At 39.1% G+C, this 72,089-nt stretch overlaps 2 protein-coding genes across 3 annotated transcripts; one reads left to right on the top strand and one right to left on the bottom strand.

The window, feature by feature from the left end:
• Nucleotides 1-3,095: 3,095 nt before the first annotated feature.
• LOC134290928 (uncharacterized) lies at nt 3,096-9,788 on the top strand. Its single transcript, XM_062858159.1, has 3 exons — nt 3,096-3,420; nt 5,033-9,320; nt 9,677-9,788. Exons 1-3 carry the CDS (start codon nt 3,096-3,098, stop codon nt 9,786-9,788), a joined length of 4,725 nt encoding a protein of 1,574 aa, XP_062714143.1.
• Nucleotides 9,789-13,415: 3,627 nt separating this feature from the next.
• LOC115267805 (homeobox protein vnd-like) lies at nt 13,416-65,837 on the bottom strand. 2 transcript variants are annotated; one of them, XM_029875133.2, is made up of 3 exons: nt 65,140-65,837; nt 14,482-14,903; nt 13,416-14,284 (listed from the first exon to the last, which is right to left on the bottom strand). In XM_029875133.2, the coding sequence occupies exons 1-3, from the start codon at nt 65,298-65,300 to the stop codon at nt 13,488-13,490; spliced, it is 1,380 nt and encodes a 459-aa protein (XP_029730993.2). In that variant the 5' UTR covers nt 65,301-65,837; the 3' UTR covers nt 13,416-13,487. The 2 variants fall into 2 exon arrangements, with proteins under 2 accessions (XP_029730993.2, XP_029730994.2); XM_029875134.2 differs by lacking the exon at nt 65,140-65,837 and adding an exon at nt 26,796-27,042.
• Between the last annotated feature and the right edge of the window lie 6,252 nt (nt 65,838-72,089).

The raw sequence follows: 72,089 nt of genomic DNA, 5'->3' as shown, positions 1-72,089 counted from the left end.
GCTTGACCTGCTAATCTAGGGGTATAAATGCTTTTTCCCCGGTTTTCTTTCGTCATTTTCGTTGGATCAGTCAAAGAGGTTGGTGGCGCCTCCAGTACGGCAGCAGCACAGACCAACCCAGCGACGGCTCGGCTGGAAATTTCATCCAAGGCAGCAAGCGGCGGGCCAGTTTACGACTGCTTCCAGCATTCAGCATGGAGAAAACCAACACGCATTGCGTGGCATGGTGAATTCATCTAAATCGTCCAGAACGGTCCTTTTCAGGACCACCGAAAATCTTTCCAAAAGAGAATTGGATTCGATCGAGAATAGTGTTGCACCCAAAAAGTAAAAGACATCGTCGTTTCTCAGCAAGAGTGAGGTCGGCTATTAATTTTATTCACGGCAGCAAGCAGTGGATCAGTTTTCGGTGACCCAGCATTTAGCGCGGAGAAAACCAACATGCTTTGTGTGAAATTGCTAATTCATTTAATTTTCTTTCTTAAATCATCCTGATTCCTCAAAGGTTTCATTCCATAGATCGGCAAAAACGTGGTGCAATCGAAAAGTGAAAATATGCTTGGTGAAATGGCAAAATGGCTCTGACACAGTGATGAAGCTGGCTGCTAATGGTATACAGAGTTCATCAACGCATTATCCTATCCGGACCGTGTGTAAAGCATGGTTTAAATCTAACATTTTTCGATGATCCAAACCATTTAATATTTTGATAATTTAATCCTTTCAATGGAAATTTACTCATTTCTCGGTTGCTTAATGGTTTGAAGCGTCTGGGTGCAAGCGGGCGGGGCATGCAAATGAAATAAACTGTAAAGCCACCCAAATGGGAGGAGCTTCGCCTGCTAATCTAGGGGTATAAAAGCTTTGTCCTCGGTTTTCTTTCGTCATTTTCGTTGGATCAGTCAAGGAGGTTAGTGGCACCTCCACTACGACAGCAGCACACATCAACCCAGCGACGGCTCGGCTCGGCTGGAAATTTCATCCAAGGCAGCAAGCGGCGGGCCACTATACGACGGCTTCCAGCATTCAGCATGGAGAAAACCAACACGTATTGCGTGGCATGGTGAATTCATCAAAATCGTCCAGAATTTAAACGGTCCTTTTCAGGACCACATAAAATCTTCCCTTAAGAGTTGGACCGCCATCGATCGAGAAAAGCTTAGTGCAATCCAAAGTGAAAGACAGCTCGGCTTCTCAGAAGAAGTGAAGCCCACCATTAATTTTATCCACGGCAGCAAGCAGTGGGTCAGTTTTCGGCGGTCCAGTATTTAGCGCAGAGAAAACCAACACACATCGCGTGACATGGTGAATTCATGAACAAACGGTCCTTATCAGGGCCACCGAAAATGATTCATCAAGAGTTAGAAATCGGATTATTTTCATCCATCAGTCGAGAAAAGTGTTGTGGAACCAAACAGTAAAAGAGTGAATACTCGTTGCTTGGCAACAGCGGAGACGGTCACTCAATCTTATCCACGGAAGCAAGCTACGAGGCAATTTTCGATGGTATCCAGCATTCACCGCGGAGAAACCCAACACGCATGCGTGAAATGGTGAATTCATGTAATTTTCTTTCTTAAATCGTCCAGATTCCTTGAAGGTTTAATCCCATCGATCTGGAAAAGCGTTGTGCAACAGAAAAGTGAAATATTGAATGCTTGATGGCTCAGCAACAATGAAAAAGCCGGCCACTAATGATTCCACCTGGAATTCTACATCGAATTTTCCAAATTAGAAACATTGCTCAATGAAAATTGGCTCATTTCTCGGTTGCTTAATGGTTTGAAGCGTCTGGGTGCAAGCGGGCGGAGCATGCAAACGAAATAAACTGGAAAGCCAGCCAAATGGGAGGAGCTTGACCTGCTAATCTGGGGGTATAAATGCTTTGTCCCCGGTTTTCTTTCGTCATTTTCGTTGGATCAGTCAAAGAGGTTGGTGGCGCCTCCAGTACGACAGCAGCACAGACCAACCCAGCGACGGCTCGGCTCGGCGGGACATTTCATCCAAGGCAGCAAGCGGCGGGCCAGTTTACGACTGCTTCCAGCATTCAGCATGGAGAAAACCAACACGCATTGCGTGGCATGGTGAATTCATCTAAATCGTCCAGAACGGTCCTTTTCAGGACCACCGAAAATCTTTCCAAAAGAGAATTGGATTCGATCGAGAATAGTGTTGCACCCAAAAAGTAAAAGACATCGTCGTTTTTCAGCAAGAGTGAGGTCGGCTATTAATTTTATTCACGGCAGCAAACAGTGGATCAGTCTTCGGTGGCCCAGCATTTGACGCGGAGAAAACCAACATGCATTGTGCAAAATTGTGAATTCATGTAATTTTCTTTCTTAAATCATCCTGATTCCTCAAAGGTTTCATTCCATAGATCGGCAAAAACGTGGTGCAATCGAAAGCTGAAAATATGCCTGGTGAAATGGCTCTGACACAGTGATCAAGCTGGCCGCTAATGGTATAAGGAAGTCATCGATACATTATCATATCTAGACCGTTTTGTGTGAAACATGGTTGTAATTCTAACATTCTTGCGTCATTTTCGTTGGATCAGACAAGGAGGTTCGTGGCGCCTCCAGCCCGGCAGCAGCACACACTAACACAGCGACAAATCTCTGCTCGGCCAGGAATCTCACCAGGCAAGAAGTAAATCTACGGCAGCAATCAGTTTCCGACGGCGGGGAGAACCAACACGGCATGGTGAATTCATGTCGTTTCCTTCCTAAAATCGTCCATTAAACGGTCCTTTTCAGGACCACCGAAACTAATTGCTCAAGAGTTGCGAATCGGATAATTTTCCTTCATCGATTTAGAAATCATGGTAGCTTGCGACTTTGACTAGAATAACTTATGAATACGCTCAGCGAAATGGTTTACATTACAACTTTACTCCATGCATAGCTCCGCCCATTCCAAATTTGCCAACGTATCTTGGTTATGTATTTTGAGGATATAAAAGTCGGAATCTCGCATGGACTTTTGTCCATTTTGACTCTTCAGTCGCCGAAGGTGGTTCTTCCGAGGAAGTGTTTCGTTGTGCCGGTTGTTGTGTGACAGGTGATAGTGAGTACATTCCGTTCGTTGCTGAAAGGATGCCGCGCCGTTTGGAAGCAAAATATCTTGCGAACTTCCGCAAGCGGAAGCGTGAAGAGCAGGAAATCGAAGGAGTCTCGCCGAGGCCTGCTGTGACGAATGCGGAACGCATGAGGCAGTACAGGCAGCGGAGGAAAAATGCGCGGGAAACTATCGGCGTTGGTGTCGGGCCCGGTGTCAATGCCGGTACGACTGCGGCTGCCAATCTTGAGCCGGTGCTCAATTTTGTGCTGGAACCTCTTCCGGGCAGGAGCACTGATCCGGTGAGATTTGTAGCAGTCCCAGTCAACGGTACATTGCCAAATGGTGCGGTTTCATATAGCGGTGAGTAAAATTATCATTTTCAAAGTGCATTCGCGGTCATGCAACTTGTATCACGCAAGCATTAAGTCGTTAGCATAGTATGAACCCGGTGCAGCTGTCAGGAAAAGTTTTCTGCTGTGCATTACTGCTGCAAGCTAGTTTGTTATCTAGTGTCGTACTTTCAAAAATAGCAGATAGCTGACTGAAAGCATTAAAAGTGCATGTATCTAATCTTTTTAAGTGAGCAAGTGTTGTTAAATAATACCATTCTTCAATTCATAATACTTAGTTGGTTTTATTTTTCCATTGAAACTCGGCTTGTTTCTTCGGTTACGTGCTTTTTTTTTACTTACTGACTTTTTACGATTCGGTACAATGTACAGGGTTTGATATGAAATATATCGATTTGAATAGCTTATCGTGGGAAAGCTTTCACGTATTGATGTTTATGCTAATGATTAAAGCACTCCAATTCCACTACTTTTTACTTTTGTGCTTAATGTGGTAGAGTTTAGCGACAAATTCGTAAATTGAAAATCTGTAGCACTCATGGGGGACTCGACGGTTGACGTTAACACGTTGAGCTCGAAATGTGAACGTTGTATAATCTTTGTAATCCAAACATTATTCAATGGCAAGTGTATAGTAAGTTAAAGATTTTCCTCATTTTTCCTAGGAATCGCTCCATCTATTCATGTAGATGGGGAAGCCCATGTTGAACAATTTCGATCCCAAGGTAAGTGCTTATTGACTGTTGTATGCATATTATTGTTGTGAAGATTTTCAAGTTTACCTGTCACCACATTAATTCCACAACGAAACCTATGTTTATTGATTGACGATACTTAATATACACTACTTTAGGAATACCCCTATAAAACTAAGATCATATTTGTCAACAGAAAGCATTTTTTGACGTATACAATATTTTGTGTATTTTTCTTCTCAAGAATATTTCAAATAATTTATGCCAGACACCAAGCCAGACACATTTTACCAAAAGCATTAATGATTTGGCAAACATTTAATCATTATTTTCAATCTCATTTTACAGAACTTGTTCCATTTCGTTCTGAGCAGAACGAGTCTGTTCTAATTCCTGATCACTTTGGTCAGGGTGAGTAAACTATTGGTATTATCATTACTAAATGGTGCGCATAATGAATCAATTAATGTTTACAGGAATTGACATATCTATACCAATTCAAGAAGAACCAAAATTCGATAAAGCTGATCGAGAGTTCCACAAACGGTTCACTGAAAATGAATTTGGTATACCGTGCAGCGTATGTGATAGGCTGTGGTTCATCAATGATCTAAAGTCAATCACCGAAGCTGCAGGGAGAGTGTTGATAGAGGGAAATCATTTTGAATCGGTCAATGAATTCAAAGTATGCCAGACTTGTCGCAGCAGTTTGCAACGTGGTGCTGTACCCAATTTGTCAACATCGAATGGGTTCAAATATCCACCTTATCCTTTGGGCCTTCCACCGCTGGACCCAATTAGTGAAAGGCTTATTTCACCACGACTGCCATTTATGCAGATTCGTCGCCTGCGCCAAGCGCAAGGTATGATTGACATATACATTTTCTCATTTTATTCGATTATATAAAATGTTATCCGAAATTTTAGGCAGTTACACGATCATTGGTCAGGTGATCAATGTTCCAGTAGATGTAGATGAGATGGTTAGGGCACTTCCACGCGAGCTTGAAGATGATTATGCTTTTAACGTGTGCATTAAAAAGCACCTTATTCATAAATCAAATTACTTGTCTGGATTCGTCAAAAAGTCTGTGGTGAAAGCTTGGTTGGAATATCTTGTTACCACTCCTTTGTATAGACGGGAGGGGGTAAGTTTTAACCAGGAACCTGGTTCATCGCGGGATGGAGACGCGATCCAGCTGGATATCATCGAGGAAACCAATGATGTGGAGATGTTTGCTGGTCAACAACAGACACTTATGTGGAATGAGGATAAGTGTTTGGAAATCGCCCCAGCTCAAAACAGGAGACCAGTTTCCATCGTTTACGATGATGATGCCGAGGAGCTTTCCTTTCCGGATATTTATCTTGGACACCCCAGAAAATTCAAGGCTGGGACTCACGTCACGCCTTTCATGAAGGCTACCAGTGAGCTGAGACGGAGTGATAGGCGAGGAGCCAAGCCCAACCATTTGCTGTACATGGCTATGAAGATTCTGCGTCTTCGAGTTACCGAAGGGTTACAGCATGTCTTCAAAAGCGTGGGAACCGCGAACATAACGCGAGGACAGCTCAACGACCGAGCTTTCGTGGAAGGTCTTATGGAACGGAACCTGTCGTTTATGAAGTCGATACCAAATTCAGTGCAATATTGGTATCAAAGGAAACAGGACCTTTTCGCCATGATACGACAGTTGGGGAAGCCAACAATGTTCCTGACTCTGAGCGCCAGTGAAACTCAATGGCCTCTTTTGTTGAAGCAGCTACACAAACTCTCCAGTGAGTATAACGGCATTGATTTAACGGACCCGCTGCAGGAGCTGAGTGCTCTACAGCGAGCAACGCTGGTCAATGACGATGCCGTCACGTGCTGCTTGTACTTCAACAAGCTTGTCGATGTTCTCATGACGATCCTTTCTTCACCAAGGTTCAGCCCGTTGGGAAAGCATTACGTCGTGGACTCCTTCAAGCGCATCGAGTTTCAGCATCGCGGCAGCCCACATGCACATATCATGCTTTGGCTCGCAAACGATCCTAACGAAACTGTTTCTGAAGATATGCCTGCTACAATGGAACTTATTAGGAAAATTAGTTCCATCAGCGCTGTGCATTTGCCGGAAACGATCAAGAAGCAGATTCATGACCACACGCGTACTTGCTACAAACGTAATGAAAAGCGTTGCAGGTTTAACATACCGTACTGGCCAATGAACGAAGAGCGAACACTGATTCCTCTCACCGCTGATGATAGTCGCCGTGATCGATTGAGGAAGCGTGCCTCGGAAATGAGACAAATTTTGGAAACCAAGGCATTTGACACGTTAGAGGAGTTTCTAGACGACTGTAAATGTACATACGAGTACTACCTTGATGTTCTGCGTTCTTCGATTAAGCGACCAACGATCTTCCTGAAGCGAGTGATGAATGAGCTATGGACGAATCCTTTCAACCCATGGATTGCTCAAAAGCTTCGTTCTAACATGGATTTGCAGTTCATCCTCGACGTGTACTCATGTGCGTGTTACTTGGTTGACTATGTCAACAAGTCCAACCGCGGTATAAGTGGATTGCATCGAGAGCTTATCGCTCTGCAAGAGCAGTATCCGGACCAAGATTACACGGCTTTGCTGAAGAAGGTTAGTTTGAAAATGCTGAACTCTGTGGAGATGTGTGCCCAGGAAGCTGCATGGGTACTTCTGCGATTGCCTATGTCTGAAGCCAGCAGGAAAGTTCAATTCTTGCCAACGATGTGGCCTCATGAAAGGATAAGATCTAGGAAACAGTACAGGCAGATGGATGAAGAGGAAATCGATGAGGATTCGACTGATGTGTGGACCAAGAACATTATCCAGAAATACGAAGAGCGCGATGGCTTAGAAGATGTGTGTTTAGCTGACTTCGCAGCACGGTACACTCAAAGAAGAGGTACTAACACCTACACTATCCGGAATGTTCCACGAATATTGAGATGGCGTGGCTACAGCATGAACGAGTTGGCTGAGTACAAGCGTGAATCGGTACTTTTGTTTTGGCCATTCAGAAGCGAAGTCTGCGACATTCTGGATGGCAACAAGTTTCTTCAGCTTTATGATATGAACGAGGCAGATCTCTTGAGAAAACGAAGGGAATATGACTGCGAGCTGAACTTGGAACAGACTGTAGAGGAATACCTTCGTACTTGTGAGAACGAAGAGGTTGGTGAGCAGGAGAATGCCGCTACAGAGAAGAATAATGAATTTGTGCGAACGATCATCATGGAGCCCAACAACGACGATATTGAACATTTGCCCACAGGAGCACTGAATGCTGTCATCAGGCAACGTACTAATGTCATGTCGAAAGAAGATTACTGTGCAATGGTGAGGACAACCAATGCTGAGCAGCGCGACCTCATCCTGCAAATGATCCACAGTTTGCACAGTTACGATGAAAGCAGCAAGCCGATGCAGATTTTCTTTACTGGACCTGCAGGGTGCGGTAAAACATTCACTCTGCGCATTTTAATGGAGACGATAAATCGCTACAGTCAAGCCCACAACGCGCAGAAGAACGCCTTTGTGGCGTGTGCTTCCACCGGAAAAGCAGCCGTTGCTATAGGAGGAACAACCGTTCATTCAGCGTTTCGGATTACTATGTCAAGGCGAGCCAATTCGAAACTCAGCTTTGAGATGCTGCAGTTGTACCGCAATGCTTTTGCAAACATTAAGGCGGTCATAATCGATGAAGTTAGTATGATTGGTGCGGATATTCTCAACACCATTCATGCGCGTCTTCAGGACATTAGTGGCAATTATGATGATCCATTTGGCGGAATTAACATCGTATTCTGTGGAGACTTGCGACAATTGCCACCCGTCAATGCAAGGCCTGTTTACAAGCCTACAGGTAATTCTTTTCACGGTGCTGTTCTTTGGCAAGCATTGGATTTCTTTCCGCTTATTAAGGTTATGCGGCAGACAGATGTAGAGTTCTCCAGTATACTCACTAAGATTGGTAATGGCCAGCAAATGACTGCTGAGGAGACCAAACTGATTGAAAGTCGGTTCCGTACTGTAGAGTGGTGTAAACAAAACGCACCAGGAGCAATAAGGCTTTATCATCGGAATGCGGATGTTGAAGCATACAACAACGAAGTACTGCATAATCAGGATGCTCTGGACTGTATAGCGGATGACGTTTTTGCGGGATACAAGGACGCTGGTCAACTGGCAAGCTCTCGCATCAAGCTCTACAAGATGAGCGTCGTGGAAACCGGTGGGTTACCGTATTTGCTACGCCTTTCCGTTGGTATGCCATACATGATTACAACCAACGTTGATGTAGAAGATGGCGTAGTGAATGGTGCGATAGGTGAGCTGAAATATATTGAAAAGGATGAAGACGGCTCAGTTGTGAAACTATGGTTCAAGTACGACAACGAGACGATAGGTGCTGCGTTGAGGATCAAATCGCGACCAACTGTCTATTCAAGGCCAGGAATTCTGCAACCCGATTGGACTCCTATTGCAAAGCGTTCAGGTAACATAAAGCTAAGCAGCATCATTAAATGCAAACGCATACAGTTTCCGGTGGTTAGTGCCTGTGCGTTAACAGTTCATAAGTCGCAAGGTGGCACTTTCTCCGAGGTCGTGTATGATTATGACAAGAGTCAAGATCAGCAATTGGTGTACGTTGGCTTGTCACGTGTTACGACGCTTCAAGGCCTTTACTTGACGAACTCCGCAAACTCGTTTAAATTTCATCATGCTAAGGGTAGCAACTCACCAAAGATGGTGGATTTAAGGAACGAGTTGTTGCGTTTGAGTAATCACCGACTGCGTACACTAGGAGATGAACTGAGTGAAGTAGTTGAAAACAGCGGCTCTGCATGCACATTGATGAGCCTCAATGTACAGAGTTTGAACGCTCACGCGCAGGACATAGCGACTGATCGAATCCTTTCAAGCGTAGAATTTCTCGCTCTGAATGAAACCTGGATGGATGCTACCTCTCCAATAGAGATTGATGGATATAAGCGCATCACCCAGTGCAAGCGAATGGGTATGAGAGCGGCTGGAGTCGCGATCTATCAGAAGGAAACGGCATCAACCGTGGCTGTTCCGCATCCCATCAAGCAACTCGGTGAGGATCGAGACGAGACGTTTGCCGAAGTGATCAACTATGGAGACATATGTGCAGCAAAGGTTAATGTTATGGGAACCGAAGTACTTCTAATGTCGGTTTACATTTCACCAGGAACAACCATAAGAAATACGAAGTTGTTCATGACGCGGAAATTGTTCAGATATGTTAGACTGGACACACCAATGGTTGTCACTGGAGACTTTAATATTGACGTTTCCAAACAAGAAAATTTTGATTTCCTTAACTTCATGAAGAAGCATTTAAATTTAACATTAGCTAATCCTCATAACGAAGCAACCACACTAGGTGGTTCGTGTATTGATTTAACCTTCATTAAAAACATTAGCGCAGAGTGTAGACGCTATTGCTCTTATTTTTCTTATCACCGTCCAATTTTGTCTGTGCTCGCAGTAGAAGTGCCCGAACTATCAAACATCTAATCTACAGGAAATACATCGCTACGCTCAAGAAACCGGAGCCCGGAATGCAACGTTATTCGATACGATACACAGCAAATGCTCACCACAAACAACACCTGGTCGCTAACAATCATCGGTAGCACAAGAACCTTCCCAGGAAAATCAGAACCACCAAACACCAAACGGTCCTTTTCAGGACCACCAAAAATAGTCCACAAGAGTTATTGGAGAATTCCAGATCCAAATATTTTCATTCCTGTTCTTGACACTTCTTCTATTTCTTCTCTACTTCTTTTTCTACTTCTTTTTGTTCTTCTTGGCAGAAATCCAAACTGAAACGGAGCCTGCCTCTCAGCTCAGCGTTTAATCATCACTTAAACAACTATTAACAACTGAGAATTTTCTTTCAAATCTGCCATGTTCGTACGCACAAACACGGAAGTCAAGATCCTCGACCGTAACGGAAATGATGTCCAGACACCCTTGCTGTTGCTAGATAGCTGCGCATTCACCAGATAGGGTAGAAGCTTCAAAAAAGTTTATTACACGCTAAAAGTTGTCCTACGTCAAGCTTGCGGTTATGTCTCAGACATTACCCACCCCTAGTTTTTTCAATCAGCACTCATAACCTCTCTTGCTCTTCAGCGTCATTGCACAATCAAATAGCATTACTTTGCGAGTATGAAAAAAAAAATCACTTCCACCAAATATGCTTACCATTTAGCTTATATTGGAATATGTTTTCGGCCTTCACAATTTATTTGCTCTTAAAACTTTAAGCAGCAAACCTGGCAGGATCACCAATGTAAATTTCCACACTACAGTTTCGGCCGATTGCCGCAAAATTGCCTCCATCCTGTTTTGGCTGACACGTGCTTGCCGCCCGGTTGCTGCGATGCGAAAGAGGGGGCGATCGTCAGCGGCGCGGTCTCTCCTGCTCGACCGGCTCGAGTCTTCGTGTCGCTGACGACCGGCGACGTGCGCGTCGCGACGTCGCGATGTCTGATGGAGCGCGAATATTGTTGTCGCGTTTGGGTCGCGGTTTTCGATGATGCGCGAATGCTGACGATTCGCATCTCTGCGCATAGGGTGCTAAACTGGTATGCCACAGAGATGAAAACAAAACGTGAACTATATACACCGAACGTGGAATTTGCTACTCATGCTACATTTCATTATTGTCAATTATTATATCTTAAAATTATTGGTTTGTGCTTAAGACTAGTGTATTTATCCTACTTATGAACTAGTAAAGGTAACTATATTAAATTACATGCAAAACTTACACATTAAATGCTAAAATATATCTACCAAACTTAGGCACTAAAACTAACCTAAGAACAAGTTGGACAGTGGTATAGAAGGGTCCAGAATTGTATAGGACACTGAAAAGTAAGATTACTTTGTATGATTATGTAAACCCTGAACTAAAACTTACTACAATTACAGTTTTGAAGCGGTAATAAATCAGCTGCAAAAATCAGTGGTCGCCCTTTCTTTCCTGTCGCAACAATTGTAGATGGATTTATCTCAAGAATGTTTAAGAACCGTTCTTGCAATTCCTCACAGGATTCTGCGAGAATTCATATTAGGATTTTGGGAAAATCCTTCTTAGGATTCTGGAACATTTTGAGAGCATCCCAAGGGAAAGTCTTTCCTAGGATTCTGAGACAAGCTATCACAGGATTCTGGGAGGATTCCTCTCGGGATTCTGAGACAATCCGTCTCATAGATATGGAGTAATCTCTCTCAGGATTCTAGGAAAATTCTAAATTCAGAGAGAATTCCTACTAAAATATCGCAATATTTTATTGCTTTCTTTTCTAGCTAGTGTCGCTCAGGATTCTGGTGTAATCATTTTCAGCATTCTGAAGAAATCTCTCGCATGATTCTAGAGGAACTCCTTTCAGAACTCTGGTGGAATCATTTTGAAGATTCTTGGGGAGTTTCTCTTATTTAAGGCGAAACTGGAAGCACAGACAAACAGACGTAACACTCTGATGTTTTGCATCGTACACCGATTTAACGGTCTATTTGAAAATTTGATAGTTGGCCAACTGACCACCCGTGGCGCTCGCATCGTTTTTGCTCGAGTTTGACGTTTGCCCACTACCGCCACCTAGTTAATGGTCGGCCAAACTCAGTCCTTTTAGCATTGGGCGAACATGTTTCCGTGACTATGATTTGATTCGGAAAATGTTCGAAGTGTTACGTCTGTTTGTCTGTGCTGGAAGCATTTCCTCACTTTTTGGTTTTTGATTTTTTATTAAATAACGAAGCAATATTTTCAAAATCGGTTTTCGTGCACATGTAGAGTATGGATCAAGGTATCTTCTGAATTTTTTTGTAGTGGAAAATGTTTTTCGTTTTTGCAGAAACCATTTTTGAACAAAATTTCACAAAAAAATGGTTTCTGCAAAAATGGAAAACATTTGACACCTCAAAAAAATTCAGAAGATACCTTGATCCATACTCTACATGTGCACGAAAACCGATTTTGAAAATATTGCTTCGTTATTTAATAAAAAATCAAAAACCGAAAAAATGAGAAAATGCTTCCAGTTTCGCCTTAAGTCTCAAAATGTACGGTGCTCCTGGAAGCTTGCTTGCAATGCGACTCCCGGGACTAGGATAATTCATGTATTTTGGACAGGCTGAGGACAACGTTGGAAACATTGTCCCTTAGATTCATTAGAAGCCAATTGAATATTTTGCAAAGTCACTTTTACGCTTATAATATGACTGCACTTTGAGTTCCTGGTGACTAAAACCTTAACGAAACAATTTTAAGCTGAGAAAATCACAATTTCTTATCGCTTGTTAGAATTGCATTTTGGACATCGAATATATGTTTTGGACACCCTCGGGTATATATAATTTGGACAGGGCCGTTTCGACAGAGGCGTTCCAGATGAATGTTAAGAGATTGGCTACCTAATGCTTCTTCATTGAGCATTTCTCATTGCAATAAGGCTTTCAAATTTCTTACAATTAATAATTCAACGATTTTGAGATGCATATTGTATGTGACGGTAAAGTGTATGTCCTCTTGCATACCTGCGCATTTGAGGGGTTTTAGTGATAAAATTTACATTTTCGATAATTTTGAAGTAAATTCTCAATTGTTAAGCGTATTTTCAACGTAAATCAACAGAATAGGGTCTAATTGATCCAATAATCGATATTGAAAAGTATCTACTCTTATTAGCTCTTCGGAACAAGCCAAACATCACCGTGCCTGTCCAAATTACATACTTGTCCAAATTATATTTTTTACTGTACTGCACGTGTAAATCAACTGCCTACAATATGCACTAATCCAAATCGGGTTGTGACATTTAAAAGTAGGCGAAAACTCAATTTTCGCACCCAGGTCACTTCGAATTTATACCAAAAGCATAATTATTCTTGTGTCAACTTCAATCGAATGTGGTTATCATAGGAAAGAACACCATATGGCGACCGTGACAGGCCACCGCGAATGCCACACTATCAGTTCGCAGTTTCCAGAAGCCCAAGAACTCCAGGTCTACATCATTCATACCACCTAATAGCGTAAAGGTAGCGTGGTAGTAGGGGAACCAACATATTTTGGACACAGCAACGCGCCGATATTTTTTAGACACTTACGGTAAAAAATGTAAGTGTCCAAAATATATCGGCGTAACGCTGTGTCCAATTGTCCTATTGGATCGCTGTTTAAAACTTATCACTTCAATGATTGTGTCATAGGATTTAGTTCGGATAGAAAATATTATAACCAAAAAGAAATTTACAATATAGTTTGTATCTACTTAGTCATTATCACATAAAATATTGCGCCATCTACTAGCATCGGCTTATGGCCACCATCTACCTCCAGTGGACGATCCATGGTTTTGCATTATAACTTGTCCAGCTGGTTGATACCCCAGTCCTATTGCCCCGTGCTCCGAGGCCGTCATACCGACCAAAGAATGCAAACCTCCACTCATGAAATGCTGCTGCTGTTGTTGCTGCTGGCTGTGCTGGTGTTGCTGTTGCTGCTGTTGCGATCCCAAGCATGGCTTCCCATCTCGCACCAGCACCGGAACGTTGATCCGTTTCGGCGAGTTTCCAATCTGATGCGCAAAGCTGGTCGAACTCTTCTCTATCTGCGCCCGCTTGGTTTTGTAGCGATGGTTCTGAAACCAGATTTTCACCTGCGTTGGCGTTAGATGTATCATGTTGGCCAGATGTTCTCGCTCCGGTGCCGAGAGGTAGCGCGTCTGCTTGAACCGCCGCTCCAGTTCGTAGGTTTGCGTTTTGGAGAACAGAATTCTTCGTTTTCGTTTCTTTTGACTATTTGAACTGCTGCCACCGTTAGGTCCCGTGCCTGAGTCGCTTCCGGCGCGGTCATCGCCGGAGTTCCCAACCTCGATGCTGTCGTCCAGGGACTCTCCATCGCAGGTGTTGTTATTGCTGTCGATCGTATGGGGCGTATTGTGTGAGGAACGATCTAGGGCTAGCCGTTCTGAGGTTTCGATCACTGCCGTTGGGATATTGCTGTAAGCACCCAAGGTAGCATACGCCGACCCCTCGGCAACAGATGATGTGCTATCTGGGCTCACTTGCTGGTTTATGCTGTTTTCTATGTTTTGTTGAATGACTGCAGGTACTGTAAAGGTAAAGAAATTGTATTGGGTTGACCGTAAAACGATTGAAAGGTGGAGGCAGCACTATGACAAAAATCAAATTGTATCATAACGGCGAGGAGCGTCAAGGATATCAACTCTCACTTTAAGCCATAAAAAGGATGCTATAGTAGTTCAAGAACAATACTACCAGAACCAGAACAACACTATAGAACCTTACCATAATCGGCACTGCCGTTGTCGTAATACCAAGTCCTAGAGGTACTACCGACCGGACCCGGAAATAGATGATGCGAATGGTGGTAGTATGGGGGAAGGTCGCTATAAGCCGGAGGTGGTGCCACCGTTTGCAGTGGAATGTAGCCACCGCCAGGGGCTGATGAGTTGTTGTACTGAGCTACAGGTTGCGGTTGTTGTTGTTGTTCATCTGCGTCTAGAGACAGGTATTCTCCAGCGTTCGGATCGCCCGGTCGGTTTGTGATCTGATCGGAATCGGGAGGTGTACTAGATGGACCCTGGCTGTGTAGATGAGAGTACTCTTTGCTGCGATTTGGTTGGCTGTTTTGGGGGTTTAGCTCAAGGATGTCGCTGATGTGGAACCCGGATCGCTGAGCGGAAGGTAATTTCATGCTATCCAGAATCCTAGCAGTAGAGAAAAACAATGAAGTTATGTAAAAATCTGTATTGATCATAAAAATGGGTAAAATGTCGATTTTTCGTACAGTCATTCAACTAGATTTCCACAATACGGAATGTGCTTTGCAACTCGGTTCATGCATAACTATTAGCGTGGTTCAAAAAATCGTTTTTGCTCCACACCGCTTATTCGATTCCTAACCATATTCTATGCCTTCTCCCAAAATTTGAGCTCATTTGGTTGAAAATTAAGACTGTACAAGCCCTTCAAAGTTTGTATGGGAATTACACACTAAGATTCAGATGTTCCAGCTCAGTAATTTTTTCACTGAGTTCAGTATTTTTTCCATCTTTTTACTGAGTTTTCAACAGCAGATTTATTTCGGTACACTCGGTAATCGTATTTACCGTTCACCAGTAACGATATTTACCGTGCTTCAGTAACTTTTGACAGTTTGTGAGCTGAGCTCGGTAACTCATTTACAGAATATCCGCAAAATAAGTAACAATAGAAATACACTAGAACTCCAATGGCGCTGTAGTCACTTTTCCTATTTAATTTAATTAATAACTTTTATTGTAATTATTGATTGTTTTTTAGTGCCCAGCTTGAAGACCATCATTTGTTTTGGTAAACAAAATTTATTTGACACTTCTAGTACCGCTACTGACGCTGTAAGGGCGTGGCAAACTAGATGTTAGTCACACGAACAGACGCGACATTGGACTTCTGTGGCTAGTTATTCTAATTAAGTAACCGAGCGTACCGAGTTAAATCTGCTGTTGAGAACTCAGTAATAAGATGGGAAAAATACCGAGCTGATCTTAGTGTGTACTATGGGAGAACGATGTTTTTCATTCAATCGACCGTAGTATTTTCCCAAGTATCCTAGAGCGTTAGTTGACCCTTGGTACTTCTAGGTTACTCTATCAGCTACAACTTTGCCGAAGACCGCATTCAAATCGCATGCTTCATTAATTAGTTACCGATTTTTATCCAGAATCGTAATCTTTACTCATGATGGTTAAACTAATCAGTGGGCATCACTGCATTTTGCAGTAAAACATAGTAGCCATGATTTCAGTGTGCTATCTTTGGCGCCGTATGCAGCAATGTTGCCTGCTGGGAAGCTGGAGGATCATTGCTAAAGTTTCTCCAGTTGGATACAAATCGATAACTATTTAATGAGGCGTGCGATTTGAATGCGGTCTTCGGCAAAGTTGTAGCTAATAGCACAGAGAACAGACATCCAGGCTAGAACAAATTTCATTCGGAAAGTTGTGTAAGAATTTGAATCTTTACTTGAGTAAGGTTTCAAACCAATAAGTACACGATGACAACACTAACGCCACAAAACACCATATTGCCACAGTCAGTGGTGGATTGAAACATTTCAAGTGGTGAATTAAATTTGTATGGGAAATCAACCGATTGCAGCGCCACGTTATTGCCACTTGTGTTGCCGATTTCAAATGGCCGTTAAATTCCTTACACAGTTTCGGCACAGAGAACAGACATCCAAGCCTATACAAAATTTTATCGAATGCTGTGTAAGGATACAATTTTTTTTTAGCGTGGACAACACTAGCGTCACCTATGCGGCAAATTGCCACAGTCAGTGGTGAGTATGCATATCTAGATAAGTTTTATATTCACCACCTACAACAGCGTGGGAACTTTGCGACAGCAGCGCCATCACGAAGTTGCCACTTGTGTTGCCATTCCAAATGACCGTTAAATTCCTTACACAGCTTTGGAACTGGTCTTGGATGTCTGTTCTCTGTGGTTTCGGAACTGGACTTGGATGTCTGTTCTCTGTGCTAATAGAGTAGCCTACAAGTACCAAGGGTCAACTAATCCTCTAGGGCACTTGGGGAAATGCTACGGTCGATTGAATGAAAAACATCGTTTTCCCATAGTAATTCCCATACAAACTTTGAAGGGCTTGTAACACTTGTAAGTAAGGCTACAAAAAGGTTAGTTTATAACCTCGAGCATCTAATATTCCTCTGATAGTCCTTAGAAGTTCCAACCTCATGGTTCCTCTGGTCAATCGATGACAAAGACCACAAGCTCAGAGTTGTGTGCTTAGCAGGTAGTGCAGCTTGGACACTGTTATCCTGTTGACTTCAGCTAGATTGAGGAGGTGCTTGCCGAGCATCTGTCTACCAAGTAAGTTCGGCGTAAACAGCGTCTGTTTTGGCATCCAGCGGCTGAATAAGGAATGCTGTATCGCGTCAGCTATATCTTTTGCAGTCCCACCAACGCAAGGCAGGCGCCCCGGTAGGTTAGCATGTATAATAGGTATAACCTGGTATAACAAGGCAGAACGTGGGGTCGGATTCATAGTGATCGGGAAAATAATGAAGCAAGTTATGAGATATAAACCGATCAACAAACGGATGAATTCTTTAACTACAGTCTGAACAATGTCTATAAGCCATCAGTAGCACCTACTTTGTACGCAAGAATATCCACAAGAATACCTAGAGACACCCAAATGGCGAAATTTCCAATCAAATCGATCACGTGCTGGTAGAAGGCCGTCATTTCTCAGAAGTCATTAAGGACAAGGTATTTGGAGTACATAGCTCAAATTTTCTAGAGCACCGTTTTTGAGAACCGTTAAATGGATTTGGATGAAAATGCATCACCCTATTGACAATCACTGAGCAACCAGCATGATGCATTTTCAGCCATATCCGTTAAACGGTTCTAAAAAACGGTGCTCTAGAAATTTTGAGCTATGTACCCCAAATACCTTGTCCTTAATGTTGGAACTTTTAGGAGTTCTTACATTGACTGAGCACTATCTTGTCTAGTAAGATTCGAACTTGGTTATCAACCGCGTAGAACTAAGGAACCTACGATCGATGCGTTTCAACAACCAGTGGTTTTCAGCAGATAACACAGCGCAACATTTTTTTGTCTCAAGAGCAAACTTATGTGTCTCTGACAGATTTTGGGCCGCTGAATCCGAATCCGGGCTCAGGTTTGCTCCAGCACGTCACAATTTTGAGCTATACCTCAATTTACAGGGCAAAATATGCGATTTTGGGCTTTTTTGGCTGCAAGCCATTAAGCATGGAAATATATTTTTTAAGCAATCAAAGGATAGATTGATCAATTAACATCTAAATTAACTACTCATGCTAAATATTCCGTTTTACCAAATCAAATTTCATAGATTTAAGCAATTTATGTCAGTATGTAAACTTGCATGCAACTTTTGGAGGGTGACTTGTATGAGAAATATCGTACCTAACATAAATCGCTTAAAACTATCAAATTTGATTTGGTAAAGCGAAATATTTTGCATGAGTCGGTAATTTAGATGTTATTTGACCAATCTATCCTTTGATTGCTTAAAAAAAAATTTCCATGCTTGATGGCTGGCAGTCAAAAAAGCCTAAAATCGCATATTTTGCCCTGTAAATTGAGGTATAGCTCAAAATTGTGACGTGCTGGAGCAAACCTGAGCCCGGATTCGGATTCAGCGGCCCAAAATCTGTCAGAGACACATAAGTTTGCTCTTGAGACAGACCAAAATTTAATTTTTGTTACGCTGTGTAATTGATTATCACCAGAAGCTGAACGAGTGGATAAGTGAGATCAACGAGAGCGATAAGCGGAGGTGATAGGCACAGCTCAAAGACGACCTAACAATGGGTGGTTCGACTAAGAGTGCCAGACGGTAACGGATGAGAAGAATGTTGCCAGAAGCCGGATGCTGATGTGGGGAACTGGATTCAGCAGAGCAGAGAGCGATATAGGGAAGCAGACAGAAAAGAGAGCATGAGGAAAATATGATTGCTCGCTCAGGCGCAAGAGAGTATGGAACACAATGATATGCGGAGGTTTTACGAAACTGTCGATGGCGTCATGTGCAACGACCATGATGGAAACTTGCTGACAGACAAAACATAATGGTGGCTGCCAGGAGGAGAGAGCACTTCAAGGAATTATTGAACGTAGCGATAAACAGAATTAAAATCGACGACGACGGACAGGCGGACCTCCAATGCCAAACGAGGTCCAGACAGTCATTAGAGGGCTTACGAACAACAAGGCTACTGGGAAGGACGAACTCCCGGCTAAGCTTCTCAAGCACGGTAGTGAGCAGCTGTATCAACTCTTAAACAGTATGTATTATATTGAAGATATGGGAAGAGGAAGAACCTAGTTGGTTGGATGGTCTCATTTACAGCTTTCAAATTTGATTCGGTAAAATTAAATATTTTGCATGGGTTGTTAGTTTAGATGTTAATCGAATAGCTTATCGATTGATTGTTGAAAAAAAAAGCCATGCTTTATGGCGTGCAGTCTGAAAAGCCCAAAATTTTATATTTTTCATTTATTTTATAGCTCAAAATTGTGACGTATCTGAGCCGAGTTCAGATTCAGTGGCAAAAAATCTGTTGAGGACACAAAAGTTTGCTCTCGAGACAGACCAATAGTTAATTTTTGTTTCGGCAGGCCTTGTTTGATTAATGTACGATTCATGCTGTAACATCTTCTTCGCTCTCTCGTTTTGTGTGATTTTGGTGATGATTTGACTGGAGCTACACCTTAGGTGTAGAACTAGCTCAATATTGAAATACACATTAATAATAAAAAAAAAACTGGAGCTACACTATCCGGAAGCATAACGCGTATGATTTGCGGAATCCGTTTGGCACAAACAGATTTTAGCTTTAAATTGAAGATTTTCGTGTTGTGTTTGTAGCCGGAAGGACTTGCTATCGTTATTCCAATATTGACTGATTTGATGATATGTCGCGAGCAAGCGGACACTGACTTAGCATGCCGCATCATGTGCTTTTGCCAATGCTACTACGCTTTGGCTGTTTGGTGTAATAATACCTAATTTAAAAGCTGAACAGTACGTTAGTAAAATGGCTTGTAGTCTTGTGTTATTCAGAAAACATTGAAACCATTCGTACAACAACTATCATGTACGCGAATGTTGATCGTTTCTATCTTAAATTATTTTTACGGAGGCACTACACGATGCCTTGTAGTTTTTTTTTTTTATTAGATTCCATGAGGCTTATGGTGGAACTCCCGCTAATGAAATCCTTGTGGAATTTTGGAATGAAGCATTGTTGGAGATAGAAAATAGAAAAACTAATTTCGTGGCAAAGTTTCAGGAAAATTTCATAAAACCCTCAGGATAGTATTAGCATAATTTGTAGAAGAAAAATCTAGAAATTACGAAAGATTCTGGAACATAAAATGCAATAAGCTTGTGATAATTTACTAATGAACTTTTATCAAATTATAAGCGCAACCGAAAACAAATCTTCGATTGTGCGATATTTGCCAGAAGACCGTTCGCCAGAAAACCATTCGCCAGAATGACAAACGCCAGAAAACCATTTTCCAGAAGGTACCATTTGCCAGAATACTATTTGCCCGAAAGTACCATTTGCCAGAATGTACCAATCCCCAGAATTTAATATTAAATATTAAATTCTGGGGATTGGTACATTCTGGCAAATGGTACTGTCGGGCAAATAGAAATTTTCTTCTTTCCTAAGAATTAATTTCAGTCCATTAACATAAAAAAATGTCAGTTTCAATCTTTTAATTTGATATTCACTGCTAGGAAGATTTCTTGTTTGTTTCGACAAAGAACGACTGGCTAGAACAACGAAAACAACTGAAAATGATTCACCAGTAATTATTAAGCAAAGAGAAAATCGATGAAGAGAAATCGATCATTACAGATACGCCTGTATGATACTAAGCTCGAGACTACGATGTAACTAGGCTATAAGTGCATAGGTCTACAAACATCTGGTATGGTGAAAATACTGCTGACCGAAATACATTAGGCCGACTGGTCAATGGATAGAATGGTGATCACGAATCGCTATTCAGTGATTATGAAACAGGAATCGGAACGGTTTCTTAAATTTGTTCGGTTTTGCAATAATTAGCTGATACTTCTACAATATTAATATTTCCGTATTGTTTTACCACATTCAAAAATTAATGTCAAAATCTAGTTTTACTAACTGAGAAGAACAGCCTATGTTTAAAAGAAGGCAAAATTCACTAGTTGAACATCACCGGTTTCGATGCAAAAAAAAACTATTTTTATACAACTAAACTAATCTCTCCTCAAGTAACCATGATGCTGAAGCCTTTTTGCGTGCAGATATACGATGTATTTAGAGCAATCATTACTTTACATGCAACTTTAAGGTTGATTTAAAGTGGAAATGGTCAATTATAAAATCAAATTAAGATTATACTGGTATAATCTTAGTTCAGTCGCATAATTGCCATTTCCACTTTAAATCAACTTTAAATATTCATGTAAAGTAAAAATTGTTCTAAATACACCGTATATCTGCATGCAATAAGGCTTGAGCAATATGGTTACTTGGCTAGTTCAAATAGTGAATTTTTCCTTCTTCTAAACACAGGCTGTTCTTTCTAGTTTCATTGTAAGACTAGTTTTTGGCATAAATTGTTGATTATGTTAGAACCATGAAGCAATACTGGTATTGCGGAACTAATAGTTTAATTATTGAAAAAAATAACAGATCTTAGACCCGTTTATTGTTCCTATATTTGAAAGATGGAAAAATTCATGGTTAAAATACAGTAACTCCAACTTCAACAATTAGTTTAACAGCATAAAAGGAGAAAACGAAAAAAATATGGCCATTCGGCAAAATAACTTTTTGACCAAATGACATTTGACCCAACGGCCTTCAGTCGAATGCCCTAACACCATTGATATAAAGATTCTACAACAGTAGCCGGAGCGCCATTAGCCATAATACCAAAGCCCATATATGTTAAGCTCACATATTACAATTACCGTGATAAGGGAATATATTGGTTAGAAATGGCGCAAATAAACTAAGAAGTTCATCCAGAAAGAACAGCAGATGATCAAAAGAAGGAAAAAACTGCTGGAATTATTAGAATTAATTTCCTCAAGAACAAGCTTTTTATAGCATTTGATCAAGTGATATTCGGCCTAATGGTAATGGCTTTCGGGCAGTGACAGTCAGGCTAATGGTATAGGTGACACCGTCACTTGAGTTTTTATTTCTGTGTATTTTACTTGTTGCTTCCAAAAGATTTTTGTTTATGGTATTCGATTGACTTAAGTGTGTGATCAACAATTCCGGGTAATTTTTCTGTTTGGCACAAAAATTATTATTTAAGGAGATCATGTTATGGTTATTGTCAAAAATAAGCTTAAAAATACTTACAATTTAAAGCAGGGAATCTTTGAAAAATATAAGTAAAGCCAAAAGTTCCATATCAGTAAAAGCTGGGAAGAACATCCTATGTGTTGAAGAAAGGAAAATCTTTGATGAGTATTGGCCAAATTCCGTCAAAATAATATTTGATCAATTGGATCCACATCATGATCAACTTGTCCACAAGACAAATTTGTGGAAATGTTCTAATTGAAAAAATAAGCTGTTGTGCGCAATTCTTCTTCTTCTTTATGGCACTACGTCCCCACTGGGACTTGGCCTGCCTCGCTTCAACTTAGTGTTCTTTGAGCATTTCCACAGTTATTAATTGAAGGGCTTCCTTTGCCTGCCATTGCATGAATTTGTATATTGTGAGGCAAGGACAATGATACACTATGCCCAGGGAGTCGAGAAAATTTTCTCGACCGGAACGGGAATCGAACCCGCCGTCTCCGGATTGGCGATCCATAGCCTTAACCACTAGGCTAACTGGAGACCCCTGTTGTGCGCAATAAAATATTTGAATAACATAACAGTAACATAAAAGATTTAATGTATTGTGAAGTTTGAAAGGCTTGATTTCACATCATTTTTTTTGTTTCAGAGTCATTTGCCCTTCTTCAAACTATAGGCTTTTCTTTAAAAGTTACTCTAAAATCATTTCTTGTTTGCTCTTACTTCAGTTCCGATAATTTATTTAACTTTGGCATATAAATCTGAACAAAAATTAAATTTTACATTTTTACAATCGTTATTGTGGGCTAATCGATCCCAAACAAATAAAAAACACGATTTATTTTTCAATAAGATTTTTTTTTTTAATTATCATTAAATTGGGAACACTTCTGGATTGAGAACTATGGAAAATTTCTGGGAAATGGTACTTTCTGGGGAATGGTATATTCTGGCAAATGGTTTTCTGGGAAATGGTTCTTTCTGGCAAACGGTTTTCTGGGAAATGGTATTTTCTGGCAAATGTCTTTCTGGCCAATGGCATTCTGGCGAATGGTTTTCTGGCAAATATCGCACAATCAAATCTTCCTATAGAAGTTTTTCCATAAAACAATCACATTTCCAGTCAAAAATGTTATTACAATATCTTGAAATCTACAATGAATTTCCAAAGTTAATATTTTCATGATAGGGTATGTGTGCCATCAGTAATCTCATGATCTCATATTCATCCTATTGGAAAACAAGCGATTACGACACCGATTGATTCCGTTCTTTTTGTTTTCATGCGTACTCACTTCTAACATAAAATACGAAACAAAACAAACAACGCTTCAATCTTTTGTTTTTCGTAGGATGAAAATGGGAGCCACATGCTTAATAAGGGAACCAGTACCCTATTTCATCGGATTCCCAATCGCACAGAATTTGTTTGCGAACACTCCGCTAAATGATGCTCGCACATGAGTTCCACAAATATTATTTTAGATAAAACAGACGCACGAAACACCTGTAAATATTATGTTACATGCTGGAATAATCTGTAACCAACCATTTTAGCAAACTACTGTAGAACCACTTGACATGACACGGGACCTCACGATGAAGGCAACTTACTCCGTCAAAGCTCCACGGCGGCAGCATCACACTGACCCGTCATGATTAACGAGCCTGGATAAAACATGGTATACTCGAGACACTTTAGTCATGATGATAGCAAGCACTGCTGCTTCCTTGGGGAAGGACACGCAAGGGGAATGACACTAACCTTTGTTCAAACTCCACAACACTCGTGAAAAACCATCCTTATGCCACGAAATACTGCGTTAATTGGAGGCGCTAGTGTGAAAAACGCTGTGCGTGCGCAGAAGGCCATGGGGCAAAAATGTCTCTTGATTTGATTTTTATCAAAGCACTACAATTTTTTGTCTACTGGCGAGATGTTTGTAATGAAATACCAAACGTCCTCCAGAACTTCATTATATTTTGATAGCAATTAGTCAGCCGAAATATAAAGCATCACCAAACCCCTTTATAATGGACAGTTGAAACGTTACTGCCATATATTTCTCTGCCGGTAATTTTCTAAAATATTTTAAACAATTATCCACAGAGTTCTTATCAGGGATGGCAAAAATACTTTTTTTCTCTTTTCCGTTCATCGATACCGACAGTAAAATAAAAACAAAACAATGGTAGCACCAATACCATCAGCAGCCGCGCCATCAGCAGTCAAGCTGGCGCTTGATAGTTTTCGCTTCCCCACTAAAATATTTATGAGCAGTCATTCCAAGGCGGGTGATTGCGAAAAATGTTAAATATGTGCAACTGCTAATAACTCCCTTGTTTTAGTGAATAATATGAATCTGTTTGCACAAATAGCTAGAGCACACTCCTAGCTCTGTGATGCATATAAAGAAGTTTGGGAGAGACAGCAATTTTTGTCGTCGTTGTGCTCGAGTACCGGCGCTCTCGCGCTAGGAAACCGTTTCGAGGAAGAAGGCTGCTGGAAAAAAAATGTTATGACATTTATTTTTCGAACAGTTTGAGTTTGGCTGGGCCTGTGATGTTCGTGTGGAAAAATGTCAAAGCCGGTAACCGTTTTTTTTTTTCAGTACATTTCTCATCCCTGGTTCTTATTATAATTTCAAGAATTTCAAACATATCTCAAACTAATTTTTAAAATTCTAGGGTCGAATCGAAAGTCAAGTCAGAACTGTTAAACATTTTTCAGAAGAACTCTAGCAAGAATTGTAGGCAGATTATTTGAAACATTTCGGTCTGATTTTTTTTTAGAATAATGTGGTTGAGTTTGGGGTCCCCAGTTAGCCTGATGGTTAAGGCTTCGGATCGCCAATCCGGAGACGGCGGGTTCAATTCCCGTTCCACTCGGGAAAATTTTCCCGACTCCCTGGGCATAGAGTATCACTGTACTTGCCTCACAATATACAAATTCATGCAATGGCAGGCAAAGAAAGCCCTTCAATTAATAACTGTGGAAGTGCTAAGTTGAAGCGAGGCAGGCCAAGTCCCAGTGGGGACGTAGAGCCTTCTTCTTTATGGCTCTGGAAGAAGAAGTGGTTGAATTTTTGACCATTGTTTCCAAAATTACTGTTCCGAAACTGTTATATGAATTCTGCCTGTTTAAAAAGTGTAAATTTTTGAAACTTCTGATTTTAGCTTGTAATTTGTGAAAAAATACCAAGAATCGCTGTGTTCACTCAATTCCGATCACATTCGTAAAATATTTGCAAATTATGGATTAAGGATGTGGCGAATATGGCGAATATGGCAAACACTCAACACAATTCATTAATTCCTTCAAGAAATTTGTGACAAAAGTTGTGAAGTAATCCTAATAAAGAGAATGTCAATCCTATTCTTGAAAAAAAAAATGTTGCAAACACTTTCTATTAAAATCGACAAAAATACCGCCAAAGATTTTCTAGAAATTTTTCAGGAAATTTCATTATGAATGAAGTCAGAAAGTTTCATCAAAACATTTTCATGGATCTCCGTTAATATTTCTATTGATCCACAAATTTCTACCGGAGGTTTTGTTGATATTTTTTGAGTGGTTACCAGAAACTCTTCTAGTAGTCGTATTAGAATTTGTATGCATAGGTGTCACAAAAGGCATGGTAATAGACCCGGAATGCACCAGAGATTATATTTACAGCATTTACAAAAAAATTGCACTGCAAGTTTTACTAGAAACTTCTCAAAGATTTTAACTATTATTTTTTAAATTTCTTCAGGACACATACTTCAACGATTCCATCCATGCAATCTTATGCATCGAGCATATTCGAGAAAAGCGTTCATTATGTATATGAATTATTTTATAATCGTTTTCACACTAAAACTTCCAATCTATTTCTCTGTTATGACTAAATTGTAGTGGTTGTCATTTTTAATCTACCTAGGCCATTTTCCGAGTTAAAATTTCCTTCAAATACTTTTTTGTATGGATTTAAAATGTTTTTCCTTGATTTTTTTTACATTTTAGAAGCAAAAATATACCCTCTTGACCTTACTGTAGCCCCGGACCACCACATTTGTAAAACCGGCCCTGGTACTGAGCCTCGGTAATCCGAACTTTCAACGAAAATAGAACAGCTGAACAAGCGACTCCAAAATAAGTGTGCGATTGTCTTACATCCGACTGCCAATAGAGATGAAAAACTTTATTCTGCAGTATAATGAACTTTTTTTTGAATAGTTTACTCAAAGGAGCTCTTAGTATCACCACTATTATAAGTAGAGTAAAATGAGTTAGCTCGTTGTAGAGGACCGGAATCCATCTTCAGCAAAGTGCTCTCATTTTCGCCCTATCGAAAACAAAGCTAAAAAGCACTATTTGTGGCGATCGATTTGAATAGGTCCTATCAGTGTTAGAATCACAGAAAACATACAACCTATTCAAATCGAACGCCAGATTGTTTTATTTTATTTTTTTTTTTTTTGATAGGAGTGAGCATTCAAGAAAAATGGAAACAATCGGTGCTTAAATCGTCTGCTTTTGGATTAGGGTGAACATTGGGACATATGCTGAACAAGGGTACTCATACCCTCTTTTCGTTGACTGCTATTTGTTCAACATTGCCAGAAGCCTCCAAATCACCATGTTATTAGCAATCACTGTAACTTCAGTATCACCAGCATTAAATTCAATAGGTATTCTTCTATGTTTTATCCATGACACAACACTTGGCTCACCCAGGCAATGATGAGTTGAACATGATGGGATAAAGGGCTGCCGCCCTCAGCAAGCTGTGGTTCAATGCCGCCGCCGGCATAAATATGGGCGCCCACTGTAGAAATGGTGCACATTTCGAAAGCAGTTTATCCAATTTGGGTTTGGAGAGTCGTTCGTTCGCCACTTTGTACTTCTGTTTTTTTCTTCTTTGCGATAATCCTCAATTACTGTACGGATTGGGATAACACACACCGGCACTTAAGTTTAAGGATATTGTTCCTACCGCGATCGCGAGCTCAATGCAACTGAAGGTAGTCGAGTGGGAATGTCTGTAATATATCCTTGTAGGTGCTCATTGCACCTTTGCCAGAATCCCATGGAAACCTCAATTGTTTATTCTAGCAACTGCAAATGATGATGGGAAGGACTACGGTTCGGCCAGGCAGAGAATAATCATATCAAAAGCAGTGGTTCTCATAAAAAACTTAAAGAAAGTAAACAGTTGAAGAAGTCCGAAAAAAATGCTGGAATACTTATTGGAAATGTTCTAAGTTATCGAGAATCTCTGGATGTCTGTGCCATTTGAATCTACATCAACTTTTTCTGTTGTAACGTAACATACCTAATCTAATCATACATGCCCATGAAATATGTTGAGGTTCTGTGGGGTTTTGCTGAAATGAGAACCCCTGTAACATGATTGTTAAAAATGTTACAACAGAGCACGAATGTACAGACATGGTATCAAAGTGGACTGATATTATGAACCGTCGATTTCTCCAAACATGAGACACACTCAGGAGCATGTGCTGTGCAGAAACCAACATGATTCCTTTAATTTGATTTGCACACAACACAGTAAAAGAAAAGGTGCACTCACTGCGCACTTGTCGTGTTATTATTTCGATTCAAAAGGTAGTTGGTTGCCCACCGCTTTCAGATTCAGCCGCCATTGCAGCTACCTAGTACGAAGCGAGCTAAGGGCATAATGGAGAGATGGAGACGCCAGGCACTTTTTCTCGGTTTTGGTTCATTCCCATGCACATTATCAGTGTCGGTCGTTCGTTCGTTTGCTAGATTGGTTAGAGTCAGGGCAACCAATCAGCAAGAGGTGGCCAATAGAAACGTGATGTGGGCGTTTCCCCATTACGAACGTTGGGCGCGGATGAGTTAGTGGGTGTGTGACAGTATTATGGTGAATGCTGTTGGTTTGGTTTTGTAGTTTGTTATCACTGTTATATCGTTATGCAGTATGGATTCGATTTGGATTAATTTTGCGGCGAGGTTTTTGCTCTCATTACCTTACGGTTAAACTTTAACGATTAATTCATGTTCTTCAAACTACTGTTAAAAGGCGAAATATGAAAGAATAAAAAGTTAAAAAAAAGACAGCAAAAAACGTTCTCCAGAAAAAGGGCTGACAAAATTGGACCACTAATGTCGTACCACAGGCAAACAGACGTAACACTCTGATAATTCCCATCGTACATCAATTTAAGGTTGACTTGAAGGATTCGTCATTGACATAATCGTCATCATTGAAATTTCAAAAGCAGTTTTTTCGCTCAATACTTAAATGTTTGCATTGAAAATGTATTCACTGTATTACATTCACCACCAGCAATACAGAGAATATATTTTCGTTGCGAAAATTTCAGTTTTGAGTGAGAAAACTGCTTTCGAATTTTCAATGATGACGATTATGTTAATGACGAGTCCTTCAACCTTAAAGGTCTATTTGAAAAATCTATAGTTGGCTACCCGTGACGCATCGTTTTTGTTCGAGTTTGACGTTTGGCCACTACCACCACCTAGTTGATGATTGGCCAAACTCATTGATTTTAGCATTGAGCTGAATACATTCGATAAAACCCTTCAATGATTTACCACAACTGTATCGGTGATTTTAAACCACAAATAGGATATTTTACCACTCCTTATCAAGAATCATACAGAACGATTTTTACTGCGTAATTGGTGTGTTAGAAATTTTTATATTCATACACAAATCTATAATCTGACAATGATTAGTTTTCGTTCAATTTGTGCAGAAAAAACTGGTACTAATTTTATATTTTTCTCGCCAAATACAACAATTAAGCTTTAATTTATTCTTACAACACCTTTTTTCTAAGTCAACCCGTTTTTTGTTTTTAGCCGGTTCAAAATGTACCGATTCTGAAGTGCGCATGCTTTATGCATCATTTTTCTAAAAAAATAGAAAATCTTGTCTAGAAGCTGAGATATAACGCTTTTACTGAATTGACAATAGTTGAAATGTTTACAAACGTTTTTACATACAGGGGATTGCCAAAACTTTTGGGATCGAAATGTTCTACTAAAATGCTTCAAACATGTATATCTTTGATCCATATATGGATCTTTTCGTGAGGAAGAATTCATATCAGGCCAAACATTTCAATAGGTCCTATCTGCATTTGAGAGGCTCTCTTTGTTCACTTTCTCTTTCAATAATTGCAATGTAATGGTACACTTTTTAACTATTTTTGCAGTACAAAACAAAAGAGGATTGTGTTGACCATCGTTCAATGCAAGGAGGCAATCAAAATACAAATAAACAGCTGAGATATTAATGAAAGAGAGATAAACCAAAGAGAGCCTCTCTTTCTGCAGATTAGACCTTTAGACATGTTTGGCCTGATATATGACGGTACATTTTTTTAATTCTCCCCCACTTTTCCCATACTTAATCCTGGGAAAATAATCTGGAAAAATCCAGTCTCAGGATAACCCCGGGAGAAATCCTAAGAGGAATATAGAATGGAAGTACGGGAGAAATCCCTCAAAGAATTCCGGGAAAAGTCCGGAAAAATTAGTCTCGGGATAGTTCCCAGAAGGGATCCTTGAAAGATTTCCGGAGGAATTCCAGCTGAAAACCTTTGAGGCCCAAGCAACATTTTACCTGCTAGGTACTTTTGTAGAGGTATTTTTTTAGGTTTAGGCACATTTTATAGGTATAGGTAGTTTTTAGGTAACAATAATAGCGGTAGGATTTTAGTATATAAGCGGGGTGAATGCGATGACTTTTTCAGTGGATAACTGATACTGAGAAAGATAACAAGTGGTATTCGAAATACGCGTATCTGTCAAAGGATAAGAAATTAGGGCGGAATTAAAAGGTATGAAACTGATTACACTCATTCAAAAAAAAAATCATTTAATTGTCAAATAGACTGGAAGAGGCTCGTAGAACCATAATAAAACCAAAATAAAATGTATGAGGTTTTATGACGGTTCTCAAAACCTCTACAAGTCTAATTGTTCATCGAAATGTTACTTGGGGGAATTGCTGGAGCACTCTATGAAAGAGCCATGGAGTAGTCTCTGCAAGAATCTCAAAAGGATTCCAGAGAAAATGGAGAAAGAATCAATGACAAAATGTTGGAAGGAATCCTAGAAGGGAAAAAGCAAGGAAGGAAGCCCGTGACAAATCCCGAGACAACCTGAAGGAAACTTCAAAGGATTTCTGGAGAAATCTGAGAAAAATCAGTAAAGAAATCCCGAGAGAATTCAATGAAGGAATCCTGGGTGGAACCTCGGGAGAAATCACTAGAGGAATTATGGGAGAAAATCCAGGAAGAATTCTGTAAAAATCCCAGTTGCAATGTCGGAAATAATCCGTGAGAGAACCCTAGAAGGAATTCCGGGAGGAATCTCTGATAGAATGCATGAAAACATCCTTGAAGAATAAAAGTGTATAAAAGAATCGAGGGAGAAATCAAGCATAATTTTTCAAATCGACGTATCTAACTTTTTCACTGATCTGAGTAAATTCATGGTCAATGTTGACGACCATTTCACTAAAATAGTTTTTTATAAAAATACTTTTCATAAGTCTTTTCGTGCTTAACCTTTCAGTACTCGCGCCAATTTTTGTAACGCGAGCAGTCGCGCGTTGTACTTTGTACAACACCCATACATTCTGAAATATCTAAGGATCCTGATTGTTTAGAGGAGGACTGTCTTTGGGAAAGTTGTTGTAAATTTCATGGGCTACTTGATGCTGACAAAGTTGATTCGTAATACGTCCACTAGGCGGCGCTAGTGAGCAATATCATGTTATATCTTATATCTCAGGATCCTGATGTCTTAGAAAGATGCTGTCTTCGGCAAAGTTGTTTGGTAAGTCAACGGCTTACAGATTATTGGCCATTTAATTGGAAATTCCACCACTAGACGGCGCTAGTGAGCAAATAAACTTTATATCCTATGTATATCGGGATCCTGATTGCTTGGAAAGATGGTGTCTTCGACAAAGTTGTTTGGTAGGTCAAGCACCATCGGCAGTTTAAATTGAAATTTCACCACTAGGCGGCGCTAGTGAGCATGTAAATTTTTATTCTCATGTAGTTCAGGATCCCGATTAAAAAGGCACGGGACACCGTCTTCAGCCAGAGGCTGTACAGACTGAACAGAACTTAACACTAGACCATGGACACGACATACATTACATGCACCAGTGGATAGCATGGTGCGGTTACACGCTTGGTAACACAAACGGAACGGCTACGAAGCTCCACTTTACTCAGAAAGATGGTGTCTTCGGCAAAGTTGTTTGGTAGATCAAAGACCAAATGGAGGAAAAGTTACCTCTCGTGCCGACCTTCTAAAAGATCAAAAACTTCACCACTAGATGACGCTAGTGAACATAAAAAATGTATATGCAATAGTTCTCAGGATCCTGGTTACTAGAAGAGAGATGGTGGTTTCGGCAAAGTTGTCAAATAGATTAAGTGCATTTGGTTGATGGGTCGTTGAAATCAATATTTCGCCAGTAAGTGGTGCTAATGAGTATGCAAATTTTATATCTTATACATCTCCGAGTCTGATTACCTGGGAAGTTGGTTGGCAAGGTTGGTTGGTAGATCAAGGGCTTTCAGTTGATTGACCATTTGATTCGTGCTTCTGCCACCAGAAGACGCTAGTTGTAAATTTGCAAAAGCATGAACGTGTTATTTTTCATCTAGAAAAAAAAAAATCAACGAGCTGTAAATTTTTATACTTCCGAAAGTTTTCAAAATTTGAAAATTACACAACTAGTTGATTTTAATTTGTTTAAATTGGCACTTGATTGATTAATTTACATGAAGTTAAAGCGCTTAGTAAAATATTCAATATCTGACCGTCGTATTTTAATATGCTCTATCTTAAGGTTGTCAATGTCACGGGATAAGTACATCCATCCTTTATCCATCAAGCAACAAGTAATCAGGATCTTGAGATATATGAGGTATAAAATGGGAATGCTCACTTGTGCCACCTGGATGTGAAATTGCACGTCATATTTGTCTTCATCGATTAGTGTTTGATCTACTAAACAACTTTTCAGAAGACACCATCTTTCTAAGTAATCAGGGTCATGAGACATATGGGTTATAAAATTTTAATACCCACTAGCGCCACCTAGATGTGGAGTTTCAAATCATACGGCTCTCCATCAGTTAGTGTTCGATCTACTAAACAACTTTGCTGGAGACATCATCTTTCTAAGGAATCAGGATCTCGAGATATATGAGTTATAATATTTGAGTACTCACTTGCGCCACCTGGATGTGGAATTCCACATCATACTTGTCTTCATCAGTTAGTGTTTGATCTACTAAACAACTTTGCAGAAGACACCATCTTTCTAAGTAATCAGAGTCCTGAGATGCATGAGTTATAACATTTCAATGCCCATTAGCGCCACCTAGATGTGGAGTTTTAATCCAAACGGCTCTCCATCAGTTAGTGTTTAACCAACCAAACAACTTTGCCGAAGACACCATCTTTCTAAGTACTCAGGATCCTGAGTTATATGGGATATAAAAATTACATGCTCACTAGCGCTGCCTATCGGTTGAAATCTGAATTTCTCAGATCACCTCGCGAAGGCCCTTGATATCCCAAGTAACTTTGCCGAAGACACCATATTTCTAGATTATTTAGATTTTGAAATACACTAATTCACATTCAACTGTCTATCTTATCTTAAATATAGTACGTTCTTCATATTGCTATTTTCTATTTTCCGCATTATAAGGAGTTATACTGTTTTCAAAAAAGGTCTTATAATATTCCAAATAAGATTCCTGTAGAATATATTTGGGGTTGACATCGATAGAAAAGATGGTTCCAAAGTAATAGTCGATAATTCTCATGTGTTGTACAAAGTACAACAGCGCGATTAACGGAAGGTTAACATCACCAGGGATATAGCACGCACTAGGTAAGAAACAAAACCTACTCATTCCATATCATTTTCACAATGAATTTTGACAAAAATACACATACACCGGGTTGGTTAGAGATACGTCATGCCAGATACGTCGCTTTTGTATGGTGACAGTTTGGTGTATCTGTTACTTTTGATTTTGGCTAGATACGTCGTTTGGTTTTCTCATATATCAAAACGGTGTATCTATCAGTAAAGTAGTAAACATCAAAATAGTTAGATACGTCGTTTCGAAAAATATGCTTAGTTAAACAAATTAAGCAATAAATCATCAAACAGTGATGTGGGTTCTCCAATTTCAAGCATAACTTTTCAATCCGACCTAACTCGAGAATGTAAACAAATCCGGGTTAACTGCTACATGCATGATTCATAAATCAAATTGAAGAATCCACATCACTGTTTGATGATTTATTGCTTAATTTATTTAACTAAGCATATTTTTCGAAACGACGTATCTAACTATTTTGATGTTTACAACTTTACTGATAGATACACCGTTTTGATATATGAAAAAACCAAACGACGTATCTAGCCATAATTAAAAGTAACAGATACACCAAACTGGCACCGCAGACAGACGTTCAAGTTTGACTCAGCAGCTTGTGTAAAAAACATGGCCGCCACAAATTGCCAAGTGGCAATCAGCGAACAGATGGCGTTAGCGACGTTCATATTCAATCGCTGCCGCACATGTGCGTTGCGACCAACAACTGTCACCACGGTCGTCTTCCAGCCGGATGGCGGGAAAGGTATAGACACTATAGATTCCATAGACTCGCGGAGGCGAAGACAACTGTAGCCAAACGAACTGTCAGTTCGTGTAGCCAAACGAGCATGACGTCACGATTTCAATAGCGACAATGGATTGCGTGACGTCATATTCGCTCGGTACACTCTAAATTCACGGCAAAACACACTAAAATCGTATTGCTCAACCATGTCTCCGCGAGTCTATGGAATCTATAGTGTCTATAGGGAAAGGACCGCACGTGTTGCACGCTAATAATATTTCCACATAATTTGTGCAGAGTAAATGACTTTTATTTAACGTCTAAAATCTTTTGCACAAATTTGCGCAGGACTCTTGTAAACTATTTTACACATTACTAGCTTACCCCGGCAAACTTTGTCTTGCCTACTGCGTTTTTTGACGTTTCAAGTCTTAAGCCAAGTCGAAGTCCCCGTTCAAAATGTAGGTATGAAGAATGGATTTTTAAAAACTCTCGATTTGTCCATATTTTGTGGCTCATAAACCTTCCTTGGGTGAAAACTAACAGAACAAAATTTAGACGACTCAAATCGGACCTTCCGTTCGCAAGTTATGCGCAGTCCCACGTATGCCACTGCATTTTTATATATATAGATTACTTTTATTTTACATAGATTTGCTTGTATAAAACTGTATTATGATGAACTTCACTCGCTCTGGAAAATCTTTGTGAATGTGACGCAAATGTAGGAATGATTTTGACAGTGTTTGTTTTGATTTTATTTCTCGGTGGGTGGTGAATTGGGTGGTAGGGTAAACAGGTATAATATGCCCCCCCTAAGCAGAAATGGCAATATATCTGAAACTGGCGCCTCATTCCATCTATTGTTCACTGCAAATCGTTGTTACTAAAGTTAGTGAAGTGTTGCATGCGAACTTTGCCTTTGGAGAGGTGGCTATGGAAGCTTTGAAACGTTTTTCTAAAACGTTCCAAAATTTGCCTTTTCAAAACAAACGGGGCAATACGCCCCATCAAAAGAAAAACGTCCTGCCCCGTGATAAAACTGTCCCAGGGAATAATTCCACCACATGCTTATCCTAGGAGGGTCTTTCAACAAGTGTTTAACTGCATAAAAGTAGCAAAGTAACACAAGCGAACAAAACTAGCTTCGTTTACAATGAAGTCAGCTCACAAGAGGTAAAGTATTACGCCAAAAGCCTCGATTTCAGACTTTTTGATATTTTTATTGTTTTTCTGTACCAATCCACTAACGGACCAGCTTGATGGCAATAATTCTTCAATATTTGAGATTTCTAATCGATCACACATGCGAAAAGCGCTTGAATCGCTAGAAAATGAAGAGGGGCGTTTTGCCCCGGTGGGGCGCATTATACCCTTTTACCCTAAGTAAGCGGCTCGAAGCACGTGGTTTCTCAAACTGTCAACTGCACTGTGGCAGTCGGTTGCCTAGGTGTCGCTAGTGAAAATTTACATAGAAAATTTGAATAAATTTGTTCGAACTAGAACGTCTGTCTGCGCTGGCACCATACAAAAGCGACGTATCTGTCATGACGTATCTCTGACCAACCCGGTGTATGTGTATTTTTGTCAAAATTCATTGTGAAAATGATATGGAATGAGTAGGTTTTGTTTCTTACCTAGTGCGTGCTATATCCCTGGTGATGCTAAGCACGAAAAATCTTATGAAAAGTCTTTTTATAAAAAACTATTTTAGTGAAATGGTCGTCAACATTGACCATGAATTTACTCAGATCAGTGAAAAAGTTACATACGTCGATTTGAAAAATTATGCTTGATTGCTTTATGAATCATGCATGCAGCAGTTAATCCGGATTTGTTTACATTCTCGAGTTACGTCGGATTGAAAAGTTATGCTTGAAATGTATGATGAAATCCCGAGAGCAGTCTTTGAAGAGATCTTCGAAAAAAAAAACAAAAGTAACTTTCAAAGGAATTTCTAAATGAATTTCTTGAAGAATCTCCAGGAGAAATCTCTAAAGGAATTCCGGACGAAATCAATAAAGGAATCCTTGACAAAAAAGTCCAAATGAACCTCGGGAGAAATCCTTCAAGGAAACCATGGAAAACTGAAAAATCTTGGGAGGTATTAATGAAAGATCCCTGGTAGGGACTCTAGAAGGAATCCAGAAAGTAATCACTGAAGAAAGCTCGTCAGAAGTTTTGAATAATGTGCAAATTTGCAAGAAAAATTCCTGAAGGAATATCTGGAATAAGTCGTGAAAGAAGACGACAAAAACGCTAAAAATAATCCTTGAAGGAATATGATAAATGCCCTACGGAATATGATATAATGCCCTAATAAATTACTCCTTAAGGAATGCCTAAAGGAATCACAGGAGAAATCAAGACAAAGAAGCCCAAGAGGAATTTCTAACGAAATTCCTGATAAAAATCTGGAGGAATCCTTGAAAGAACTCTGGAGGAATTCCTGAAGGAATTCCACAAGAAAACCCAGGAAGGATTATTGAAGAAACTCTGGAAAGAACGCCGGAAGGAATCCCTGGAAAAATACAGCACAATATTTCTGAAAAAAAAATCACGGGGTATATTTATAAAGAAAACCCAGGAGGAATCCTTGACGGATATCCAGGAGACATTTTTGTAGAAATCCCAGGGGAAAATTTCCAAAGGAAAACCGGGGGACACCCCTAAGTGAATTCTGGGTAGAATTCTTGAAGGAATCCTTAGAATAATGCTTGAAAGGGTAATGGAAAGAATCTTGAGTGGAATACCGGGAGGAATTCCAGGAGAAATTCTGGGCCGAATCCCTACAGCAGGGATTTTTTTAGATCGTGCACCGCGATGCACTTGCTGTACTGCGAAACCTTGACAAGTGCACAGCGGCACTTCTGGGAATATACCCTAACTTTTGAAACAGGTAATGAATTGATGGAAAATCATTCGAATAAATAAAAAGGGAAGCACAAATATCGAAAGGTGCTTCTAGAGATCACGACAAAAGCTTACATGATTCACACCGGAGAGTTAACCTAAACATAACAACAAATCTAGCAAACAGGTATTCGAGAAGAATGCATAAAACATCTTTAACGAAATGTGGAGCGGACCTGGTGTGATGGTTAGAACACTTGACTATCACGCCGAAGACCTGGGATCGAATCCCACTCCCGACAAACTCGCAAAATGTGAGTTCTTCCTTCGGAAGGGAAGTAAAGTGTGGGTCCCGAGATGAACTAGCCTAGGGCTAAAAACCTCGTTAATACAGATGAAAAAAAAATCTTTAACGAAATCTGAAATACATCTTCAAGAAATCTCAAAAACAATCATTCTGATATTATAAAAGCTAAGAAAGCACCTATCAATAATGATTTCAAAATTACTTTCATGATATAGCTACAGAAAATTGTAATTGTAATGTGATGTCCAAAACAACCTGGAAAATGTTTACCAAAAATCTTGTCTGTAATAATCCAAAGTTTTAAAAATAAAAAAATGTGTATATCGTGTGCAATGCGCGAAGATACTCTATGCCACAGGAAGTCAGAGAAATTCTCTTTAAATACGAAAAGTTCCTGGACCAACCGGGAATCGAACCCGTCACCCCTATCATGATCATGCTGGATACCCACGCCTTTGCAGCTGTGGCTATATGAGCCCTTAGAGAAACACAATGTTGCCAATGAAACTTTTCCACGTAACGTGACAATCGCAAATCAAATTATTCGAACTCCAATAATTGCGGTTTTCGTTTCAGAAAACCAACATAGGATCCCTCCAATACAGCCGAAACAAAATTTAGCAATATCGCACATTTCTTCAGCAGTCGTACCTTCTTCTTGACTACTTCCCTAAAACCTCCCCTAGTGAATTTCGATTAGCGAAACGACTCGGCAGTGGGTTGATTCGCATGATAAATTACCATATTTCGTGCACCCATTTGATTCCTTCAACAGTTTCTTTGCTAACCCTTCCGATACGACGGTTAGTATGCGCTTCACAATGCTGCGCTCCCTCATGGAAGTATAAAGCTAACATGACTGAAGAAGCGAGGACTCTAAACTAAATCCTATTATGGGTGCACTTGGATTCTACGCCAAGTAAATTGAAGAGCACTCGGCCCAACTGCTCATATGTTGCTTGTAAAACCAATTATGAAAGTTCCCATTGTGGCTCAATACTCAATTGATACGCGATCAATTAGATTTGGGTGAAGTTTAGAGAGGCGCGATGTGCTTTCATATGATGGGTGCGTCGTCAGGTGTTCGCGGTGGCTGAGGGGTGCACCTATATTGAAAGTTGTTAATGAAGATTGAAATGCGATTGAAGCAATCGCGAGGGTTCAAGCTTGAAACAATGTAAGATTTCGGGACCGATTAGTGTGTTTGACCTATACGACGATATCGGAGGGAAAGCAGGGGAAACATAAATCAAAATTAAATTATAGATAATTCGATTTAGATTTTAACACGGTGTGTCTGGTGGAGAACATTAATTTAAAAAAATCGGTATCGCTAAGACACCCACCAAGTGAAAGCTAAGGGTCCCCCCTTTCATTTGAGACTTGAACGAGAAAGTTCTATCGGCGGGTCTAGAACAATTTTTTTTTTTGAAAAAATATGATATTTTTTCATTTTTTTCGAAGAACACATTTATGACAAAACACTGTTTTTCCATTGCAAGCATGATTTTCCGACGATATATTTTTTATATTATGTTTATTATTCTTCACATAAAAGCACAATAGTCCCATGTGAATGAAAAATCCAGTAGATGACAGTTTTGTGTTTATGGACAGTGTGGTGAAAGTACTAGAACAGTGAGTATAAAATCGAGTTATATGCTGTTCCTTTGAATTTCAATCTAGATTCCAATAATGTGTTTGCATCCTATGACATATGTGTATACGTCTTTAGGGTCTCGTATTTGACTGGCACCAGCAGGTCACCGATCGACCACCTTTACAGCATATACCGTCATTTGGTTCTTCAGATTTGTGCTCTTGTAATTTCGGGTTGCGACTTCGTCATATATTCTTCTCAAACAGCTTCTCAACTTCAATGTGCGTCTGGTACTCAAGACCCATGTTTTCTTTCGTCTTCTTCTTCTTCTTCTTCTTCTTCTTCTTCTTGGCGAAACGTCCCTACAGGGACAAAGCATGTTTCTTAGCTTGTTCTATGAGCACTGTAGGAGATGTATTAAGAATAAATGAAGTTGTTTGATTTGTTTGAAATTTTCTTATTTTATCTCCTACAAGCACTTTCACAGTTTTCAACTAAAAACTTCTTTTGCCAACTTTTTGCATGTGTATAGCGTGTGATTTGCACGAAAATACTGCATGCTCATTTAAGTCGCGGAAATTTCCTTCACGAAAAGGTCTTGGACTGACCGGGAATCGAACCCGTCATCCTCAGCATGGTTGTGCTGGGTACTCACGCCTTTGCAGCTGTGGCTTTATGGGCACTTTCCGTTATCAAAAACAAATCATCGGTGAACAAAATCGGTTTACTGTTCTGGTCACTCGTTAACGCTGGTTTCCATCTTGATGGTAGTTCATGAATATTTGAGAGCTTAATCTGATCAGCCTGATCTCTGGGTTTTGCCCGCAAATATTCAGCAACCTCAGCAACTTTATGAGAAGTCAACAAGTTTTAATGTACTTCAGCTTTAGTGCAAACAAGCTGCTTGCCTTTGATCATCTTCCTGTAGCATCTAGAACACAACTGCAATGAGCAATTTCTTTCTGCGTCATCGGTAGTAGCGCTAGATCTGCCACGTTTGCCCTTTACGAGAAATTGTAGCTCTTGCAGAACTACATATTTCACAAACAAGGACCGCAACTCCATGTAGAAGGTTCCAAATAATATGTAAGCTCATAGAGAGTAAATAAATTTGAATGAGCAAGTCCGAACTTTTTTGTGGGGTAGTAAATACTAACTGCTATCTCTGATATCTTTCGGAAAGAAGTCTTCATAATATCAACAACTTGCAATTAGAAACAAGAACAAGTTAAGACATTTTCAATCCGTTCTGATTAATATGTATGTGCTCAGACATATGTACTTTAATGTAAAACATATGTATATGTCACCCAGACAACCAGTCATCGTATAAGATGTTGAATAAGATGATAAAGTGGAGGCCATATGCGTGCATGCCTCCATTTAGGCGCATGTAAAATGTACGCATATCGCCTCCACTTTAACATCTTATACAACATCTTATACGATGACTGGTTGTCTGGGCAATGAAGCTGTAGAATTGAATGAAAAGTTGCTAACTCGTCTATAATGCCATGATGCTAGCAGAAGATGTGGAGCGGACCTGGTGTGATGGTTAGAACACTTGACTATCACGCCGAGGACCTGGGATCGAGTCCCACTCCCGACAAACTCACAAAATGTGAGTTCTTCCTTCGGAAGGGAAGTAAAGCGTGGGTCCCGAGATGAACCAGCCAAGGGCTAAAAATCTCGTTAATACAGATTAAAAAAATAGCAAAAGTTCAAACTATTGATAACCGACAGATTAGCACATTGTTCTTACTACATATACCGTTAGACATGTAGCATTAATTATTCTGTTTTTGTCAGTTGAGTAAGGCTACCTGTTCACAAAGACATACTGTTACTAATATTTTTTATGTCTAATTACCCGTTATTAGACAATTTTACTAAACAAATCTAAAACAGTGAATATTAACTGCTTTCGATGATAATTGTGGCGGAAAACACTTCTTCAAACACAAAACGTACTCTTTGGTTTGGTTTTCCTCGTCACTTGTCGTAGTTGTTTCTTTTAAAGTAAGGAGCTATACCTAACTGCAATAGTCTAAATTAACTAAAAATGTTTAAGTCTTAGGTACCATAAAGGTGCACAAATTGAACAAATTCCGGCATGTGATAATTCTATCCGAGCCACGGCATACAAGGATATAAGACAGACCATCACATTGATAAAATTGGTGTGGAGTTCTAGATCGTTTTATTCATGCTTTTGAACGATTTAAATTGCATCATCAAAAAACTTTCAGTTTTCCGAAATGGATTACCTTCCAAATGTTGTGCCCCGTTATCCGAGCTACTTTGATGTATGTTCTATTTTTGTTGATATTACTCGGCCTACTTTGATCGTAAAACTGTTAAATCATAAGACACTGTCAATAAAAAATTAAAAAATTGCAGCCGCAATAACTTCTTCCACATAAAAGGCGCAGTTTATTTGTATATATGCCCAGATACTGCTGAAATTCTATTCAACTGCCTTATTTTTTTTTTGCACTTTATGTCTAAGCAATATTTTGTAAGGAAAATTTTTAATTTTTGATTTGACCCGTTTATTTTTTTTTAAATATGACACGTTACTAATGGGCGACCTCATACAAGCCCATTTGGCTACACTCAAGGTTGAAAAAAGAAAAAAACACAAGCCTCAAAGATAGTAATATTTGAAAAAAAAAAAAATGTTCTAGACCCCCCGATAGAACTTTCTCCTTTTAGTCTCAAATGAAAGAGGGGACCTTCAGCTTTCGTTTGGTGGGTGTTTTAGCGATACCGATTTTTTTAAATTAATTTTGTTCTACCAGACACACCGTGTTAAATTTGTTTTGTTTGCTATTGATGAATGAGTCAATCTCGACTAAATGGGGACAGTTTTGACATAAATTGTCAACTTCAATTACATTTCAAAAGAGTAGACATTCAACCGGCGGATTGACGTTCCGTAATTGAGTTGAACCGAAATAGCAAATACAAGTCTCCCAACTGTTACATCGAAATCCCAAGTCATGCAAAGTTTCGTTCCCTTTTGAAAAGCCCACATAGACAAACAGAACCGAAATTGCTCTGAAGAAGGTTACACCCATTTATGTCGCATTCCGTTCTGTCACGAAGGACTTGTTGTGCCGAGTTCCAAGAGCCCACCGGAGAAGCACCTGAGCCTGAGGAGATATTATTTTTGATAGCCCTGGGAAAATCGGAGGATGTTTCTCTAACAAACTAATTTTGGCGCCCTGAGCTATGACGGAAAACTGCTCACATGCCAACTCATAATTACCAACCCATTTATGACTTGCGATGGGTAGATTGTTTTTGTAGATCGGCTCTCCACCTAAGGCTATACAATTCGTCGTAACGATGATGATACCGCTGGCGCTGGTTGGCTGCTAGCTACTTGGTTAGGACACACGCCGAAGGTGCGCTTTCGTGCTCATATGGAGTTAGGCTTTTTCGCAGTCAAGTGTGCTATCAAATGAAGCATACCCATTCAGAAATGTGGATTGGAAAGAGTAATGGCTCTATCTAGGTTCAGCTGAGGTAAAGTTTTTTTTTTTCTGTTAGTTCAGCGAAACATGCAAAACTATGTTGCAGCTGGTTACCGAGAACCGGTGCTCATGCATGAGCACTACACCAGTAAGGTACGAGTGGGAAATCTTTTCACATGATGGCGTGTTGGAATTTGATTTCCTTCCAAAAAAAAAAAAAAAAACTAATGGATTCAATATTTGGCATGTTATAATGGCTATAGCTATGTTTATGCGATCGGCTCTAATGCTCATATGAATTGTTGAAGTGCCTTTTTGAACAATATGAAAAATGACGTGCTCCAACGTTATTGCACTTTATATTTAAGTAACACTTGGAAAATTGAAATTCTTTGCTTATTGTTTGCTTTGCTATTGAAATCCACAGACAACGTGTTTGGGCATTTGGGCATAGCCTCCTATTTTGGTTACTTTCCGCTATAACTCTGTCAATTTTAGTATCCACCTACGTGTAAAAAATGTTACAGAAATGCCTGAGCTATAACAAAGATTGTTCAAAATAGGAGTCCTTGCCCAAGCGATCTCAAACCGTAGATAGATAACTTTCAGGTTGGATGATGCTGGATACCGCGAACTTGAAGGAATAAAATGGACTCAATTGAGACCCGTAGTTTCTTATCCAGCAACTACTCACCCTATTTTCCTCGTGGAGCCGACCGGGCTCCGAGCCGAATCTGCGGATTTTTAGCAAGTTGCATATGCATGCATACTGAGAAAGACGGATTCAATTCTCGGGTCAGTCCAGAAACTTTTCGTAATGGAAAATCCTCGGCTTCCTTGAACGTAAATTACCGTCGTTGGAGGTGAGAATGGGTCAACAAAAGATACTCAAAGATAGTTTATTATATAACTAATGCAATTGAAGCCGGAATAACTTTTTATTTGGTGTGTATACTCTTCTATGTAGTAATGATAGTTGAGCAAGAAAGCATCACAATATGTGTATTGCTTACTAAACTACACATGAATGAAAAATGACCCAACCTCACCCCTTAGAGGGGGTGAGAACGGGTCAAAGTATTCGGAGTCGCCTATCTAAGAATATAAGTTAATTTTATTGATCATATCCAGTAAATCTACTTAAAATACAATGAAACCATGGCGAAAAAAAAACTTAGGTAATTTTGAAAGATGATTAATCCATCTAAAAGGGCCAATGTAACCGAAAAAATGGTTGAAATTTGATAAAATACCGTTTGTTTGTTGTATCGCCATTTTTAGCCATCATAATCATCCTCATTTAAAGTTTCAACCTCCATGAGAGAAGGGGGATTACAATGAGGGAGGGGCGCATTGAAAGATCGATTAAAAAACAAACAATATAGTTTTAGTATGCATAAGATTACATAAGAAATGTTTAATCAAACCCTCAATTATAAACTCTTATGTACATGATCATGGACCTCTATTTTGCCAAAGTAAGTCATTCCATCTCAAGATAGAGGATCGTTCAAATATTATGTTACACAACGACCCTCTCCCGCAAAAACATTTACACAGATTTTTTTATAAATTTTGTGTGAGTCCTAACACAACGGTAGACTTATTCTTCTTTCTTTAGTAATTTTATGTATTTTATGAATGATCCTCGCTTCACACTTCTTTAACATATTTTCTAAAAAAAGAGTGCTTTTATGAAGATACGGTAAACATGGCATCACTCTAACGCCAAATGGGGGCTGGATAACAAGTTGAATTTTTAGTTAAGGTTGTGTGAACTCGATAACTTGCTTGGCCCAATATCACCCCCATTCTTAATATTTGGACATAGGGTCGAAAATATAGAATTTAAAAAAAAAGTGCATTGATAGCCCACTTTTTTCGTTGCATGCACCAGGTAATACCTACAGCTAACCACTTATAAGAAAATTTATGGTTAAGTACATGTGTGAAACATAACTGTTGGGAATTGAGCGTTTGGGCGGTTCGGATCGCTTTTGAGCGAACTTCGTTTTTTAGTTTTGAAAGTTGCTAAAAGCTGTATAGTTTTATTAATATTCATTTCATGAAAAAACAAGTAATATCTACTTACATCGAGTCTAACCTCGCTCTTGTTCTCATCCCAACAAATCTTCTTGCTGTATATAAATCCTACAACCTTCAATGCATGATAATTAGTATAATTCCAGTAGTAGTTTAATAAGTTTTACTCACTATTCTTAAGGCAAACTTAGTTCAGTAAGTTCAGCATTTTAATTCACCGTAGAATATAAGTTTTAATCCTATTTTAGATTGTAGTTTTAAGTAGAAAATTCAATTTTTATTACTCTTCTATAGAACGTGTTTCTGTTTTTCTCCTGTCCAAACAATACGTTGCATCTCCCTATTCTTTATCAAAGCCCTATGGCCACGAGAGTGTAAATGATCAACGCTAGGTAGTCCCACATAGCGGTCGTTGTGAGTCAATCGGGACGTATCGCTCAGTGATTCCCAAGTCGGCAACAATTACGAAGGAGAATTTTTTCAGAGTGATTTACTAAAGACCGGTCCAGAAAGTATGCACGCAGTAAGAAAATACCGGCGTTTCATAACTATTGATGACTAGTTCTTTTTGAAAGCTACATCTTGTCGATCAACCTATTTTCTCAACATTTGTATAGCGGTTTTTGCGATTCCAACAGTTTGTTTCAATATACATGAACTTTCAGCGGAACATCATCGAAAAAATGTGCACAAACGATGTACAGAGTTTGAAAGGTCACGTAGGAAATGAACAAAATATGGTGGGAGTAAGTGAGAAAATCGTGCAAGAAGCAATCAGCAACCACGGTGGAGATAACACGTTTAAGCATAGGCAAAAATTGGGTAAAAAATGAAGACCCTGCCAACCCTCGTTTGGATAAACAAATAATGAAGGTGTTTGTGCACAAGAACAAACCTTCTAACTCACACAAAGCGGGGTATGACCAAAAAAGCTACTGTTTCGAATGCTAATGTTCATCGTGGCAAAGAACGTTTGAATTTTTGATCCTATAGTAAGCATAAACAGCCAAGATGAAGCCCGAAACAAGAACCATCGATCAGGCTGAGACAACTGAAGACTAGGTGCGTCCATACTTTCTGGGGCAGTCTTTAGTAGTTTTATCATATAAGTTTAGCCACAAATTTAACAAAAAACGATTATTGCTAAACATCTTGTTCTGCATCATGACGTGTAAAAACATCTCCTCTTTGAAAGAATATAAAGTTTTTAATATAAATTAGCGATGGTTGATGAGCTATTTCAAATCTTATGTTTCTCCGTTTTGACCCAATCTTACCCCCAGACCCATTGTCACCCCCATCGACGGTATCTTCGTAACTGCCACACGCAAAATGGGCATGCTGAGGGACAGGCTTTGTTCCAGTCAAGACGATAGCTCGATAGATTGCATCGGCAAACTTACTGGGTCCCTCCGGATAGCAATCCGGGGAGGGGGTTAGGAGTTTACGAGAGAGAGGGGGCCTGCAGGAGGTGTGCTGAACATGATCAACGGTGCGAATGCTTAGAGGTAATCATTCCATCTACCAGAGCTGCGCAAACAAACGCGAGCTGGAACAGCTTTTATAGTGATGGGCGATATGCAAATGCGCGTGATCGGTTAGTGCCCGATCAACGAAAGAATGTACAAGTTGAGGGTCGATGGTCGGTTCTTCAATTTTAGAATAAGAAACGTATCAGGTATCAGAAAGCCGGCTTCAGAGGCACGTTATCCTTCATTCGGGACATTTGTGCTATCGCCATACATACAAGCTAATTTCATCATTTTCCTGAGGGAAAATGGGACAAGGAATGAAAATTAGGAAAGGTAAAGGTGATGAAATAGGAAGGGGTGCCTAGAAGAGGGAATAAACGCATAAGCGCAACGAGAGCTCATAGCCCATACCACAACGGGGTTAATCAGTGCCCTGAAAAGGATACTGTAAAATGCATAAGCGTAAAGAGAGCCTATAGCTCATTGGAGGTAGCTTGTGACGTCATGCGACTTTCAATATGACATTGAAAGGCACGTTATCGAAAGCATCCTCAATATTCAAGAAAATCACCCAAGAAAAACCTACGTTTGAGCGAGTGCTTTCTTGAAACGTATACATGTAAAAGAGTCACTGTGCACATCCCAAAATGGGAGGCATGTGAGTTCACATGATCAGGCATGTTAGCCAGACGAACATCACAGATGTGATAATCGACAATGCGTTTCAAGAATTTCATAAAGAACGAGGTAACCAGATAAATCTAGAACTCATTCTTTCTTTATACAACGCACGCACCCTTTCGGTATAAACCTATCAAGTAATTTCACGCCATGAAAATACCCAATAGAAAACTACAAGAGCTCAAAACATGTTTGAAAAACTCAAACAAACCCTCTGGAGAAAAATAGGACAAAGCCTAATTTGCTCCTGGAGATTTGAAGTAAGCAGAGCTTTTTAATGCCCACTAAATCGATTCTATAGCTACATTCCTCGGGGTAGAAGCTAAAGATTCGTAGCTATACGTAAGACTGGTTTATCCGAAGATATTTTGAACTTGAACAGGTCAGAGTTCCATTCAGGAATACCTCTTGCGGTTCGCACAGACTGCAGAGGACAAGCTTCTTTCAAAACAATATCCATGGTATACCACAATGAAGGGCGTTGTACTTTTTTTTTTTTTTTTTTTGAAGAGTGACCAGGTGGAGCTGCAGGACAGCTGATAGCAAAGCCTGGACCATTTCCCAACTTTCCCCCTACTAGGACTAATACTCACGATGGACTAGACGATGTCGTCAACTTGAGCAAAGTGTGTAGTAATTAGCATTAGGTCGTAGTAGTTTTTAAAAATACTGTTTTTAACTTTTCCCATCGCACTAGTGTTTTGATCGAATGGAAGCTCCAAAGATGATTTGATAATTGAACAATATTTCAATAATCGAAAATCTCCGAGGTCACTGGACAACATTCAGAGATAAAAAAGGGTGTCTATGTCTATGTTAACGCCTTCAGAGTACTATTCTTAAGAAATATACAAAGAGCAAAAAGAAAAAAAAATGTGTCGTAGCTAATTTTTAAAGATTTGATATTTCTGAAAATTATTCGAAGACAGCTACCAGAACTAGCGTTTTTAGCCGATATGGGCAACTAGTTTTTCTGACAGCTTCCCCAAACAATAATCAGATAATATCCTCAGTTATTTTATAATACATTCTGAAAATTATTTCAAGCTGATTACCAATAGTGTCAATAACCGATGTTAGTCATTGACAGCACCAGCATCATCTCCAAATAACTCTCATATTAATGTTAGATAACACTTCTTGAGCTTCCATTCGATATTGTAAAGAAATTTGTCAAACCCTATTTGTCAAAATATAGTCAATAATGTATCAAATTGTGTTTCTAATTTCGCTAGTCGTCTTCTGCATATCTGTGATCATCTCAGTCCAAAGTAATATTTATTATATCCATCGTAACCCTTTACAATGTCAACCGTCCTAAGTCCTAACTAAATTCCTGCTTTTTTGATCAGTGAAATAATACCGTCTAAGATATAAAAACAAAAAAGTTCAGTCAACTGATTTTTGTCAAAAATAAAAATGATAATGATTATTTGTCAACTTTTATAAATTCACAAAACCGATAAAAATAAGAAATACAAATACAAACTCCTATAATCAACAGTTTTATCTTTACCTAATCAGTCCATAATTTTCTAATTGTAATGAATCTAATCTGTAAGGCTGTAAGTCAACTTATCCTAGCGTCCCCTGTCCTGTGTACTAACCAATTCAAGTAACGAATGATGAGTTTAACGCAGAGACCTCCTCTACCCACTCTTGCGTTACGTTAAATTTAACAATTATTGTTAAATTTGAGAAAATTCAAAGAATGCAAAGATTAGGTCTATGCAAGCTGAATTATAATTTGTTTTTGACTTGTGATAAATGCACGACGGATATTCCTTTGGTTCCCATTAGCACTTACGGCGATTCCTTCACTTGCGCTCAACTCGTAAACTAGATATATCTAGCTCAAAGTCCAAGCGGTGGTGAAAGAACTGGCGCTAAAGTGCTAATGGGTTAAGCCCTCCCATCGCCTCAAGATCGAATATCCAGGGGGAGGGACAATGAAGGGCGTTGTACTTAGTAACAAAACCACAATGAAACTCTCTTGGAGTAGCAATGGAAGCGAGTTATCCATAAAATGTGGTCACAACCAATTATTTCAGGTTCTCCCATTTTTGAGCAGGGACGCATGAATACGCAAAGTATGCGAAGGAACACTCAAAAGTGCAAAGAAATTCAAGTGGAGACTCCTCATCTGACCAATTAGTCAATCAGTCAACTCATGACAAATTCTGCTCATGCAGAGTTAGGTTAGGTGCAATTCTATGTTAAATTATCCATGAACTGCACAATAGAGTCCAGAGATGCATTTGAACGCGTTCTGTTCATGTTCTGTGTGCTCACGTGAGCCGTGTTCATGTTCAAACATTTCAGGCGCCTGATCATAGTGCTCTTCGTAGCTAGTAGCAACTGATAGCCACAAATTGCTACCGTACGTGTCCTGCAGATGCTAGACCTAGTACCATACTACAAAATGGGATTTCTAAGTGAAAATCTAATGATATCTAATGATTAATCAATTAAGTGGTTGTTCAAGGTATTGAATGTAAAAACTAATGCGTGAGACCCACACTGTGGGGCAACCGGCGCAGACTCAACTGCTCCACGAGAAGTTTTCGAATGAAAGGGCTTTTCTCACTTCATTATAAAGTTGGAATGGAATCGAAGAGCTCACCCGGCCTAGTGTAATGAGAATAGTATACGATACCTAACGAAAGCTAAGGGCAGCATTGGAATGTTGCTTTCTCGTCGATAGAAAACTCCTAATTCCAATTTTCCAATCCAAACAAAACGCATCTGACCTGTCAATTTTGAACACCGTTCCGTGTTCAATCTAGTAATCTAGATTGTGTGCAAAACTTTGAACATGCTCTTGAGAGCTTTAAGGGAACAATTTTGAACGTTCAAAATGCATCTCTGCAATAGACCTGTTCACTTTTTTTGACCTACCCGTGTCACATCAAATTATCAATCCACATGCAAAACAAGGCTTCAGTCCAAAAATGAGCCAAATTGATAAAGGTTTAGAGGTGTATCAAATCGATTTTGTGTTTTTTCGAGCATTTTCACGAAAATGTACTCCAATATCCAGAAAATTGCACCAAAGAGGTACGAATACTGTTAAAATATAGTTAAAACAATACTCAACAACTTTGCCGAAGACACTACGGTGTTTAAATTGCGTATTTCAAAGTTATTCAACAATTTTCGTTAAAAAATCACGAAAAAATACAATATTTTTACGATTTTTCATGTAAAAGTAACGTAATTTTACATTGTTTTACGTGACTAATTTAATGAGCTATTGCTCCTATGTGTTACGAACATTTCGTCCATACATCATTTTAGTGTAGAAATTCGTTTTCATTGACTAATTATCAAAAGTTTGTCACGTTGATAGTAAAAATTGTACAGAGTTGTCAGCACAATATAAAACAAAGTTACCCATGATTTAAACGTCATTACACTTCTTTGTCCAGGGTTGTTACGAGAAGCGTGGAAAAAAATCCGCGCCAAATCCGCGCGAGCAAAATTTGAATCCGCGCCAAATCCGCGCGACTGTGAAAATGAATTCGCGCCAAATCCGCGAGTTCCGTAAAGTTTAATTTTTCTACATTTAGTATAAATTCAACCTTAAACTTGAACAGTCTACAATAGTAAATGAAGAAAAGGCACTTTCAACTGGAATGGACTATTTGAGTGCTGTGTGGGAACTGAACTTTTATTTCGTAAATTAACGCAGTCTATCATAAATATCCTAAGCTTTCTACAATTTAGAGACGTTTTGCCAGAACTTTATTTCATATATTTTTTCAGCAATATTCCTTCAATTTTTTTTAGCGAAATCGCTGTACCAATCTACAGAGCGTTCTTGGAGAAATCCGTCAGAACCCGTCATCCAACCAAAAGATACGTGAAGAAATTTCTAGTAAAGAAAATTTATGGAGGTATCCCTAAAACCCTTGGAAAGACCTGAATGAAACGGGAGAATTCATGAAGTTTTTAAATACAGTACCTGATACAAACTTTTTCAAAGAATTCTCAAAATAATGAGTATGAATTTGAGTAGGGTAATGCTTAGAAATTAACTTTGAGAATTTTTTTTAGTAATATCTGGAGGATCCCAGTGAGACATTCTATAAAGAAACTTTAGATAAGTATTATCCATGGGGAATACTTTAGGACTCGTTCATGAACTATGTGAACTATTAGGGGGTAGGGAATAGTCTGGCCATAGTCTACGCTTCATACTTATTTCGAAAATTTTGTATGGACAAAGTCTGTGAGGATGGATGGGAGGTGGTCTTGGAATGGCCAAAAAGGAGTTTACGTACTTTATGGACAGCGCCTTAAGGAGAAACTGAAGAAATGCCAAGAGGAATGCCTGTAAAAAATTGAAATTTCTAATTCCTCCGCAGTTACACTACTAAAAAATCCCTACAGCAATCATTGGAGGAAACTCTGGGGAAATTCTTGAAAGACAATGTTGCAATGTTTTTTAAAGATTTCCTTGCTGGGTTAAAATTCCTTTAGGATTTTTTCTAGCATTTCCCCAGTTATTTATCCATTAAATCCTTTGGAGATTCCTCAAGGGTTTTTTCCAAAGTTTTCACATGGATCGATATGCATTTTTATAGATTTACTTCATGGTGTCTCGACAGATTTTCCTAGGATTATAAAGATTTGTAAGGATTTTAACTAGTCATGCTTCTATGCCTATGTGGTAGATCACTCTGAAAATTCCAACTTAAATCTATTCTTACGGAAACTTTTCTAGTGGCTTTTGATGGATGAATTACTCCAGACATGGATTGCTAAGAAATATTTGAAATTCTTAGGAGCAATTTATTGATGATTGATTTTTTTTTATTTCGTCAGCGTGTACGACTTGCGTCAGCGTGGAGCTGGGGACTAAATACTAACTACAAACACGCATGATCATAACCGTATTGGAAATCTTGGGGAAATAGTTGCAGAATTTCACCAAAGAAATATTGTGTGGAGTTTCAACCAATTTTATAAGGGATTCCAGTATTTCAGCAGTGCTTTACTTGACAATTCAACTAAGAACTCTTATAGTTTTGTCAAAAACTTTCGAGCATTTTCTTTAGTACTTTCTGTCGATATTTCTACAGGATTTTTTTTTATAAAACAAAAATCAGACACTTGCATTAGCACAGAAAAAAGAGAAGAACAGCAGATGAAAGTTCATTCACAAAGATCTTAAGAATAATATCAAAAGAGATTCTTAGACGAATTCCGGGGATGCACCCTGAAGAAAACCCTTGATGATTTCCTGGATTTTGTTATGGAATTCCTAAAAAATATTCAGAGTAGAGCTCAAGTTCAGTATATTCCTGTAAATCCAACAAGTATTGTTTGCTATGTCAGTTATTATATTATACGTTAAATTATAGATATTATATGTTATGATCATTTACAAAGGTGAGGAAGTACTAGCACGTTTTTCTTAAGTACATTGCAAAACTAGTTATGCAAAATGAAGTTTATTGCTACGAAATAAACTACATTGATGTAACTAAGCTGGTTTTGTTTCAAATTTTCTAGATCAATTTCGTATTGATTTATTACCGAAACATTATCCAAATATTTAAAGGCTCTACGATTCATATCAACCGGAATTTCAAGCACAAAAATGGCTTAACTCTTAGTATCATTACATGCAAGATTTACAGAACATAGTAATTCGACGGGATTCATCAATCGTTGGTTGGTAGATAAAAAGAAGATAATCTCACACAACAAAACTACGATGCAAATAAAATCATGTACACTCAATAAAATTTGCATGATGGTACAGCAAAATCAATTCCGCGCCAAATCCGCGCGAGGGCCGAATTCTAGAGGCAAATCCGCGCCAAATCCGCGAAAATCGCGAAATCCGCGGAATTCGCGAAATCCGCGCTGTTGTAACAACCCTGTTTGTCTCATCTGCATCAGTTTAAATTTGGTGCAGATGGTAGAGCATGAGACTGTCGATTCGAAGATTCAAGGTTCGAGTCCTGGAATACGATTTTTTTGCGTCACGATCCAGCTATAAGTTAATGAAACTACGTACTGCATCTCATTGCAATTTGGCATCATAGCATTGATTGTTTCGAAACCGTAGAGTGCATAGTAAGAATGAAGTTTCCCTTCATCGTGTAGTTGTGTTGATTTGTGGGAAGACACAAGTAAGCTCCACCCACAGTTGTATGAAAAATGTTGCATCCAGAAGCAGTTCCATCATCGTATTTAATTGTTTTAGCTAAATTATTGATCGTTACCAAACAGATGCCCAATATTTCGCCCAGCTGATCTCGTTGACACGATTTATTGTCAACAAGTACATACCGTCTACCCCCGTTGGTTTGAACGACACCTCATGCAAACCAACGGGGCTCGTTTTTTAATTTGAACTTCTAGTAACCCTGTGGACATCGAAAAACACTCTGATGGTAACCGTTTTTGTTGTTTTGTTTTGATCCTGCGTTCCGTTTCACCCCGTTCCATGAGCAGAATGACGTTTGAGCCATTTTTAGTTTGAACTATGTGCAGATTAGAGGGGGTCAAATTAAAAAGTGTTCAGATTAGATGAGGTCAAACCAACGGGGGTAGACGTATAAACTAAATATCTAGCTAGTCTTAGGTATAAACTAAATATCTAGCTAGTCCTGGAATGGGATTAACCTTCACATACCCAACCCCCAACATCTCATTTTCAAAATTCTAGCATTTCGTCAATTTTCATCCGATTTTTTTGAAGTCGCCCTCAATCGATCATAAATTGGTGCAAGTTTATTACACCCAAGTGGCCATTCAATATCCGGAACCATTCCGGAGATATTCCAGATTGTACTGGGGTCAGGGAGGGTGCCGAAATGGCTAAAAATGATTATCTCGTGTGTTATTTTGTTTGAACCATCGATTTTCAGCGAAATTTTCATTGCGAAAAATAAAACACAACTGCGACAATCAGATTTAAATAAGTTGACCCAACTGGATCACCGTGACAGGTTCCGCGGGAGCCTCATTGGGGACACTTCTGGTTTTCATCCAAAACATGTCGTGCGACATATCAAACTTCATGATTTCGAATGACTGAGTCAGAAACGATACCCTGAAGTCTGTATCAACTAATATGGCCACCCCGGAACATCTAGCATAGGTTCCACGGGGGTGACATAGGGGACATTTCTGGATTGCAACCAAAACATGCCGTGCTACGTATCAAACTTAATGATTTCGAGAGAATGGGACAGAAAAAAATGACTGAAGTATGTATCAACTGATATGGCCACACCGGAACACCTGGAACAGGTTCCGCGGGTTCCTCTCAAACACAATAACACACGAAATAATCACTTTTAGTCATTTGGCAAAACATACATCTTCCCCACCCCCTGACCCCAGTACAATCCGGAATATCTCCAGAATGGTTCGGGATATTAAATGGCCATTTGAGTGTAATAAACTTTCACCAATTTATGATCGATTGAGGGCGACTTCAAAAAAAGCGGAAGAAAATTGACGAAATGCTAGCATTTTGAAAATGAGTTGTCGGGGGTCGGGTATGTGAAGGTTAATTGGCAGGTCCCGATCATTATTATTTAGGAGATTGCGTGTAAGTCATGGAAGATTCATCATCCTACACTACTGCTACAAAGAAAGAAAAAAAAAAGTTTATCATGTATTTGAGCTTGATTGAACCTGAGACCTTCTGATCCGCAGGCTCGAGCCTTATCATCTGCACCATTTCTGATACTTAAATCAAAAGACATTAGAATATGATGGCATGACGTCATAATCATGGGTAACTTTGTTTTAATTTGTGCTGGTAACTCTGTGCGATTTTTAGTATCAACATGACAAACTTTTGATAATTAGTAAATGAAAACGAATTCCTACATCAAAATGATGTATGGACGAAATGTTCGTTACACAAAGAAGTAATCGCTAATTAATTTAGTCACGTAAAATAATGTAAAATTACATTACTTTTATATGTAAAATCCTAAAAATATCGTGTTTTTTCGTGATTGTTTGATTAAAATTGTTGAATAACTTTGAAATACGCAATTTAAATACCGTAGTGTCTTCGGCAAAGTTGTAGAGTATTGTTCTAACTACATCCTAACGGTATCTCCGGCATCTTTTCGGAGCAATTTTGAGATTTTCTCAGAAAATTTCTGTGAAAACGGCTAAAAAAACACAAAATCGATTTGATACACCTTTAAATCTTTATCAATTTGGCTCAATTTTAGACTGAAGACTTGGTTTTGCATGTGGATTGATAATTTGATGTGTCACGGAGAATCGGAGAAAAAAAGGTTCAAAGTGAACAGGTCTACTGCACAACCTAAGTATTCCATCAAACTGAAGCATCTCAAATTAATGTTTGAGCTACTTCAGATGATGTAATCATCGTAGGAATACTGCCAAATATCAGCGAAAAGATGTTGAAAACAAGTACTTGCTTAAAGGCATCCATAAGGAAAGTTCGAAACATACTGTTAACTTTATTCTAAAATATTGCATGCTCGAGGCACGACACTTCATCTATAATGGAAAAAAGCAAAACTGGTTTCACAAGGTAACCTATACAGAAGTTACCCTACGAAAATTAACTTTTTGAAGTAGAGCCACTTAGGCTACGCACGCTTTTTACGCTGAAAATTGGCGAGGTTTCCTAGCCGTAGCCACTACTCAAACTAGACAAGATTACACTCTTCACAGCGCAAAAAGGAAACATCAACGACAAATCAAATCGGTGAAAAACGCCAATGGCGAAAACGTATTAGGCGAACCCATATAGGTAGTAATGTAAGACATACCAAAATTTCTATCTTTGGTATGTCTTACATATGCACATTTGAGGCGTTTTTTATGAAGCACCCCTAAAAATCAGTTTTTTGCTTATAACTTTTTCTATGCATTCTTCACAATTTCCAAATGTTCTAGCTAATGTTTTGCCTTATTAAAACGCGTAACTTTCTCGAAGAAAGAATATATAAGTTACTGAACGGCCCACACCGCCATCATCAAACCAGAACTTAGCCATATCGAACGTAAGCATTATTCCCACATTGCCCGCGCCCAGGGCACAGCAACAGACAGCAACAACAACAACAACATCAACGACGACGACGACGACAATCGCGCGACCCATCAGCATTCCACGTTCTGCTGACATCGCGCGCCACCAGACACCACCCATCCGGCCAACCACAATAGCAACTAAGTAGGCCATAAGCAAACCCATGAAGAACACTTTTGGAAATTAATAAAATCATTCTTGATCAGGCCTTCAGCCAGGAAAGTTCTTTTTTTAAAAACCCGTACCCGAAGGTCCGGTCGATTTTTGGCGCAGTCGGTAGGATGCGCAAAGTGTTAGCCGTTTAAACTTCGCGAGTGAAAAACTTCCACCTATTGGACAACCAGGGACCAGCAGCCTATTGGAAAGTGCCAGGGAGGAGGCGTTTTACTTCAACAAGAGACGACAGCACGGCGCATTCGGACGGGAGCTCATCCGTGAAAACGTTGGCGACGGATTATCGCTGATTAGTGGTGAGTCCCCCAGTTTTCTTTATTTTTAATTTAGTGATTTTTTTAAGTGATTAAGAGATTTTGATTAAGTGAATAAGTGATTGGATTAGGTGTTTTATGTGATTTTCTTGACAAGAACAAATTTTGTGCTAAACCTTTTATTCAGGAAAGAGTGATAAGAGAGAGAGTGAAGCAGGAATTGAACTGTGTGTAATATTTTTATATTTTGTTTTTTTTTTGACGTCTAAATAATAACGTTTTTGAAGCTTGTGATTTTTTTCTTCGAATTTTGGTGAACACTTGTAATATTGCATTTGATCAGTTTTAATGAGACCAGGTCTTCGTTCAGGGAATATGGCAGAAAGAAGCGACCAGGTCGAAGATTTGCAACAGCAAATCGAACATCTTAATATGATGCTAAGTGATCGTAACGCACACATAGCAGAATTAGAAGAAAGGCAGGATCAGGTTTCGGACAGATTGCGAGCAAATCCTGACCCAGCTAACTCGAGGGAAGCAGCGATTCCTCCAGCACCAGCTGTGCCAGGGAATCCTGTGATAAATATCGATGTAGAATGTCAAAGAGGCAAGGTTCCTGACCTCATCAAGAACCTACCAAATTTTTCGGGTAATCCAAGGCAAGTAAACCATTGGATTACATGCGCCGATCGTGTCATCAGACAATACGATCATTTGATTGGGACGAATGTTTATGAGCTTTGGCTCATGGAAATTCGGAATAAAATTGTTGGAGAAGCTGGAGATCTTTTGGCCTCTAGTGGAACTCCGCTTGAGTGGGACAAGATTAAAACACAACTGAAAATTATTTATGGGGACAAAAGAGAATTGTCTACTCTTTTACAGAGACTTTTCTCCCTCAAACAAAATCGAAACACAGTAAGGAATTTTTATACAGCAATCAGCGATTGCTATACAGGGATTTCTACACATATTCAGATGGATAGTCAGTGGCGACATCCAGATGAACTAGTGAAATTTACGGACAAGCTTTGTCTGGAAAAATTCATAGACGGGTTAGATGAGCCGTACTCGTCTCACGTAGGGATTTTACAACCCACTACTTTGTGCCAAGCTTACCAGTTTGCCAATGAAAAGGCCAACAAACTTGCACGCAGAAATTGTAAATATGATTTTGACGATAGACAAAATCGAAAAGTAGCGCAAACCCACATGTATCCTCCATCTAACAACCCTCTACCATCGAGAACATTTATGAATATCGCAGGAAACGCTAAAACACAGAACTCTTCGCAAATCGCTCCAAATAGAACATCCTATACATCTTTTAACCAACAAGCAACATTTCCAAATAGAGCAGTACAAAATTTTTCAAATCGTCCAGGAAATTTTCCTAACAGATTTGCGAGTCGACCACCTAACCATAACCAACAGAATCAATATTCCAACATTTCAAATAGGACTCAACAAAGTAGATTTAGTCAAAAACCTACTAATGAGTTACAAAATCAAGAAGTGGGACCTCAATATGAAGATTATAATGATTATTACGATAATCCTGAAATCCCATATCCTCCGGAAGAATTCCAAGATTATCCAAACCAAAATCAAGACCCTTCGTATAATGAAAACGTCGATGTAGACGTAAATTTTCAAACAGCCACAGTTATAGAGAAACTCAGCTGAAATCCACTAATTTCATACCATACATAACTGTGAATAGTAAAAATGGACCTTTAAAGTTTTTAATTGATACGGGCGCTAATAAGTCCATTATTAGTCCTCGTCATGCAAACTTAGGATTTATTCGAGAACTTTTGAAACCAATGACAGTAAAGAATGTTGAAGGTAGATGCCAAATAACACATTTTGTAGAATTAAATCCTTTCTATGGTAACCCTGGGACCGAAAATCTCGTCTTTTTAATTTATGACTTCCATGATTATTTTGATGGACTCATCGGATATGAGTCCTTGAACCAATTGCAGGCAAGTATTTCCGTACACACTAACACCCTTCATTTACCTTTTGCAAACATTATTATGCAAAAGAAATTTCCAGAAATTTTCAAATTCCAATTACATGCAAATGAAACGCGTGTGATTGAGCTGCCAACTTGTGAAGAAGAAGGAGAATTTCTTCTCTCAAAAGATCTCGTTTTAAACAATGAAGCCTTTGTTCATTCTGGCTCATATAAAACCGACAATTTTAAAACTAAATTAATTATAACCAACATGACCAATAAACCCACGGAAGTAGAGATGTTAAAAGGTAGCATCGAGAAAAATAATTTTGAAATTACACCGCCTCCAGAACCAGTTTCTGATAGCAGTGTACACGTAAATTTAATGGATCAATTACGATTGGATCATTTGAATAAGGGAGAACGAGTTGGTTTAGTAAAATTGATATCTGACTATCAAGAGATTTTTCACCTTAAAAATGAAAAATTAACGTTTACTAATGTTGTGAAACATAGGATTGACACTAAAGATGACATTCCTGTGTATACAAAAAGCTATAGATACCCATTTTGTTTAAAAGAAGAGGTGCAAAGCCAAGTTAGAGACTTGCTCAACCAAGGCATCATAAGACCCTCCAATTCTCCATGGTCGTCACCTATTTGGGTTGTATCCAAAAAGATGGACGCTTCAGGAAAGAAAAAGTGGCGTCTGGTCGTTGACTACAGAAAGCTCAACGAAAAGACAATTGATGACAAATATCCAATTCCGAACATAACTGAAGTTCTAGACAAGCTCGGAAGATGTAATTATTTTTCTACAATTGATCTCGCCTCGGGATTTCATCAAATTGAGGTGAACCCAAGAGACATCAGAAAAACTGCTTTTACCGTAGAACATGGGAAATATGAATTTCTCAAAATGCCATTCGGTTTAAAGAATGCGCCATCCACCTTCCAAAGGGTGATGGATAACGTACTACGGAATTTAATTGGAAAAGTATGTTTAGTATACATGGATGACATCATTGTATACTCAACATCATATCAGGAACATTTGATTAACTTGCGCAAAGTATTCGATGCATTGCGAAAATATAACCTTAAAATTCAATTAGACAAATCTGAATTTTTATGTAAGGAAGTAGCCTTTTTAGGACACTTAGTCACGGCCGATGGTGTAAAACCCAACCCTGACAAAGTGGTTGCAATCAAAAATTGGCCAATTCCAAAAACGGAAACAGAGCTTAGAGGTTTCCTTGGAACCCTAGGTTATTACCGTCGATTTATAAAAGACTTTGCGAAAATTGTGAAGCCACTTACAACCCAATTAAGAAAAGGAGAAAAACTTACACATAGCAAGGAATTCATCGAATCCTTTAATAAGTGTAAGATTTTGCTAACTAGCAGTCACGTACTTCAGTACCCGGACTTTACGAAGCCCTTTATTCTGACGACGGACGCTAGTCAATTTGCTGTTGGTGCCGTGCTTTCGCAGGGACCAATTGGGCAAGATCGACCAGTTGCATTTGCTTCGAGAACACTCACCAAAACAGAGGAAAAATACTCTGTAATAGAAAAAGAATTTTTAGCAATCACATGGGGTTGTAAATATTTTAGGCCATATCTGTATGGCAAGAAGTTTACTTTATTCACTGATCACAGGCCATTAACGTACATGTTTAGTTTGAAGGACCCCAACGATAAGATGCTTCGATGGAGACTACGTTTACAGGAGTTTGATTATGACGTCAAGTATCGGCCAGGTAAGCAAAATATCGTTGCAGATGGACTGTCCAGAATCAGGAATGAGGTAAATGCTAACGATACATCTGACTCGTCAGATCATGCAACACATGGTAGCGAAGAAAATAATGCAACAGATTCCTCAGACGCCGAAACATGTCATTCTGCAGAATCTGATGCTAGTGATTTGATTCAAATGACAGAGTTACCCATAAACTTCTTCAGCAATCAAATAATATTGAAAAAGGGTGACATTGAATCTACTGAATATGAGGAAATATTTCCGAATATTCATAGAAGAACTATTATTCGCTTCGACTTTTCCGTAGCCATAGTTCTCAATATTTTTAAAGATTATATGAATCCAAAAAGAGTAAATGGTATCATGTGCGACGAATCTCTTATTAATACCCTCAATATTGTGTATAGCAATTATTTCAGTCGTGCCAAAATCTTGAAAGTGAGAATCAGTCAGAAAATGTTGACAGATTTACGCACTTCCGAGGAGCAAAATGAAATAATTTCGAAAACGCACGACCGCGCGCACAGAGGAGCTGCCGAAAACCATGCCCAGATTATCAAGCAGTATTATTTTCCAGGCATGAAGCGACAAATTCAACGATTTGTTAATTTGTGCGAAACGTGTTTGGAGAACAAATACGAAAGGCATCCGTACAATATCACTCTACATAGACCAGAAATCCCTAACAAACCTTTCGAAACAGTTCACTTAGATATTTTTATTGCTCAACCCAATCTTTTCCTGACCGCAGTAGACAGATTCTCTAGATATGCTATGCTTATTCATATTAAATCTCGATCAATTCCGGATGTAAGAGCAGGTTTAATTAAATTGATTACCGGATATGCAACTCCGAAGAAAATCGTTTGTGACAATGAACCGGCCCTTAAATCCATAGAAATTCGATCACTTTTCCAAAGACTAGATATTCAAGTAGAATACACACCCTCAAACCATAGTGAATCCAACGGCATCGTCGAAAGATTCCATTCAACACTGATTGAAATCTTTCGCTGCATAAAGGATAAGTATGACGATTTATCTCAGAAACAAATATTCAAAATTGCTCTCGGTCTCTATAATAAAACCATACATACGGCACACCAACACAAGCCTTGCGAGATACTTTTTGGACAACGCGAAGAAGACGATTTACCCCTTGATTTAGACAGATTGTTTGAGAATAGATAGGAGATTACAGATGAAGTGATGTTAAAACTCGATAAAAATGCTAAAAAGAATGTTGATTATCATAATAAAACAAGAGAAAAGGAGCCGAACTTCCAGGAAAACGAAGAGGTGTTTAACACTATTCAAGGCATCAAAAGAAAAACAAAACCAAAATTTAAGAAGGTCAAAGTAAGAGAAAACAGATTCAAAACTATTATAACCTCAAGCGGAATAAAATTCCACAAATCCAAACTGAAAAGAAAACGAAAACACTAATGTAAACATTCTCTTTCCACAGAGAATGGCAACAATAAATCTAATTGTATTATGGATGAGCCTGACGGTAGCGACATCGACAATCAACAGTCATATACAAATCTACGACTTACAAAATAACCCAGGACTCGTATCATTACAATTCGGAGAAGGCAGAATCAGGATGGGTTCCCACAAAATTTACCATATGATCGATATGTCACATGTAGAACCAATCGTAAGAAGACTTAGAACAATAATTAACGATTTAAAAATTTTCAACATAAATGATTCAATAATATTGATTAACAAAAAGCTAGATACAATAGAAAAATCTTATAGAAAAATTGTACCCATTGTTAGAACCAAAAGAGGACTTTTTAACGGTATTGGCAATATGATTAAAGTTATTACTGGAAATCTTGACAACAATGATCTTGTAAAAATTAATACACAACTTAACACATTGTCCGAACAAAATAAAGCTCTAGTAACAGAAAACAACGAACAAATAAAGATTAATCTTAAAGTCCAGGATAGACTAAACAGACTCATTAAAATTGTAAACGATCAACAAGATGTTATCAAAAATAATTTTATACACTTTAGACAAAAATTTATAAATGGTAAAAATATCTCAGATGAAATCAAAGTTGTTAAAGAATTGTTCAACCTCAATCTTAATTACGATCTTCTTGCTAATCACGTCAACAATATATTTGAAGCAATACAAATGTCAAAAGTTAACACCATTTCAAAAGATATCTTATCCAGTGAAGAACTTAACGAAGCAACAAAAATTTTGGAAAGTGAAAATATTAATATCGAAAGCTTCGATCAAGTGATAGAATATTTAGATTTAGCAGTGATTCACAAAGACAACAAAATCGTGTTCATCATCCTGATCCCGTTGCTGAGAAAAGACGTTTTCATCCACCAACTACTAGAGCCAGTCTTAAAAAATGGAAAAATGCTTAATGTTCAATATGCAGAGGCACTCAACAACGATTTATCAACATTTCTAATAACTGGAGAATGTAAAGGAATAGGACAGAGTATCATGTGCAGTGAACACCACGTTAAAGATGTTTCCAGCGACACCTGTTATTCGAAACTTTTACGAGGAAAATCAGGCAGCTGCGACCTCATAGAAGTCACCGAGGAGAGAAGAGTTAAGCGAATCAGTAGTAACTACATCATTATTACTGGAAATGAGAGCACTCCGATCACATCCAATTGTGGGCTCTCCAGCCGAAACATTTCTGGAAACACGCTAATATTTTTCAGAAATTGTACCGTTATCATCAACCAAACATCATTCATCGACATTGAATACACCACAAAACAGCAACCAATCATGATTCCGTTGAACGGATTGGAAATCAACAGCAAAACCATAAGCACCAATTTCACACTTCAAAAACTGCAAGAAGCCAATCTCCAAACTCGACAACAGCTGACATTTTTACATGAGCAACAGAAACGATCAACCTTTGGAATATCGTTAATACTTTTTACCATCGTCATCATTTCGATACTCTACCTGTCCATAAAGCATTCCTCATGCACACCAAAAGCAACCAGTCAAACCGAACCGGGACGGTCCGTTCTTCAGGAGGGAGCAGTTACTGAACGGCCCACACCGCCATCATCAAACCAGAACTTAGCCATATCGAACGTAAGCATTATTCCCACATTGCCCGCGCCCAGGGCACAGCAACAGACAGCAACAACAACAACAACATCAACGACGACGACGACGACAATCGCGCGACCCATCAGCATTCCACGTTCTGCTGACATCGCGCGCCACCAGACACCACCCATCCGGCCAACCACAATAGCAACTAAGTAGGCCATAAGCAAACCCATGAAGAACACTTTTGGAAATTAATAAAATCATTCTTGATCAGGCCTTCAGCCAGGAAAGTTCTTTTTTTAAAAACCCGTACCCGAAGGTCCGGTCGATTTTATATATATATATATCTCTCTCTCTTCTTGGCGTAACGTCCTCATTTGGACAAAGCCTGGCTTCTCAGCTTGTTCTATGAGCACTTCCACAGTTATTAATTGAGAGCTTCCTCTGCCAATGACCATTTTGCATGCGTATATCGTATGGCAGGCACGAAGATACTCTATGCCCAATGAAGTCAAGGAAATTTCCTTTTACGAAAAGATCCTGGACCGACCGGGATTCGAACCCGTCACCCTCAACATGGTTATGCTGAATACCCGTGCGTTTACCGCCTCGGCTATATGGGCTCTTCTACCTTAGAATATGTAAATACCTTGATGTCAATAAAGTAGCAGTTATGCTACTTGTTAACCAAAACATACCGTGCATTTAATTTGCCACACAACTGCTGTCAGATTTTAGGTAGCATTTCAATTACTAATATAGGACAGTTTAGCAGTCGTACTGCTATTATACGGCAGTAAGCAGGTCGAATTCAGATATAAAAAATACGGCTTATTTAAATGCCTATTGGTTTCCTGGGTATGATTTTCTATTTCCTCTTTCGATATATAACTTATGACCGGTTAAAGATCTTACTACTCGGCGCACATTTTTCGATATAACGAGGAAAAATTATTTTTCGGAGGACCATGTTTCCAATCCAAAAACGAATAAACAACTCAGATGTCCAAAGTTGTCAACAAAGGTCTACGCCATGAAAAAAAATCGTCATAAGCTGTCAAATGCATAACGTATTTTCTATACTCTTTGTACTTAGCATTTGTAAAGCATTTAAACAGCATTTTCATTGCTTCTGAGCTAAACCCTTCAAGCAGTCGAAATGCTAATGGAAAATCGAAAGCTTTTGAGCAGCATAGCTTATGCTTATTCAAGGCAGTCATGCGTTCGATCTGCTTCTGTATGGCAGCAAGCAGTTATAACATCGATGAACCGTCGTGACAGTGGTTTTTCAAAAGCGCCCCCCTTAAATTTAACGGTCGACCAGCGAAGCGAGCGAACGCTTCTGTCAAATCAGCGCAGACGCGAACCTTTTCCTATATGAACACACGGGAGTTTGTAGTCAAGCTATCAAATCAAATCGAACCGTTATAGAGGTGGCGGTAGCGTTCGGCTATTTTTCATCACGGCGTCGAAGACAACAAATTTGAATTTGTTTGTTCTAGCTGTCACGTTGGTTCGTCGGTGGTTTAAATGCTGAAAACGGTCTGCTGTACGGCTTATTCAAATGTTTGGTGATTAATTGGGTAAATTAGCCAAGAAAAAAATCTATGCAGTATGATTTTCTTAAATTGATTAATATCTTATATTAGAATGTAATTCAGATGTTATAGTGACCAAGGGTCTGTTCCAATTTAAAATTTCAATTAATTTTCACTTAAACTTGACAGTTCCTTAGGAACCGGTCTAGTTCAAGCGTCGAACTGTCAAATTTAAGTAAAAATTACTTTTAATTCGCCAATTAGAACAGACCCTAAGAACAAAGTAAGTGTCGGGCTTGGTAGTCTAGTGGCTACCGCTTCTGATTCGTTTGCTGAAGATCCAGGGTTCAATCGCTGGCCCGTCCCTTTCCTCCTACTTTGTATCTTTCTATCTTCTTTCTCTCTCTCTTTTCTCTACATATACAACTCATGTATACTCATATGTTCATAGCCATCGCTAGAACCAGAAACGAATAGAAAAAGACGTTTCCCTTCCTTTCAATCATCAATGCTTCCAATCCTTGGATCGCATCACCGACCCAACGGTGACTCTCAGAATGCACTGAATACATTTTTAAAGTAAACATTTTAATTTTTAATGAGAAAACTGCTTTCGAATTATAAATAATGACGATTTTATCGATTACGAATTCTTCAACCTTAAGCATCTACCTTTTCGTTGAGAAAGGCCATCTCTAATCATATTCGCAAGTTTCATTCCGCTGCTGGGATAACCCGATATAGGGCCCGATATGCATCACTTAAATCTTGCTCCCTGCAAATCACAGTCCGCACAAATCTCAACCCTCTTACCAAAATTTATGACCTCGCCTGATGGGATGCCCGGCCCAAACCGTTTTCAAGAGGTTCACACGGCATGAGACAACAGCCACTCAAAAAGCCATGCCTCCGCCCGACGCATTTTCAAGTGGTCCTAGTCTTTTATGGCCGCAAATATAGCTCCCGATACAATTAAATAGCTTCTCTTTCGACTTCTGGCCAAATTTTTCGCTGCTACATACTTCAAAACAGTCCAATTTGGTTCAGCACGGTTATCTGGGGGGTAGATTACGCGCGTACAGCGACCATAAATCTGTCTCGGGCAAATCGAATTGGGCTATTTCTCCCCGCGGATCGGTAGACGGCGATAACTTACTCGTACTTGTAGTCGTAATCGGTGGCTCCATAATCCGGTGGAATGAGCTGCCAGCTTGAATCGTAGTAGTCGTCATACCCGGCCACCGAAGCGACCACCGTGGGAATCGGCCCTGCGGCACTTCCAGCGGCGCCAGCCGCCGAAGCACTACTATTGCACATCTCGTTTTCTCCGTGGAGGAGGAGTGGATCACTTGAGCTCAACAACCGTATTCGAGGGGACACCGACACTTGATTAGCTATTCATTCAATCGATCGTTGAGGGTATGCTCTTTCACTTGCGAAAAATAACTAATTGATAAGTCAAACCACTGCACTGGCTCTCACCCGGGGATAAGTGTTTATTTGGCACTTGATATTCGGAAGCATTCAAATGAGTACCGGAACCATTGAGGACCACCGCCCTGTTCGTCTACCGGGAACTGAATCCGTCGACAACTATCACCTTACTGATCTTGGGCAATCAAAAGCACGGTTGATAGCGTGGGTACAGTCAGGTAAAAGCCATTATCTGTAACCCGTCCACGGCGGCGACGACGACGGGTTGGCAATCGATAGGGACTGAACGGCCGAATGGGGGTACTCCTGATGAGGGAGGATGGACTCCGGCTTGTTGATATTATGGCGGGGTTTATCAAACTGCAATAAGTCGCGCTCGTTTCTGATAACTGTATTGAAATGCATTGGACAGATGCAGAACTACATGGTTCATGACGAAGACCTGACTAGTTTGTACTAAGATAGTTACCCCTATCAATTCCACTAAGCAGCTCAAACAGCTATTGAGCCAGTATCCGATTGTACAGGTCCGTATTGGCAATTCAGACGGAGATTAAGAAATAATGAACTGATAATGTACTATGGAGACTATGTAGTACCAGCTATCTCCTCGGTCCTATAAACCCTCCTGATATCAATCAATATAACACCATTTTATCAGTTAATCGGGCGCATTGCTGATCGGGTCCAGTTGTGGACATTCTCGTGTAATAAATTTATTAGTTTGCGGACGTTGCGTATCGATTCATCAAGGATGACGGTGATTGTGGTGGCACAAACTATCCGTGCTCGACCGCACACAGCGCTGCCGCATCTGTGTGCATTACACATTTATAATGCACGGAAACGAGCTGATAAGGAACGAAGAAAAAGCAAATGCAAGTATGACAGCACGGTCTGCAGGTGATTTTCTAAAGGTATACCCTTCCCTCCATGCCTTGTACCGAATTGCAAACACAGTTCGTACAGAGGGTTGCAATATGTTTTTACAACTTTCTGATAAAATTGCTTCTTCCGAACCATAAGTTTTCAAGGCCCTTCAATGGTCTGCTTAGTAAGCAGTGCTTACGTCGTCTGGCATAAATAGTCTTAGGGGACATTCATCTAGAACGTCACGCAAAATTGTGGAATTTTTGACCCCCTCTCTTCCCTCCGTACGGGTTTTTCGTATACCTAATTCATTACTTGTCAATCTTTACGAAACCAACCCTCACCCCTACAGGCGTGACGTACTTTATGGATGCACCTTATGGTCTTTTGATATATCGTCTAAACCCCCAGAGACTCATTCACCATACATCTAATCAGATGGTTCCATTAGGACCCAACTATATTGTGTGCATCCCAAAACATCCTGGGACAAGTGGAGCGGACCTGGTGTGATGGTTAGAATACTTGACTTTCACGCCGAGGACCTGGGATCGAATCCCACTCCCGACAAACTCGCAAAATGTGAGTTCTTCCTTCGGAAGGGAAGTAAAGCGTGGGTCCGGAGATGAACTAGCCTAGGGCTATCTCGTTAATACAGATAAAAAAAAATCCTGGGACAAGATTTCCCGAATCCCAGAATATAATTTCAGAAATTCGGTCTATTCCGGAAATCCCTAGATGAAATCAATTTGCAGCTAAAATTGCCAAATTTCAAAGCAAAATGTCATCTGGCCATTTTCGTCGGTTGTATATCATTTCGCCGCCGAAAACCATTTCGCGGAACTTTCGCGGAATACCTTTTCGCGGAATGACTTTTCGCGGAATACCATTTCGCGGAATTTATTATTTTGCAAATAATAATAGATTGACAAATTATTTTCTCTGCTGAACTTTACTGGCCCATCAGAGATTCATGCGCAATCATAATCACCTTATTTTCGTGATTGTACTAATTATTTTAACCCTCGAGCGATCGCGCTGTTGTATTTTGTACAACACGTTGAAAAAATCTCGGTGGTAGCCAATCGCGCGAGTCACGTAAAGTTAAATCTGATATCAATTGAGTAAAAATTTGCCTTCTTTGATTCGTAAGTTGTTCTCAAGAATTCTGAACGTCAGGCCAAAGTCCATTAGCCCAATTGTCATTAGGTCGAATGGACATTAGGCGTAATAATCAATAAGCAATTGTTGTTACATAGATTGTACCTTCAAGGGCTTATATTGCTAACTTCATCAGAGATTCTTCCTCCTTTCAAACAAAACTGTTTTTTTTTTGTTTTTTTTTTTGGTTTTATTAATGTGTATTTTAACTTATAGCTAATTCTACACTAAAACTGTTCTTTCCAGTAACACTATAGTTTGGGTACCGAATTTTGCTAAATTTTCCATCATTTGCCTTCTTTCCATCAAAGCCCGTTCATGTGTTGGACAGTTTGTGACGATCAAATTGATAACATTATAGAGACGATCAAATTGATAACATTATAGAGATGTCACCTTCTTTTGATAATAGACTGTTCTTCCAACACAGTTCAAAATTTTGGCTAACGACCAAACTGCTAATCAAATGAAGATTTTTTCTTCTATCAAAAGTAATACTGTTGGTGAGCTTCTTGATGGCCAGGCTGCTGACCCTACCTTTAGAGATTTATCCTTCTCTAAATCAAGGACTTCTTTTTTGAGTTGCACTGTTATGTTGTTTATTGGTGGTCTATTGCTAACTCCGCGTAGGAGATTTGTACTTCTTTTTAAATGCACTTTCCTTTCAAATACCACTAGCTGGTGACCAAACTGACATCTATATCTAAGATTTTTCATTATTTTAAGAATAAGTTGTTTACTTACAGTTGCAGTGCTACAGTGTTATTTGGGTGACCCAGCAACTAACTCATTCTTATGAGATTTTTCTTTCGGTAATAGGCAGATTTTTCGATCCAATTGGTCTAACATCCGTTCAGTCCAGTGCAGTGCTTGATCGGCCTCACGTCAATTCAGCCTAACGTCCCAGCATCATAGTTTTGGAACTGAACCTGCTTCTCAGTTTCCACATGTCCGCCCTTATTGATTGAAGCCATTATATGTTAAAATGTTGCTTTTTGTAAACCGTGTGACCGCGTAACAAATATGCTGTTGTTTTAAATCAAATATTGCGCATCTTTTGATAGGAAGAGTTGAATAATCAATCCACCTACAAGTGAGATGAAAAAAATATTTTTTCAAAAATTGCAGATAGACGTTTGATGTCTTTGGCAAAGTTGTGCAAAATGCAATTTTGAACAACTTTGTCAAAGAAGTCATAATGCTAAATCTCATACTTTACGAGATATATTGCGTTGTGTGTGCATGACCCTTAGAAATCATGTATTCCATCATAACTTTTTAACCCTAAAAGGGATACCTGGGGTCCATTTGGACCCCAGGCACCTTTCACAGCTCGTCTTTGATGGAACACACTCAGCGAGGTGACGAAACTGAGGCCATGAAGGTATCCCTTTTAGGGTTAAAGAGATTTTTTACATTTTTTGTGTTTTTTACAAAGTTGTTTGGAATGTAAAAATACATGTTTCTGCTGAACATGTAAACTGCTAGCTTTTGAAATAACAAAGTTATTTACAAACTTTAGAGCGGTCAGAACTAAAGCATGTTTTCTACGCCCGACGTTTCGATTGTATATGCAATCTTCTTCAAGGGTTCTATAATAGAATTGGACTGAGTTACACTAACAAAAAGAAACATATTCACATATGCTTACAGAAAAGTTTAGTTCTTTGCTCCGTCGATGTGAATCTAGTATCTCCGTATGGTCCAAAGCGAAGCGATGGTTGTTGTCGGCCGAATGCAGTAGGAGAGCGGTTCTCTCCTTAAGGCGGCCGAGTTCATAGCTGTTGTAGTTCGAGTCGTTGTTGTTTACGTTGATGTCATTCATAAGTTTGTATAGTTTGTTTATGTCGCTCTTATGGTGTCCCAGTCTCTTCTTCAAACTAGTTGTTGTAAGGCCAATTTTACATACACTACGGACAAAAATCAAAACAAATCATATAGATAGACAGACAAGTAATAATCTGACGAACACTACTGACAATGACACCCAATAGACATTTTACCCACTACAAGTGTAGTGGGTAAAATGTCTATTCAATATAGACATTCAATATTTGACCCACTTCTATAGAATAGTTTTACAAAATGACGGTTGAAATCGTAAAATAGTTAGAATAGTTAGAAACAAGACAAAGTAGTGAACCGTTGCCAATTTTTTTCCGTTTTGTCCAGTAAAATAGTTAGTGAATGTTATATTTTGAATATTGTGAGATGTCTAATGTGTTCGTTTTGAAAATTAATTTTAGGAAATTGATGAACACCAAAAGCTTGACGAGAATGACCAAAAACAATCCACCAGACAAAGAACTAAACTTTTCTGTAAGCAAATGTGATTATGTGTATCTTTGTTAAAGTAACTCAGTCCAATTATATTATAGAACCCTTGAAGAAGATTGAATATACAATCGAAACGTCGGGCGTAGAAAACATGCTTTAGTTCTGACCGCTCTAAAGACTAAAAGCCGAAAAAGTCTCCCGGTACGAACTCCCAGCAGTCGAAAGCATCCAAGTTATTTACAAAATAATGTTTTTATAGGGTAACTTTGAACTCGTCTAACTGCTTCCGGCGCAAAATGGCGCAGAAAACCGTTTCGAATAATGAAACAACTATATTTCTACTATATGAAAATGGTTTAAACTTTTGTATGCAAGTGTATGCTTAATGTGTTATGGTAAATAAACAAATATTGAAATTGTTTAATAACTTCTTAATTTAACGAGATAGAAAGTCGCAATGTTCAAAATTGCGTATTGCTCAACAACTTTTTAGAACGTGAAAAAATTGTAGAAAATCTGGGTAAAAAGCTATGATTATTTTAACGATAGTTATAAAAAAGAACATATTAAAAAATCACTCAGAAACTTATTTTAATTATAACTTTCAATCCAGATTTTTTACATTATTTGCAAAACTATTGGTTATACAAAAATATGCAATTTTGTTAAACATTGCGACATTCTATCTCGATAAATTATTAAGTTATTAAATATTTTCAATATTTGATGATTGTTTGTTGAAGGTCCGTTTTGGGACCCTGGGGTCCATTGGATCCCAACATATATTCTTCTATGTCTCGTGATCCTTACTTTTTAAAAGGGTGATGTTTTCAGCAACGATACTAGGTATGCCAAGGCCTATCTAGTGATAAACAATTTAGTACAGGAAATTACCGCTAGGTGGCGCTAGAGAGCATCCCAAATTCTCCCAATCAATTGGATGAAACGTACCTATAGCACGCGGAAAAGACGCTCAAAACAATAGAGTAAATCGCACTTCTGTAGATGGGTAGACATACATGTCCTGCAGCTCAAAAGGGATTGTTCAAATATTACGTAACGATAGAAGGAGCGGGGGGGGGGGGGGGGGGGGTGACGTTCTGTGTTACGCTTTATACAAAATTTCCCATACAAAAGTTGTTACGTGGGGTAGAGAGGCGTTCCAAAATTTCCAAATTTAGCGTTACGTATTATTTGAATGAACCCAAAGAGGCATCACCGACAAACAGATGTAACACTGAAAAGATTAACATCTCATATATCACAAGATCCTGACTACTAGTAGAGTTGGTGTCTTCGGCAAAGTTGTTTGCTTGGGCAATGGCTTACAGATGATGAACCGTTCGATTTGATACTTCACCACAAGGCGGCACTAGTGAGCGTACAAATAGCATCTCATATATCTCAGGATCCTGAATACATAGAAAGATAGTGTCTTTGGAGTTATTTGGTAGATTAAACATTCACAGTTGATGAGCCATTTGATTCGGAACTCTGCCATTGGGTGGCGCTAATTAGCATGTACATTTTATATCTGTCGTACATCGGGATGCTTATTGTTTATAGAGATTTTTATAGTAAATTTAGAGTAAACCAATAGATTATGACGTCGCATAACCGAGACGTAGTGGTGCTAGTTAGCATTTAAATTTTATATCTTAGAGGAAACCCGAAAGCAATTCCTGGATTCCTGGGGGGAATTTCAGGAGGAATACCGGGAGGAATTCCGAGGGATCCTTGTATGAATTTTTAGTTGAATCGCTGGTGGAGTTCCTAAAACAATCCCTGGAGGAATTTCTGAAAAAAAAAAAATCCGGAGGATAAGTGGATTTCCTAGATAAAGCCCTGGTGGAATCTTGGCAAGAATCACTGGAAGAATCCCTGTATTAATAAAAAAAAACAGATGGAGTTCCTTCAGAAATTCCGGAAGAAATTCCTGAAGGTATCCGTATGAGAATCCCTGGAGCAATCATCGATGGAATAATTGGTGACAATTTTGTAGAACCCTGAATTGCAACATCATGAAGCCATCCTGAGAGAATCCCTGAGTAATACCCGGATTCCTAAAGAAATTTGTAGAAAAATACCTGAAGAAACCTTGGAAGGAACCAAGTGAGGTGTTTTCGAACATGTTTTTTTTTTTCAGATAAGCTGGCTCTCAATAATTTGTGCGATTTTGTCAAAGATGCTGACTTTGTATGTCTTCACTGGACCAAAAGTATCAGTAAAATATACCCCAATGCCACCCGGTAGGAGTAATAATAACTAATAACTACATCAACCGGTAGCGCTTAGTCAGGCAAACATCTTTACAGAAAATACTAAAATTATATCCTTTCGTTGGACTGAGATTTCGGCGCAATA

Source organism: Aedes albopictus, chromosome 3, assembly GCF_035046485.1.
Source record: "Aedes albopictus strain Foshan chromosome 3, AalbF5, whole genome shotgun sequence".
Lineage (NCBI taxonomy): Eukaryota > Metazoa > Arthropoda > Insecta > Diptera > Culicidae > Aedes > Aedes albopictus.
The sequence above is the reverse complement of the archived record's forward strand: the minus strand, read 5'-3'. Positions and strand labels throughout refer to the sequence as shown.

Bases quoted from the DNA above. Each gene is read 5' to 3' on its own strand.
- LOC134290928 (XM_062858159.1), top strand. From the start codon at position 3,096: ATGCCGCGCCGTTTGGAAGCAAAATATCTTGCGAACTTCCGCAAGCGG. The intron at 3,421-5,032 runs GTGAGTAAAATT...CCGAAATTTTAG, and splicing joins TGGTGCGGTTTCATATAGCG to GCAGTTACACGATCATTGGT. The intron at 9,321-9,676 runs GTCGGTTTACAT...TCTAATCTACAG, and splicing joins GGAACCGAAGTACTTCTAAT to GAAATACATCGCTACGCTCA.
- LOC115267805 (XM_029875133.2), bottom strand. From the start codon at position 65,300: ATGTGCAATAGTAGTGCTTCGGCGGCTGGCGCCGCTGGAAGTGCCGCA. The intron at 14,904-65,139 runs GTAAGTTATCGC...CTCTACTGCTAG, and splicing joins GATTACGACTACAAGTACGA to GATTCTGGATAGCATGAAAT. The intron at 14,285-14,481 runs GTAAGGTTCTAT...TTACCTTTACAG, and splicing joins CAACGGCAGTGCCGATTATG to TACCTGCAGTCATTCAACAA.